At 45.2% G+C, this 71,576-nt stretch overlaps 1 protein-coding gene and 2 long non-coding RNA genes across 4 annotated transcripts; 1 reads left to right on the forward strand and 2 right to left on the reverse strand.

Annotated features, from left to right (window-relative positions):
* Positions 1 to 18,292: 18,292 nt before the first annotated feature.
* On the reverse strand, positions 18,293 to 24,254 carry LOC136101185 (uncharacterized). The gene is made up of 3 exons (XR_010651313.2): positions 24,101 to 24,254; positions 23,591 to 23,683; positions 18,293 to 18,466 (listed from the first exon to the last, which is right to left on the reverse strand). It is a non-coding gene; the product is annotated as an uncharacterized lncRNA (long non-coding RNA).
* Positions 24,255 to 25,085: 831 nt separating this feature from the next.
* HAND2 (heart and neural crest derivatives expressed 2) lies at positions 25,086 to 27,541 on the forward strand. The gene is made up of 2 exons (XM_065837091.2): positions 25,086 to 25,664; positions 26,705 to 27,541. The coding sequence occupies exons 1-2, from the start codon at positions 25,110 to 25,112 to the stop codon at positions 26,801 to 26,803; spliced, it is 654 nt and encodes a 217-aa protein (XP_065693163.1). The 5' UTR covers positions 25,086 to 25,109; the 3' UTR covers positions 26,804 to 27,541.
* Positions 27,542 to 30,272: 2,731 nt separating this feature from the next.
* LOC139827806 (uncharacterized) lies at positions 30,273 to 33,667 on the reverse strand. 2 transcript variants are annotated; one of them, XR_011738799.1, is made up of 2 exons: positions 33,554 to 33,667; positions 30,273 to 32,292 (listed from the first exon to the last, which is right to left on the reverse strand). It is a non-coding gene; the product is annotated as an uncharacterized lncRNA (long non-coding RNA). The 2 variants fall into 2 exon arrangements; XR_011738798.1 differs by having other exon boundaries at positions 30,273 to 32,299.
* Between the last annotated feature and the right edge of the window lie 37,909 nt (positions 33,668 to 71,576).

Raw genomic sequence — 71,576 nt, forward strand, 5'->3', positions numbered from 1 at the left:
TCCAAGACCATCTGTTTTATCATGCCTTTTATCGACCCTTATTAAGCCATTATTTTAAAACAGAAAATGGGGATGCATTATTAACTTCTGTAGTCTGGAGGAAGACAAAGCCATTTTCTGCTTGAAGTGGTATAACATACCCATGTTCTCAGACAATTTGAGCCATTACAAATAGCTTTTAAATAATGCAAATTAAGTTTACCTACAGAATATGTAAAGCAAAACAACTTGGAGGAAAAACAGATGAAACGGGCTGTTGAAGTCAAAGGAGGGAATATATTTTTTGGGATGATGGGGAGTTGTTTACTTGTATTTCAAAATGAAATTTTGTAATTATAATAAAAATTTAGGCTACATATTAAATTGCTGGGGACAATGAACTGCAAATAATATCTACATTAAACTAATATGGTCATTCTACAAAAGAATAGAAGAAGTATGAGCAGAATGGGACTCCTATTGTACCTAATTTTACATAGTTCTCCTGATAACTGAAAAAAAAAAAAAGTCCAGCAATATTTAGATTAACACTGAAATGAACTGTCAGATTTAACCAATTATAGAGCAGAAAGTTACAGCATTAGCAATTCCACACTGTTAACTCCTAAGCAGGTGAAATTCCAATAAGTCACAGTAAGAACTGTTGCAAAAAGCAAGTTCACTGCTATTTCTGCCAAACAACTGGAAGCTCCAATATCTTTATTTTAGACACAGAATCACATCTTGTATCCACATTAAAGTTACATTTTTATGTTTCATTTATTTTCCTGTGCCTATTACCCTATGTATGTTCTTGATTTAAACATACACTCTTGTTCTTAATCTCTTAGTGGATCCTGAAGCATATACCAAGGTGCCTCTGTGAACTTCTGCAGAAGGCCACTTCCAAGTATTACATATATAAATGGATTTATGGCCATCCAGATGGATCATGCAATCAAACATTGAATGATACTGTACTATGTACAGCAATCCTGTCTGTGCCACATCCTACCAAGCTGCTATGCCCTAATCCAGCTGGCCTGATGACCCATCTAGATTTCAACAGAATTGTCTATGTATTTAGTTCTGCACCCATCTAGATTTCAACAGAATTGTCTATGTATTTAGTTCTGCAAGCATTTAACTGCCCTCAAATATTAAAAAACTGTAAGCCTCAGTCAGTGAAATGTTAAACAGTTACTAACAGATAAAGACTTCCCAATTAGTACTGATATCCATCAGAATAGCAGGTTCAAAGACGTTGAAGAACCTTGGTACATTTGAACTGTAATATGAGAACAGCTGTTCCAGGAAAAATCACCGCATGTCTTGCCAGTAGAACTGCTCATCATACATTTATTACAGCCAGTACCAAATTTACATTGCACTTCACAGATATATGAAGAAAAACAGTTAATGTCCCAAAACTATTCCAACTGTTGAGAAGTGGAGAAATATCTTTTGTTGGGGAAGAAGCAAATAAACTCACCCACATCTGATGATGGCATAATGAAACACATAAAAGCAGCAACAGGTTAAGCAGCACATTCGCAAGTCCTGAGCTAAGATCAATGCTGGAGAACAGACCAAAAAGAGATACCTTTGAGGACACTGATGACATCAGCAGCATCTACAACAAACCAGAGTAATTCAGACAGTGATTAAGGCTCAGGAAAAGAAAATAACCAATGTTTCTAGTTGTTAGTATGCTGGCATTGGATCTTCATCCTTGTGTGTACAAGAGATGAAGGAGAGAGCAGTCAACCTCATAGCTAGTCTAGAAGTAAACATATGCATTTGCACATGTTCTTGCATAATCTGCTCTCAACACATACCTGGAATACCACCTAATATATATATGACAAAAGTAAGAAATCTGTATAGTTGGAAATATATCACATTTCTAAAGCTGGAGTATGTTTTTTCATCAGGCCACTTGAAAAAGACAATGCAGGTTCTCCAAGATCTTAAACTGTTTTGAGGAAAAGAATTCCCCTATGGTCTAAGTAGTGTTCATTTCTCTTTCAATGAAAGGAAGGTAGACCAGCTTGCCCAGAAACAGGCTAATCCTGTAGTATGCCATAGACCTGAATACATTTCATTCCTCCCTGGATGCTTTCGTTTTTCCAACAGAAATGTGTTGGCCATTATGGCACTACCAAGCTTTCGAATTGCCCTCCACCTTCCTTGTGTGCTCCCCTCCCAAGGAACTAGTAGCCAGGAAAGTGGAAAAGCAGGGCAGCTCCCCAGCATTCAGCAAAGAAAAGGGAAACCAACCTTGATTTTCCAGGGGACCCTGTTCAAAAGGCTTGGTGCACATCACCTTCTGGTCATCAGTGGCTGTTGAAGCAGGTTCACAATGCCTAAGAAATTGAGGTGAAACACTATGACACTGTATAATTTTATTTTGGACAAACAGAATCCTACTTCTGAAAAAAAATAAATGTTTAATTTAGAACATCCTTTACAGAATAAAGAAAAAAAAAAAAAAGTCCTATTACAAATGAAGTCTCTTCCCATTTTAAAACCAACCTTCATATTAACAAATGAGTTTTTGCTTCACAGAAATTTTCCTTTTAAAATTGTTTTATCCTTCATCGTTTATTGTGTTCTTTGATCTTGGGCTGTAACTTTAAATCTATGTCATCTTCCTTGAGCTGTTTAGATAAGCATGGCCTAATAACTTCACAGTTTTATCTTTAGTAACACAGATAACTATCACACATTCAGCTTGCTGTTCAGTTTTGAATGACCACAGGACACTATTTTTAAAACTTCATAAAAGCCCTGCAAATACCTGAAAGCACTTAAAGGATAATACTAGTGCCTATCACTATGACTATAAAAAAGGCCTATAAACCAATGTGATACATCTTTCGGTTTATTATTTCAAAAACAGATATCAAAGAAAATATCATTACTCCATCAGGTCTCAGCTATTAAATAATTCTGCATTTCTTGTGCATTCAAATCTCAGATTTTATTAGTCAGACTTTTAGTGACAAATTAGGTCCCTCCGATGTTCATACATATTACTTTTAAAAACATTTTGACTTGTAAATCTCTTTACAGACAGTAACAAAAATACGAGCAGGACAACTAATATACAGCAAGGTAATTTTAAAATAATGAAGTATTAAGAGGACTTGAATGCTTTATAGAAACCAAGTTAGAGAGGTTATGAGTAAACTACTGAATGAAGATGAAGCACCAGTAGACTTATTGCTACAGCCTTCTAAAGACACAGGATTTCACACAGAGGGGAATTGGTGGTTTTAATACCTAAGGTTTTCTGACACTAATGCGCTTCATTAATGCCTAAGAATTCAAAAAGAAAGAAGAATCAAAGGTTAGGTGCTAAATTATAGATTGGAAGATTTTGCTGAATGTGGCTTCCACACTTTCAATGCCCTACTCTAAAAATGTATAATTGATAAGCTCTTATATATATTTTAAAAACACTCCATGGCACAAAGGAAGAAAAAATTTGTTATATTATCAGTTAGAATCTTTTGTTCTGAGCTTTTTCAAAGTAGCTTCTGTGAATGAACTGATTCAGTTAGTTCCAATAAAATATGATTAAGTTCACATTTTCCCTAGCATCATTAATCATTCTTCGTGTTGCAAGTGATCTAAAATACAGTGTGAATAGTTAGATATCATGTCTCTCTGTAATTCTTTCTTTTAATAGGGCCCAATATACCAATTCTGATATACATTTGCTCAGGTGACAGCTTAGCTTGAGGAATATATTGTGTAAAATTAAGATAACACCACAGCAAGTTGAACTGGGAATAATTCACTGCTTCCTTTCACAGTGAAAGAAATGTTCTGTTGTAATAAATTACCTTTCTACTAGCAGTAAGGCAGATAAAATTTGAACATATATACAACACTCATAACACTTTGTGAATTACTCACTTTCTTATGTTATAAGGATTGAAAAACTGGTACAATGGAAATAGATACCTTCGTTTACCTCAGTCCCAGCCTTCATTTGACAAACTGAACAATAATAGTGTTTCCTGGTACCCGCTAAGTTGTTACATGATGCAAAGACTGTGCAGTCTCTGTTTTCGAGAGTTTTCAGGACCCAACTAGACAAAGCCCTGAGCATCCTGTTCTGGCCCCATAACTCACCCTGCTTTGAGATAGAGTTTGGGCTAGAGGTCTCCAGAAGTTTCTTCAGCCTTGATCATTTAGTGATTGCATATGACTGCAGATAGTAGCAATCAATGACATCTCAGATTTTCAGTGATTGTGAAGAAATTTCTAGTTGTTTCACACAATTTTGAAATTAAGAGTGTGGACCATTCACTTATGTGGGAAGCTGTGAGACAGGTCATTAGTTTCACAGTTTTTTCCATCTCATGCCAGAAGCTCACTTGTATGTGAAGGAAGACACTATCAAACTCTGAAAAATATTAGCTTTGCAAGTATCTATCTGTCTTTCAGCTTACTACGACCCAACACTCTACAATTTTTTACTTTCACACCATGGTAGGACACTGAATTTCCCGTTTTTAAACTATAAACTATAGACTGGCTTTGTAGAACCGTTGTGTGATTTTGGAGTGGAGAATAACCGAGGAATGAGATAAGACCAGTTAGCAATTATTTTTTAATGTTGTTACTGATAAATATTTGGCTGCAAAAGCACATACCACATGATGAAAAAATCTCACAGAAGGTAAGATTATTTGGATCTGTTAGTCTGTAGCTAAGTGGTTATTTCTCAATTCTTTTAGCCTCAGGTTTATGGTTAACACTGTGTCATACTATTTCTGTGTACAAGACTGCATCAAAACTAATGGCATGTTTTTCATACCAATAACAGAAAAAATTAGTAAATAGAAATATTTCTTTAGTTAGTCAAATACGGATTTTAAATTTTGCTCAACCTCCACTAAGATTAAGGAATGCTGCTTGACCGTATTTTGAGGAAGCTCACTCAAAAAAAAAAAAAAACACATAACAGAAATGTACCGTAATAAAAACATATACTAACCCATTATTATTCACTTGTACACACACATGTGCACACACTTTCCATAATTTTACCATAATCTTGATTATTTCCCTGTGTTTTAACTAAGCTATGTTTATTGTAATGAAAGGTGATATATTCATACAAGATGCAGGCCCTCGGTTATGGTTTGCATAACACACAAGAGCAGAAAAGCATGGTTTTCAGAACACTCATAACAAGTCAGAAATCTGGTCTTCTCTGAGAGTCAATGAGGCCTGGGACACTTAGAATCTTCTGAGAACTTCACTCTATCTGTGCTTAGACATCCAGAAAGGCAACAGGACTAACAGCTAAAGCTACCCTCTTTTCATTTTTCTTTTGCACCTAAATCTGTATCTAGGGATTTTCACACACACACACACACTTACATGTAGAAATGTAAAATATATGTTTGAATAGACTCATTTTCCTCACTCACATTGAAATACCACTGTGGTTATTTGACAGCTTTCAGGAAAGCCACATATATCTAGTGTCCACATAGCAATTAATATATTTGCCTTTCCTCCCAGTGTTACTGATTGTTCCTTGGGCTTAACCTTAGACAGTGACTTAGTTAAACGCTATATTGAATTTCACCATTTCCATTTGAACTACCTTTCTGGTAGTTCACTGAAGGGTTTATAGTTATCATGAGTGACCAAAGTACTTGGATGTGTGTACTTAGGTCAGTGTACAGGCCTATACATGTGGGATGGGGGTGAAATCTTTTAAAATAAAACAGCTGCAGAAGAAATGGTCAAGCCATTGAAGGCAATATGATAGCTGCTATTAAATCCCACTTTGAGAAGCTTCCTTTAGCTTTGATGATTTTTTTTTGTCTCAAAAGTTGCTATCAATTTTTCGCTGACCTCAGCTCAACCTCACAAAATCAAACTAACTTCTAGTCTGTTCACATTTTTCTTGTGTGAGGACAAGAAAAAATAGAATAAAAATAGTGAATTGCATTAAAACAGAAAGTGACCAAAAGTTGGGGTGCTTTGGGTTTAACAAAATTCTGTGAATTTATTTTGCTTTTGCAAAGCTAATACCCTGAGGTGGCTCAGATCAGGATCTCTTTTTGTCTGAAGTTCAGGGAGGTATGAATAAGTAGTTTGAGACTTCGTCTTTAATTGTAACCAAATGTACTATCTTATGAGAGACTGAAGATTGCCATAAAGCTTTTCTCAGTTTTTCAGGGCTGTTGCTGTCCTTGGAATAAAAATTATTTACATAGTGCCTACTCACCATAAAGTCTGAATGACCCATATATTTATTTATGCTAATAGCATCTTTATTGGGCATCTTTGTTATCATTAATTCATATATCCTTATCTAGGTGGGAAATGAAGGCATATAATGGTACAGAGCAAGACGAGCTCTGCATTGTCTGGAGTTGCAATGCCTGTCTGATAGTGGAACCTGGCAGCGTGCATCAGACACTGAACATCTTTTTCTCAGTGTGTGTAGCACCTTGCAATGAGCTCAGCAGAATCACCAAGCCAAGCAGCAAATTTATTGTGACCCTCATGCCAAACACATCTTAAAATATCACCCCTCCTCAAGACTTAAGCATTTGGCCATTATAGGGCTCCCATATTTAAGCCTGGGAAATCTGTGCAGCGTATGTGCACTCCACCCCACACTTCAGGAAGCAACACGTCCTGCTGCACATGCAGCATTTCATTGCTCTGCATATTCACGGTAAATCTAACTTGCAGAACCTTTACTGTGCATGTTTCCAGTGGCTGGGCAGCACATGGGCAATAGGCCCATTAGACAATTCCCAGAAGAATAAACCTTACTGTGTAGGCATGTGGTGACTTTGTCACATGTGCACAATAAATATGATGTTCTCTAAAAGTGTTGGCCTGAGTATGAGGGTTCATGCAGTCTTGTGGTTACCACCAAGCTGTATACAACCTGCTTATAGAGCAGTCTGAGTAGAGTATCTGACCTGTCACAGCTCCCAAACAGCTTGAAATCTTAACAAATATATAAATTTTTTAGCGGTTGCCCAAACAATGCTTCTAGGCTGAAAAAGAGAATGTGTTCAGGAAATACAGCTGTTTGGTAGCCTTAAGTCTATGTAGTCTATGTTTATGAAGGTATCCCTGAAGCTCATGGTCTCATTTTGAATGTCAGCACCTGCACCTCTTTCCTCGTCCTGGAAGAAGTGACACTTTCCTTCCATCTGCATTGTCCAAACCCCACCACAGGTACTGAAGGAGCCTGTTTCTTTCCTACCCTGTGTGATGTTCCTGAAAAATATGTGACTTTATGAAGTTAGGGAAGGGATTGGCAACCATTACATTGAAATCAATATCTATGATACTTGCCCAGAGCTCTGAAAGCTTACAAACTAAGAACAATTTTGAGGTTGATTACTACATGGAATACCTGGCTGGAGGACTTAGGCACATGTATTTTGGCTTGTCCAAAATAACACACCTTGCCTAAAATGACAGAGACCCTCTAGAGCAGAACTGGAGTGCCCCAGCCTACTAATTTTGTTGTTCCATCATGAATGCAACAAGTGACTCATGATTTTTTAGTCAAGCCTATCAACACAGGCAGAGTGACAGGGGTGTTCTCAGAAACACTCTGCTTTCCAGTCTGCTCTCTTCTCAGAGGCACACAGCCCACAGCACCACATGCAGCAGCATACAGTATTGAGCGATGGGATATAGTCAGTGACTTGGTCTCTATCTCATCCTGTCTCCTGTGTGCATTAAACTGTTTGGTGGCTAGGAGATTTTTAATACTATTTTTGTTTCTAAAATGACCTCTGTATCTTTCACAGAATAACTTTCTCATGGTGACAGAAATTAGCATCCCAGGGGAAGGGCTGGACTTGCCAGCCAGGCTGCCTGTTCTAGAGTTAGAGTCAATGTTTTTATGTGCCATTGAATATCCCAATGAGACTTCGTGCCACTCCACAGGAAGCCAGAAAAGACTGTGCAAGGTGGGTAGGAAGTACTATTGCCTGGTGGGGAAACCTGCTACGGTGCTCGGTTACCAGTCTGAAGCTCCTTACACACTCACATCTCCCTGCCTAGCTGTGTGGTATTGTTTTGGTTCGTATAGTAGAAGTTGGACCACTCTACATCAATATGAGGCAACCACAAGGACTATTAGATGCTATTACATGCTGTTACAGCTCTATGAAAGCGTCAAGGAAAAGACAGAAACATTAATAGCACATCTTCATATTTTATTTTATTTTTCATTGTAATCTATTATTTTTTTTCATTCCAGTTCTTGAACAAAGCATTCCAAAAATATGTAGTCCCTAATTTCATCACAATACAATTTTGTGTTACATGCATGTTTTTGACAAATTTTCTTGAGTAGCTCTGCATACTACACCATTGTACAAAATCTCCAGCAGAGAACAGAAGAAATGAGCTAATGTGAGGCCAGGTTCTGTTCTCAAATACACTCTGGCTCCATTTGAGTTTGGTGCAATTTAAGAATGTGACATGAGGGTAAAACAAAATGCCTATGAGCAAGCTTTCTGATTAGCCATATTAGTTTATGAGGGACCGGCAAGTGTCCAGGGCTGTCATGCCAATTTTTATGACAAATTTTTCACTGAAGGTCTTCAGTAGGAAGACATCTTACATGAGCACTCATTTTTATGGCTCTGGGACTCCTCTAAGCCCCCCAGGAGCAAGCCCCCAGGATTGCAGAGAGGGATCACAAGAAAAGTAGCAGTGGTGACCTTGTGATTCTGTCATTGATCTGACTTTCGATCATCATCAAAAAACAGAAGCCAGACTGTGCATGCATGGTTCTCAGGTTAGGAATGGTCTACGGTGTCACAGTAGGTCGTAAGTGACCTTATTAAAGCAGCCATAGGATTGACTTAGTTTACAGCCAGGACCAACCAGACATTGAATAGGAAATGCCACAAAGTGTCTTCCACTCGGTCGGGACACAAATAATCATGGGGAGGGCATAGAAAAGTGACTCAGCGCCCCATGCTGTGTACAGGCATGAGCAGGTTTGCCCTGTACAACCACACTGGGTACCTCCTACGGCAAGAGCTGCTTGAGCCTTACCTTTCAGCTCTTCAGTCACTTCTCTTACTTCTTCCAGTTTTTACACTATGTCCTCTTCTCCTAATCCAGAAATTATCCTCTTTTTTTTTTCCCTTTTCCTGTAATACTTTTACCTCTATTTTCTTCATTTCGCTCTTCTTTTTTCGCTCGTCTCTCTCTATTCTTACTTCCCTGTTCAATTTTTGACTCAGTTTCTTTCTCTGACTCTCTCTTCAAAGTCTGTAGTCTTGTAATCTCGCTCCCACTCTCTTTTTTTATTGTTCTTTTTAGGTTACTCTTTCATTATAAGTTTGTTTTTCACCAACTTCTTTAATTTCTCTTCTATATCTTTAGCTCACATTCCTTTAAATCCTAAAGCATTGCAGTCTGCACAGTTCCAAATGTAATCTCCTTCTTTACTGTCATGGTATCCACTCATCTGATGCTGTCTCATAACCTGCTCTGCTTCTCCATCCCCTCAGTTCTTAAAGTAAAGCAAGTGGCATACCATGACAAATTTCCGTACAAAACTTCCAAGTTGCTACCCAATCCTCTGCAGTTTTCTTCTTAACCCACCTCGTCAGGAAAAATTTATCTGTTGTCTACATCTTCTCACCAGCTGGACAAGGACTCTTATTTCTCAAGAGGGCTAAGATGAATACAGTTTTGGTTCTGGCAATTCATCAGGAGCCCTATCCCTTCTCCAGGTTTTTGATTACCACATATATTCTCCATCAGAAATTTATTCATGCTGGAATAATCAGGGAATATCAATATAGTTCTGACCAGATTATATAAGTTCAGGAAAACACAATTTTGAAGAACAAATCAGCTTGCAAGAAATGGTCTGTGAACTTATTCCATATCTGCAGCTTTTCAACTGCATGTATTTCCATTGAGCATAAGAAAAACACCTGTTCGTCCACCTAGTTTTTTGGAGTCCATCCCTCAATGAAATCGTGTAAAGTGTTGGTTCTTATCCTTCAAACTTTCTACTTCTAGCAATGTGATATGAATCCACAGAACTGTTGCAAGAACACAAGTAGCTGACTCTGTCCTGACAGATTTTCAATTGCAATCCTTACTTCTTAAAAACTTTCAGTATATTTGATGTGCTTGGTGGTCTCCCTCAAAAGCTTTCAAGAACATTCTACTGTGTTTTGTAGTTGAAAATTGTTTACGTAACTGTACCACTTTCAACCACAAAAATTTTCCCTACATCTCTTCAAGTATCAAATAATCACCTTGAACTTCCTTACATCTTCTGTAAAGCTAGCAATATGGACACAAATTACTCATCTTTCCTAGACTTCTTGTAATCTGCCAAGAAATTATTAGATGTGAAAGGAAGCCCTTGTTCCTTGCACAACTATTGGTTGATCATTTTTCTGGGAGAGAGCACTCCAGCAGAGTGCAACCTCTGTACTTCTCTCAGGTCAAAACCTGATCAAGAATGAAACTCCGTAATCCTTTTTGCAAAGAATGACCATTTTGTACGCTTAGACTGTTTGTTAGAAACATGAGGAGAAGCTTCTCCCAGATAGAAGATACACCTGCTTACAGTTGGATGTGAATTTTGTGTTTATGCTGCATAAAAATGTGAAGATGAGCAATACAAACACACATGAATTACACTTTTCTTCCTCTACTATGAAGAAGGTTAAAGCGTAGTTGGATAATGATGTCATAGAGACCGCAAGGATGATGTAAGGCATGTTTTGTGTCTAAAGATATATGTCATTAATAACTGCAGAAGTTGCTTCCGGTAGGAGGATTAAGTACATGCTAGACTGTCAAGGACGCAGTTGCCTAACTGCAGATCAAAAATTGGTCTTGAGTTACAAATAACAGTTTTCCACTTTCAAATTTATATCTTCTCTTTTTTTTTTTTTTTTTTTGACCCATGCAATGGCAGACAAATTGTGCATAGGGAATAACAAGACTGTGAAATTCGGGGGAAAACAGTGAGAGACCAGTACTAGGCTGGGATGCCTACCTGGGTCTCCTGTTGTTTGCTGGTCAGATTTCTCAGAGCAGGTGCTTCAACAGAGAGGAAGACCAGACTCATTGGCAAAGGCTTTGTTTCCTGCTGAAGAAGCCTGTACACATTTCATCATAGTAAATCCACCAAACAGACTTAAGATAAATTGGTAGGGACTTGGACTGCTAACATAAAAATGAAAGGCTCCATTCTCTATTCATGGTTTCATAAACTATTAACTCCCACTTAAATTGCTCCATTAGATTCCCACTATAAGGTCGTCAGTTTCCTTTTCTTCACTTTGTTCTGTTGTTTGTGCAGGATACCATTTCAGATGTGTAGTATTTTAAGCTGAAAAGTCTCTTCCACTGGAAATTTAAGTAGATTTGACTGCATGAAAATATCTTACAGCATGCATGTGTTGCCTGCTACAAGGGAGTGCAGTTTCTGTCTGAGTCCAAGCTATTAATAATGATTTGTATGGAGACTAAGTAAAAGAAAAAATATTTAGGAAAAGATTTCTTAGTTCTTATAAGATTGATTTTTTGGTAGGCAACTTTCTTAGTTTATGAAGTAATTTAGAAAGTACTATGCTGTAAATTACAAAGTACAGTACATAGCACTCAGGCTAAGGGCAGTTTTGTTATTATGACTGCCTGAGATCTGATAAACTATTATATCTGCCTTTATAAACACTTTATTAAATATCACACTATCACAAACCCAAGAATGTTGTATAAAAGAAACTTGAGCAATTCAACATCCACTTTTTGTCATAAAAAAAGAAATATTCTCTTGATTAGTTTCTATGAAGCATAATATCTGTAAAACAAACAAGATAATCCTTGTGTAAACAGCACAGGGTATGTAGAGCACAGAAATGGATAGAGGCATAAAGAACATTCTTGGCTCTAAAACTTGAAAGCAAATTTCCGCTTCATTTAATCTAGTTTAATAATAGTTTTAATTGTGGTAATTTAAAGTCACCAAAAAAACCCACTTTTTTCTAGCTGTTTTTTTTTTTTTTTATTGTATCTGTACTCCTAGGCATCATCCGCTGGACTCTAATGAGTCTTTGTGTTCATGTGCCCCTTCAGACCTATCTCTAGATTTCAATAGTGGAATTCTGCCTGGCAACTATTGTTCTGTTCTTCATGTATCAAGGGAACAAAATGTGGCTCGTCTGTCCTCAAAGTAAGAGTCTTAACCTCCAGTCCACTGGCAACACTCCCTTCCCCATACAAGAGAAGCAACCGGTGTTTCATGACCATGACCATAAGAAATACAAATTTGTCTCCTAATCATCTGTTTCCCTTCTATAAGCATTTCCTTCAAGTCAGATGTAATGAATGGACTTTATTTTTCTCATTATTTTAATCCCCAGTTTTGAAGGCACAAATAGTTTACATTTCTACAGTGACCGACGTCTGAAGCACTCCATGTGAACATTACTTAGTGAAACTCCATGTGGCCAGCTGGAATGAAGACACCTGCTTTCACAGAGACTATAATCCATGAGAATCCCAAGGAAGGAGAATCAAACATTTTTCAAGAGTTGGATAGTTCTCAAATATTACTAATCCAGACAGATCCCGATGTTTCTTTTGAACTGGAACACTGGTTAACGTGGTTAAGATGCAAATACTGAAAGGAATTGCTAACACTTGTTTTTTTCAAATTCCTATGTATATGTATATGTGTATGTGCATGTGCACATGTATGTTTATCAACTTATACAGGATATAAACAATACTAGAATTTAAAGTCTAATTTGTCTAATTTATAACTTCATGGCATCCATCCCACAAAGAGTACATTTCTGTTTGACAGCAACTCTGGGAAGCTGTGGCTACAATCAGTACTGAAAATGGCCTGGAGGTCTTCCAGACCACTGGAATAGAACCTGCCTCCAAACTCTTCTACCTACAATCCAAAGAAAGGACCAATTCTTTCCAGTAAAGTGTTTGAACGTATTATTGATATCCTCTTAGGCATCAAGGTGGGGTTTTGTTAATTTGCACTACAGTCATGTTTCGTCTATGTTTCCATTTATACATCTTTTCTGAAACTACCTAGTGGCAGATTTATAAGGAGTCAGAATATAAAAAGGACTTTAACTTCCATTATTTACTTATGGGTAGCACCATACATGCTCCTAGGTCATGTAATGCTTTCTTAGTCGTGTGCCACCTCCACGTAGTTTAGGGCAATGTCCTCCTATGGATTATCTTCCATTTTTCTTTATTCCCATGGCAGCAGGATCAATATTTCCCATTTGCAACGTTTTTTTTTCTATTATTTAGAGTCAGTCTGACAGGCAAAAGCAACAAAATGTCCCATGGACATACCACAGTGTTCAGTGCAACTCATATTGATTGCACTTATGTCATTGGCACAGCAATCAATGTGTTATATGGTAGTCAATACATGTAATTACTCCAACAGACACACACGACTTAGTTTGAATATAAGAGAAACTAAAATGAGTATTGAAGTTTTTCACGAAGGATTTGTAAGGGGTGCTCAAAAGGGAGGAGGTTTCTATCTCCTGAGTTTGCAGAGGTGTTTCTAGCCCACGATGCCTTTAAGCAGGATAAGATTATAGTATCTGAAATGCAGGCAGCTGGGACTCCATTCACCTCTCTTCTCAGCTGCAGTACTGTGTCAGTGAGCTGATAACAGACAGACATTAAAAAGCTCATCGCAATCACAAACTCATCTCTTTGGGAGCTGTCTTGGTGAGATGAGGGTGAACCCCTGCCTGGTATGCAGGGCCTAATGGTCAGAGAGCAGCACACAATAGGAATCCCATTACCTACAAGGTATTAGAAAAATGTTCCCAGCTGAAAGCCTTTATCCAATTCCAATTGTTGGTTGAACAACAACAACGTTAAGGGTAGCATTGTTCCATTTGCTACTGTGTCAAACAACGCAATGACTGTTCAGAATCACATTTTGTTTCCCGAGTAGCTGAATTTACTGTGGGAGTAAAGCTGCATTTTACATCCAGAAAATCTGCATTCCTTAAAGCAGATGTTTTTAATTTTAATAACATCAGCCTATAGAAGTGAATATCTGAAATATTCTGATTGCTGTGTGCATGTTGCTGTTTAGGAGTAACACTCCATCTTGGTGGGTTTGCAGAAAAATTCAGGAGCCACCAGGAGAAATCAGCTGCTACTAACTGTGCTACCAAGAATAATGTTGCTTTTTTTTTTCCTTTGAAAATCATTTTAGAATGCCCTCCTGTGCAGAAGTATGTCATTTTCTGCACTGTAGATACACCGCATTATAGACCCATAGACCCATACTTGGAAAATTGCACATGTAAAATTGTCTGTGGTATGTGCCTTTACTTTTCCACACATGCAGCCCAGATGTGTTGCATGCACATATCATGCAAAATGGGCATGTACTGTTTTTGCAGGTGAGGACATATCTTTATGAACAGTACATGAACGGAGTCAAGGGAAGCCCTGCACAGGCTCTGGTGTATGCAGGGCAGATTCCCAGGTCTCCAGGTAAACAAAGATGTATGTAATATCCAGCACTTTGCCCACTAGTCTCTCCGTACTGCAGACTGTAGTGTTGAGGTCCTTGAATTGGCTGTAAAACAGTGCTTGCAGTGCCTTACTGCAATAGCATAGAGCTCAGCAAAGGCTCCTTTGCTCAGTGAGAAGCTGAGTAAAACCAGCCTGCACTGTGCTCTGCCTTCCCATGCAAGACTACTAATGATCTATGAGCTGGCTCAAGTATGTACAAACTGTTTCCACTAACAGTGGGCACACGTAAAACTTGAATTCGTACAATAGGTGCCACTCCAATGAGCAGTCTTGTTGGCTTAAATAGCACGACTTGTACTGATGAGGTCTGTGTCTGTGAAGTTTTGTGATCTTTCTTTTTCCCATGGATGTATTTTGTAGATGTGGTTCAATACATGATTAGGATTGACATAGTTGAACTGTAGATCATTCTACAACATTTCTTAATAAAACTAAGGCTCTGAAATCACCTGTTCTATTCTAAAAATTAAAAAAAAAATAAGAAAAATAAAAAAGCATGGGAGAAAGGCAACGTGCCTTTCATTTAGCAATATATATAAGACCATTTTTAACTGAAAGGTCTTATATTTGGAAGAATACACTACCTCTGCTTTCTGATTTTATAGCTGCTAGACAGACTTCCCAGTGACCAGTCACTTAAAAAGCTGTGCTGCATGTGTGTGTGCTGAGATAGGAAAAGTACTGCACTCCAAGATTATGTGCGGAGCAATTTTTTCAAGCCCTGGACTTCCAAATCACTGCAGCCCAGCAGCAAACCACTGGACCTACCGGCTATTCCCTGCTCTCTAGGTGACCTAAACCCAGATTTGGGCACTCAGGGTAAGCAATATCAGAACTTGATAATAAGAAAGAACCAAAACAAGGCATGGAGACAGATAACAAAACATTCTTAGCACCTTAGATGCAAACATTCTCGCATTGAATAAAACAGTTTTAGGATGTGTGAATGCTGGTTTACAATGCCTCATGACTCTGGAAAAAAAAAAAACACACATATTTGCCATGAATCAGATTTTTTTTTAAGTATTGAGATGTAGAGAGCTGTGTATTTTCGTTTCCAAAAGAATCCGGGGTTTAAATCCTCAAAGAGATTTATGTGATGAACCTGCAATTATTTCAAGGAGCGTTAGACCCTTTGCCACTATGAAATCCTTCCCTCAACGTAGCTATCTTTATTTTAGTATGCAAAAATCTCCAAAAAAAATGGCCCTGTGAAACTAAAGCCGTAATTTAACTCCACGGGTGGCTGGACAATCTTAAACGTTAATACTTTTGGAGTAACTAGAAAGAAAATAGCCTAATGTGCTCGTTATGGAAAGTGGCGCATTACTTCTGACAAAGTTTTGCGTATCAGTAAACTATGAGAGGGTAGTGCCAGTGGCATCACAAATAATTGAAGCATATCCTTGTAGTGGTCAGATGTGAATTCTCCCATGGAAGTCACAGGAGTTTCATTATTCACCTGCGGAGAACAGAGTCGGGTCTCACCTATCCAGGAGGGCTGGGAGGTGGGATGAGGGTATTTTTTTCTATGTAGGTATCTTTAAATGTACCTGTGAAATAGCTGAGTCGTAAACCCGTTGAATCCTTGTGTTTTGCTGCTGGAGAGAAACCATAAAAAGAGATTTATTGTCATATTTCCCTTTTGTGTTGCACTGTTCTCTATCATAACATATTCTCGCCGGTTTATAGCAAAGCAAATCTAGCAGTTTAGTTCATAAGCGCCAAAATTTCCTTCTGTTACACCCCGGCTTTCAAACGTAATTGAATTAGTTCCTATTTTCTTTGATACTAGCGAGCGGATTGCTGCCCCGAGCCGCAGTAACGAGGCTTATCGAGACCTGATGTGTGCAGAGGGGTCGTTATCCAGAGACCGAAATGGACCCGCACCAGCCCGCAAGTCTGTAGGAACCCGTCCAAGCGGTTTTAACTTTTATTCTTCCTGCCGAGGATTTAAATCGGCTTTGTACAACAGTCAAACAAGAATAAGCAGCTGTGGAAAATATAACAAATCATAAGAGCGGTTTAACAGAGAGAGGGGGAGCGAAGCTGGCAAAGAGAACCCAGGAGCTTTCAGAGTCTTGCGTGGGGACAGGCGAGACGCCTGCCTGATTCCTGACCCTGATTTAAGAAACAAGTGGGGGACTTGGGAGAAGTCTCCTGTGCTGGAAAGCTCGTGGTTTCAGAGCACGGTTGCAAAAAAAAAAAAAAAAAAAAAAAAAAAAAAAAAAAAAAACCACTCAGGTAGAATTTGGGACTGGGTGATGCTACTTTTGATAATTTTTTTTTTTCTCGAAAATCACTTGCTAAGTGATTCTTCCGGACGGTCCCGCTCAACCCTCAGGCCCGGCAAAAGTGTTCGCGGGGCTGCACGGGGAGAAGCGGGAGGACACAGGGGGAGCTGGCCCCAGCGGGCAGGTAGCCACCAGCCAGGCCGTAATTACAAAGCAAACAAGGGTGAAATATTGGATCGGCCTTGCCCGTGACAAGATCTGCGCTTTTTGCCGCCAATTTGTTTGTGGAGCTGTATTTAAAGGCGCTTGATTGAGGAAACGTTGAAAATAGCAGTTAGGGTTTCCCTAATGAGACCTCTAGAGGAAAGCAGTGGCATTCAGGGGGCTCCAGGAGGAGGAGGGGAAGCGTTTAACCCTTTCCAGCCGCCCCCAGCCCGGCGGGGATCCTGCCGGGCGCGGCACCGACTGCAGGGCGTTCCCAGGGCCACCGGGGGGACCGAGGCCACCAGTCCCTCGGAGACGCGGGGGGCAGCGGGGGTCGGTCCGCCTTCTCCTCCTCGGCCTGTAGTATTTCGACCCCCGGCCGGCGGGAGGGGTGGCGGTGGGCCTCGCAGTGCCGGGCAGTGCAGGGGCGAGCATCCCCGGCCTCTCCCGGCGGGGGCGACCGGTGTCTCTGGGCGTGCGCCCCGACGGGACCGCGGCGTCGGGGCTCTGCCTCCCCGCCGCCCCTTGGTCTACTGGGTCGAATCGCCGGGTGGCTATGGGCTAATGCTCCAACCCAGCAACTGACAGGCGGACGGGAAAAAAAAAAAAAAAAAGCCCTTAGAAATGCTGAAAAGACCGAGAATGTAGTGAACAAGTAACAAGATATGTCACCTTAATACGCCCTGCGCTGGGGCCTTGCGACACTCTCTCCCATGTATTCCTTGCTCCGTTTTCTCTTCCTGTGTGAGCCTGCCCCGGCACTCATTCTCGCAACCTCACATAACGCTCGAGTGCTCAATTAGCACCTGTCTGAATCCCATATTAAATGTAAATGAGATCTTTGGTAAAACGCATGTTGTTAATATTTTGAAAGGTGCTAATGCCCATAAGGGAGTGCGGATTGCAGTCCTCTTTCAAGTTCCTCGAAGCACCAGCACTTGAACGGTATTGAAATCGCCCCGCTCTAGATTTTATAAATCAACTTTAATTCCGAAAACCGGGGCTCACTTTCGCAATGAACTGCTTGCAGACTGCAGGGCGCTCGGATCTTACCTGCGGCATGTCTGCTCGCTGCTCTCCCCGACCACCTCACCATCCTCTGCACACACAACACCGTCAACACTCTTGAACGTGTATGTGTATATGTGTAAATATGTATATACCTGGTCGGAGATCAAACTAATCTTTTGGGGAATACCTAATAAAAATGGATAATTGTCTCTTCCTAGAGGGAAGAAAAATGAAAAGCAGAAAATCAAAGCGTTGATTTAGTAAAATATGTTCTACACGATGATGTAAAATATTTATTTTTGTTGTCTCATTTACATCCAACGTTTTGGCCACGGATCCATTTCTCTGCAGGTCTGAGGAGGTACAAGACACTAAGTTCTCCATTTCCCGGCTCCTTCTGTTAGTTTCCTGAAAAGACTTTCTTTTCTTCTTCTTTTCAGCTAAAGTAAAGCAAATAAGAATTTTGCATATCCAATCAGTTGTATCATTTGTAAGAATAAATTACAGTAAAGTCGCATTTCTAGTAAAACCTCCTGCCTTCTGTTTATGTTATGCCATTTCTGTTTGTAATTATTTTTATTTTAATTTTATGTCATTTTTAACAGAAGCCAGACCGGTTTTCCCTCCATGTTTTGTACACAATGCTCTCTTTCTCGATAAGATGTTCTTTCCTATCTTTTCGTTTTTTCTTTTAAAAATGTTTATAGTTCCCCACGAGTAGTTCTCCAATATTTCTCTCTTGTATTTTAAGGACTTGTCCCTGTCTTGCTTTATTTGTTTGTGTGAAATTTAGTTTGAAAGGAGATCAGAGAGAGCAGGAGGGGTTTGTAATAAGAGAATGACCAAGTGACCTAAAGGCTGATTATATGTCATTAACTGGAGACTTGGTGTATCCAAATTACCAAAAAGACCTCACTTAGCCAGATAAATTACACCGAGATACGCATATAGGAATTGCGGTCCAGGCTGATACTTCTAACAAGTGTGCAGCCAACATTTCCAGGAATCAGCTGCTGAGTTTTGAGATGAAACCATGTGCTTCGGCCGGTCCCGGGCAAGCGGGGTGCGGTGCAGCAGGTACACGGCAGGACGACACCCACATTTTGGGGCGTGCAGTTAGGGCGAAATTGCAGTTAATTGTCACTGATTCAGAGGTTTTGTTTTTTTTTTTTTTTTTTCAAGCCAAGTGGAGCTGCCTTTGATCTGTGAACGCTGCTTAAACCCTAGCCTTGTTAAACGGAGACTTTCCATTAAGAATGACAACAGAACTGTTGATTTTTGTTAGCCTAAACCCAAAACGATGCCAACCTAACCACTGCTTCCTCCAACGGCTGAATATCAGATGCTGGAGGACAAAATATTTATTAATTAAGGCAATTACATTCGCGAGCTATTTCATCACCACCGACTTCAAGAGCGGTTTAAGACGCTCTTTCCCAGGAAGGTAAACAACATTACGTGAAAAAAAAAAAACAAGTACATGTCTGTATACATACATGTGCGTGTTTATACATATATATATATCGGATAATATATGACAAATCCAATAAAAAGAGACACATTCTGAGTTCACTGGAGAATTTTATACGGTCTTTATTATTGTTCTTCGGAAAAAGAAGGGGTCTTAGTTGGAGTTCGTTGTGTTTTTTTCTTTTATTTCTGATTCCTGTCTAGGGTCTAAATGAAATTCTGGAACCTCAGTCACAAATATAACCAATCCTCGAATAATTGCTTACACATGTAGTGGTAAAATGCGAGGGTCTCGCGCTTACCGCCAATCGTTGCGACTTAAAAAAAAAAAAAAAAAAAAAAAAAAGACTCAGTGTCTTGTTTTTTCTCGTCCCTGCTCTTTTTTTTTTTTTTTTTTTTTTTTTGTTGTTGTTGTATAGACAACGGCTGCGAGGTTATCATGCCCTGAAATATGTGGGCGTTCATTACTGATAATAGTAACGTAAACCAGGGTTCCTCCACCTCCAATGGCAGCAATTAATTCGGGCCTGCTGGGCCCGATTCTGCCCTCTGCCCTGGACGTTGAAATCCAGATTGTGTGAGGGTAACAGAGAGTATAAGTAGGCCCATTAGGCACAAGTCCTTTTCATTAACCCGCACTGACAGGTTGACCTTCAAATGATATTTCTCCGGTGCCTCTTTACAAAATTCCGTTTTCTTGCGGGTTTACGTTCCTCTGCCAACTTCTAAGCGACGGCCCAGGGACAAGATGCGTCGCGTCCCTGGGACACGGGATGCTTCGCTGTCCCCAAATCCGTCCGAGAACGATACCCCCTTCTGACACGTTTGGTCCCGGGTCAATGACATCATGCACTCCATAAATTCAAACGCGTCTCGACTTTTCAAGCCGTGCACCAGGCGTTTGAGCGACGTGGTAGGCAGCCGGGTGGCAGGAGGAAGGAGAGGCACCCTGCAGACCCGACCCCCGGCAGTTTGGGAGTTGTCGGGGAGGAAAACCGTCGGGGGAGACTGTCCTGCCAGAGCTGCGCCTCAGATGCAGAGGACGGGGTGTTCTTGGGGTGATTTTGTGGGTCTGACTGTTTCCTTTAATGAAAACTATAAAGCAGAAGGGAGGTCCCGGTGCTGCTGCGAGAACCGGGGAACGTGTACCGGTCACAGCAGCGCTGGTGCGGGGCCTGCCGCTCCCTCCGCTCCCCTGCCCCGGGCAGCTTCGTGACCCCTAAAATCGCCCCTCCGATATCAGGCGCTCCTCGACGAGAAGTTGCAGAAAAGGAGCAGAAAAGGAGCAAACGAATAAGAAACTCGCCGACGTGCTTTTATGCCCCTGGCCTGCTCATTAAAACGGCCGGCCCGGTGCGCCTGCGGTTCTCCCAGGCAGCTAGCCCGAGAGTCCCCAGCAGATGTGGCTTTCCGACCACCCAGCGTCGGCAACGTCTTTCCCCTTCCCATACGGTTTCGTCTGATTCGGATAAATTAGCTTAATTTGCAATTTACCTTAATTCACACAAACCCGTGCTGGGAAAGGGAGGGAGGTAGGAGCACGGCTCTATTGTTTTGTTATCCCGCCCTACCCTTAGCCCGGAGGAGAGAAGTGACCTGGCGATAAGCGGTCCGGCTGCGGCTGAGCGCCGGGGTAGGGCAGCGAGTGGCCCCGGCGGCGCGCCCGCGACTGGCCCCGCTGAGCGGGCGCCCTGCCCGCCCCACCCCCGCTGCCCCCCGCCGCCACCCCGCTCCTTGGGCTCCAAAGACAGCCCATTCCTCCTGCTCAGCGCCGTGGAGGGCTATCGTGCTGGAGAGGCAAAAACTGCGAGGCAAAACCAACGATATAGCCCCTCACATACACCCCCCAACAAAATAAAATTTAAGAAAAAAAAAACTTGGAGATTGAGGTAGAAAGGGAAAACCAGCCTCGGCACAGTCTCCAACAAAATTTCTTAATTACAGCGAGCTATGGAAGTCCTGTCTGGCAGCAGAGCCCAGATAAGCCGCCACCTAACATGCAACCATTTTGGCAAGGAACTAGGTGACATAAGGCTGTAGCTTTTCCCCTTTCTTTCTGTTACTGTTTTTTTTTTTTTTTAACAAATTATTTGTGCACAAAGAAAAAAAATCTAGTCAATCAATAACTGGAAGATGAGAGAAAACCTAGTCCTTTTTAGAGAACTCTAAGCCTCGTCTTAGGAAAGAGGCTTTGGGCTGCAGCGGTTTCCAACGCGTTGATCAAACAGAAAAGACTAGCCCCTGGCTGGCAGCCTAAGTAGTTAAAAGCTGAGGGAGGACACAAGAGCTGTATTTGCACTAAAACTCGTTTTATAAAACACATAAACAGCTGCTGGGGGACAGGAGGAAAAAAATATATATATAAGATCCTGCTAGGTGCTTTATCTAGAGACCCTCTTTCTCCAAAGCTAATTAAGCAATAATGATGCTAGCTTTGGAGACTGGTGTTCTGATCGATATCTCCTGTATCTTTTATTACTTTTTCTCTGCCTTATGTTTTCCGTTTCCTTCATCATTTGAGATGTTATCAGAGTGACCATAGTGGCTTGCCACAGCGACTGTCACAGTTGCAGACCAGCCTGCAGAATATTGGAAAGCTCAAATAAGGAGAATGCAAAGAAACACAACCCTGTTTGCAAGCCAATATACCTTTCCGGCCTTGACAATATTCGCTTCTTCTTTATATCAAGGACAGTATGGCAGCAAAATAAAACGAGAGAACAGTATAATAAAACGCAGAAACTGGATGTATGTCCACCCTGCGCCCTGCAGCCATTGTGTCCCGAGCGGCAGGCGTACACTGCCCGGCCGCTGCAGGGTTCTGCCCGCATTGTGTGCCAACGGCCTTTCTTAGATTTAAAAATCCTCACTGGAGACCAATTATTTCCTTTGGTTAATACAATATGTACGTGTGTGCGTGTGCATATGTAGATACAGATATCCATCAGTCATTTTAGTTACAAGCATGTGTGTGTATGTATAAGATGTACGTGTATATACATCAGTTCTACATCTGGACTAGCTTTTCACTTTCGTACTCAGTTTACACCCAGACGCACACACATATGCGTATATGCTTATATAAATGTGCGTCTGCGTTCCCGTTCTCTGTTCACGTCTCCTCGCTGGATCCAGTTCTGCACCCCCCGTCCTGCCGGAACGCGGGACCGGCGACCAGCTTCGCCTTCGGTATTTCCCCACCGAGGCCAGCTCCCCGGTACCTCAGTGAGCTGTTCCTTGGCGGGCGGCCTCATCCGCGAAGATAGGCACTTCCCTGCAGAGCTTTCCCTGCCGAGAGCCCGCAGACCCACCCGCTAAGCGCCCGGGCCCCAGCGACCCTCCGTGTCCCGACGGCACCTTCCGGGGTGAGCGGGGCAGCAATCCCTTCTTCGCACCGGCACCTCTCGGGCTCAGCTCGCCTCCTCCCCGCAGGCGCTGAGCTGATTCTCCTCAGAGCGGCATTTTCGTCCTCTTTTCCCCCCAGCCCTTCCTCCCAAGGCATTCCCACCCACTCTTCGATGTGTCCGGAGAGCGTTTGAGCTGCTGCAGAAATTAAACTTGCGGTTCTTGCTGCCTCAGTTCACAGACTCCTCCGTCTCTATCTTTCTCTTTCCTTAATTTATGACCTCTCAACTCCTGTTGACACAGTTTTCCACACTGCCTATATTGTAGGACTGCATTGTAATATACGCCGAATCAGCCTAGCCGTCAGCCAGCACGCATAAGGGTGGGTATTTGATATTTCGCAGCTATTTAGTAATGCTCGGCTCCATTTGAAGATGACGGCAATTCGTCTCGCCTCCAAGTTATCTATGAATTACAATCTGAGGTATATTTACCCTTTGTAATGTCTTCAAGCTTACCAAAGCAAAACACCTAAATAGCTACGGGAGATTTCCTCCTGGCCTGGCCGTTAAAACAAACATTTAACTATTCCCTTTCGATAACTAAACCTGCTTTCTGCAGATGCGGGTCCTTTTTTTGTTGTTTGTTTTTATTGCAGAAGCAGGAATGCAGAGAAATATTTATATATTTGTTAGTAAAAGCTAGAAAATAAGCTCTGAACATGCTGTAAAAAATATTCGGTTACTTACCGATCAGACCAGTTAAACAAGCATGAAACTGATTTCAGGAGCATAAGTGAGTCGAGTGAATACTGGTCGAGGTGCGTAGGCGCAGGCAGCAAGCTGGAAGAGAATCAGTTAGAGTCGGGTTTATTGTTAGTGTTTCAAAGCAATTCTTTCTGGAAGAAAATACCGTCCCTGGCCAAACCCTGAGCTCGGGTCCCTCGGCAAGTCAGCAGCGGCGAAGCCGGAGCCAGTTTTCGCTAACTGGGATCGCAAGCCCGGTGATAAACAAGGCAGAGAAACTTCGTCTCCCTCCTCACGGAAACTAGTGATCTCTTTGTGTATATTAAAACAGCAATAAAAGTATAAGCCGGAGCGCTGCTGGGACATGTCTGTCGCACCGGGCAAGCGGTAAAGTGCCCTCCGAATTTTGTTCCTCGATGGCACCGGCATAAAGCCCTTTGTGAAAGCAACCTTCGAGGGTATCAGGCTCTCACGTAGATTTTTGCCAAGAAATTCCTTGGATCCATACTGTACCTGATTTGAGATTATCCGATATTTAAGTTTTAACGAGGTTGTTGGATTTTTGTTTGTTAGCTTTTTTTTTTTTTTAAATGCAGATTTTACAGTAAGGCATCTGCTAAACACTTGCATTAACCTCTGCCTCCATGATAATTTTTCCCCCCTTGTTTTAATTACATTATGGATGCGGAGGGACAGCCAATCCTAAAAGAGGAGCTCGGCAATTAGCAAGGCGAACATCAAAAAGTTTTACTGCGGAGGGCGGCGGACCCCGCCCCCGCCGCCAGCCATTGGCGGCCGCCGCTTCTGACGACATATATTAACCCGAGCGGCCCTAAACATGTAGCTGTACATGGAGATCGTGCCGGGGAGCCCTGCCAGTGCCCCGCACTGCACCGAGCCCCACCGCCGCCTACCACCGCCGCCCGCCGCCTCTCCCGGCCGAGCGGCGCGGATGCACCAGAGGAAAGCCGGGGCTCTGACCCCCGCGGCGCGGCGGGCAGGGATGCTTGCGCCCTCCCAGCACTGACGGCCCCCGCCACGCAGGGCAGAGGGGAACGCCACCCGCCCGTCCCGAGCCGGGGCCGCATGGAGGGGGGCCGCGTGTAAGTACTACCCGTCCGGGCCGCGGCGGACTTGGCGAGAGCGAAGGGAAGCAAGAGACGAGGAAGATCCCGGGCTGAGAAGCCAAGCCATTTTGTTTTGGTCGACTGCTCTCCATAGTGTTTTTTTTTTCCTGTGCGCGCTTCCTCGAAGACCCGGCCCCGGGCGAGGAGGAGGAGGAGGTGGAGGCACAACGCATGAGCGGCGGCTGCGACGTCTGGGGAGGGGGGATCTCTCGGGCACCCGCGGGGACTCTACAGTAGCGCCCTATGGAGATGCAGCGGGCAGCGGGACAGTGCTGAGGGTTGAGTGGTGGGGAGCATCTCCCGCCGGTGCGGCGGGGGGTGGGGGCGGGCGGGGAGGGGAAACCGTTGTTTTGGGGCTCGGGGGGCGGGGGGGGGGGGTGCGCTAGGGAGCGGGGATGAGTCTAGTGGGCGGCTTTCCCCACCACCCGGTGGTGCACCATGAGGGCTACCCTTTCGCCGCCGCCGCCGCTGCCGCCGCCGCTGCCGCCACCCGTTGCGGCCACGAGGAGAACCCCTACTTCCACGGCTGGCTCATCAGCAGCCACCCGGAGATGTCCCCCCCCGACTACAGCATGGCTCTGTCCTACAGCCCCGAGTACGCCAACGGGGCGCCGGGTATGGACCACTCCCATTACGGGGGGGTGCCGCCCGGGAACGGCCCGCCCGGGCTCGGGGGACCCCGGCCGGTGAAGCGCAGGGGCACGGCGAACCGCAAGGAGCGGCGCAGGACTCAGAGCATCAACAGCGCCTTCGCGGAGCTGCGGGAATGCATCCCCAACGTTCCCGCCGACACCAAGCTCTCCAAGATCAAAACCCTCCGCCTGGCCACCAGCTACATCGCCTACCTCATGGACCTGCTGGCGAAGGATGACCAGAACGGGGAGGCGGAGGCCTTCAAGGCAGAGATCAAGAAGACAGACGTGAAGGAGGAGAAGAGGAAGAAAGAACTGGTCAGTGCTCCGGGACGCGACGGGACGGGGCGGGACGGGACAGGACAGGGCGGAGGGGACCACAGAGGGGAGGCTGCTCGGTCGCCCGCCTGCGCCCCATCCCCGCACGCCCGGCGCACGGCTGGGTCGGGTCGCCGGCTGATGTCCACAGGGGACAGTTAGGTCCCATCCGTCTTTGGACATACCTGAGGACCGAGTGTGGGACAGGGCACAGCCTCAGGCGGCCGACGCAGCATGCCCGGATCTGACCGGGCGGCTGCGAGCGGTCGCGGGGGAAATGCCGTGACAGTAGGGCCCCCGCGGGGGTCCGTTGCCGGGCTTGTGGTTGTCTCGGATCGCAGACTGTGATCCCGCCAGAGACAAGCGTCCCCTCTCTTAATCCAGGGTAAAGACGCGGTTACCTGCTAAACCCAGTCCGGCTTTAAACCATCGGCGATTAATAGGTTCGCAGAGCGGGACTTTCCTGCCCGTGCGCTCTGCGCTTGAACTTTTATGACTTTTAACGGGAAGAGTCATCTTTGACGAGGCAGCGCAAGCCCAAATTCGTGTAGGCCCTACGACGCTCTCGGGCGATATTGTCGCTGATTTCGGTGGCCGCAGGCCCGATGTTTTGGCCCCGTACGTGCCTGCGCCCATCTCCTCCCCAGAGCCCGGGAGGGGATGGCTTAGAGCGGATCTTATGATAATCCACATCTCCTCGCAGATGGCTGGCGCCGCTCGGCCTCCAGCCCGCTCCCCGTGCCTCTGAGCCCTGGGTCCGGCTGTGGAAGGGCAGCGGTGGTGGCGCGGAGCGGGGCTCGGCATAATTCTCACGGGCGGCGGCTTCGCCCGCAGCGAGACCCCGCGGAGGCCACCCCACTTTGTCTCCTGCAGCCCGGAGGCCTCGGCAGGAGCCCAAGTCTCCTCGCAGTTTTCGGTCTCGCAGGGGAGAGTCGACCTACAAAGGCGAGGAATATCTCTAACTGTTTTTTTTCCTCCCCCTCCTTGTTTTTTTTTTTTTTCTCTCTCTTTTTCTGTCCTTTCTCATTCTGTCTCTTCAGAACGAAATCTTGAAAAGCACAGTTAGCAGCAACGATAAGAAAACCAAAGGGAGGACTGGCTGGCCGCAGCATGTCTGGGCTTTGGAGCTCAAGCAATGAGCACGGCAGGACTGGAGGAGCCGTCCTCTTAGTCTCGGTAGCGAGCTCTGCTCTGAGGACTCATTGTATTTGGAATCGTCCAGTTTATTTATGTGCAATTTCTTCCCCAACCCCCCAAAATGTGGATATTTGAAGGAGAGGGAAAAAGCATTCCATATATGAAGAGGAACCTCCAGCTTGGTAAGGGGTAATGTCTCTAATAGTTTCGTGAATGTTATTTGCTATGTATAAAACACACGGGGAAAACAGAACCGTAGAAAAGGAAAAGAAAAAAAAATCCCTCCCTGGCATTAGTGTGTATGTGAAGTGTATCTTTAATACTTGGCCTTTTGGATATAAATATTCATGGGATTATAAAGTTATAGTTCAACAGAAGCAGTTGCACCAATGTTTCGGTTGACTCGGTATTTAGTGTTGTAATTTCGTTGTGGTCGTTCAGTATTTGAAGATGTTTTCAACAGTTATTGGTTATGTGCACTTCCGTCCGTAAGGGAAAAAGTGGAATCGAATTAATATTGAAGGTGTAAACGTTGTAAGTACTCAATAAACCACTGTGTGTGTTTTTTACAAAACAAAAGAAAAAGGAAAAAAAAAAAAAAAAGAAAAATGAAAAAAAAAGAAAAAGAAAACCTAAATCTTTTTATGTTTTATACCTCAAAATGTTTTGAATAACAGCGTTGTTTATGGCTTTTTTTTCATAATATTTAAAATATTCGGAAGTAAACTAAATTATAAAGATGGCTCCTAAGTTTATTTTTAAACAAGTGACTGAGCGAAAGGAGGGGTAGAGGGAGGGATCTCGCCGGCCCCGTGAGTGTTGAACAGAAACCAGGAGTTCAGCTGAATAGGAATTCCTTGTGGTGGTGTTCTCCATGTAGGAGACCGACTTCTAACGGGAAACGGACAAGGGTGCAAACCCCGAACTGATCAGAAATCGTAGAGATGCGCGGTTTTCTTGCCGCCGAAGCCCGGGCGGTAGCGGTGCCAGGCTCTGGCGGGAGCCGAACCCGGAGCGGATCCGGGCGGCGGGGGTGGCCCTGCGAGGGCGGCTTTCCCAGAGGGATGCTGGAGACAGGCGAGGGAGGCCGGAGAGCTTTGCTCGGAGTGATTATGTAGCAGGTAATTTTACGTCAAGGAATAAAGAGCGAACAAGGAAAGGGATTTGCGGGGCGTGGGGGATATGTAAGATTTACAATGAGTTATGGTGAACTCAATATTAACTTTGTGGTTCCCAAAACTCTCCTGGGTTGCACGTTTCCAGTCCGCCACAGCCAGCATTATTTTTTTAAAAAAACTTTTTTTTTTTTTTCCAACTGCAGAATGCACCAGCCCGACCTCTGAGTCTTCTTAATACGTTCATCTACTTCCCCAGTATGGTCTCTCTTTCCTTATATCTGCGCAGTTCTCTCTCTCTCCGTCTGCCGACTCCTTTACCAGGGTCCCGGTGCCAGACCGGTGGCTTTTTTGCTCCCTGATGACGGGGCGACCTGCAGACATTAAGCACTGGGAAATCCGTGGCATCCCTCTATATCATAGGCAGACAAGGGAAAAAAAAAAAAAAACCCAACAAGCTTTTTACATCAAGAATCTGCTCCACGTATTTTTGGCAAATACCGGTTAAGCGCAAGGTTTTCCACGTTTTCCATAACAAAATTCTGGCTCGTATTTTAAACCCTTATTTAAATCATCTAAACTTAAACCAAGCTGGCTCTCTCTCCAGGTGTAGAGATGCATACCTGCCTACCTTCCCCTGCCGCCGCGCCTAAGGAAGTGGCTCCCGACGAGACCCGGCACTAAGCGTAGGTAGATGTGCAATTGCCCATAAAAAGATAAGGGAGCCCCTACGACGTTTCGCCGCCCCTGCTGACAGTGGGGAGGTTGCAGGGTTACAACAACCAGACAAAAGTGGTGTGCCCTCCCTCACGTCGGGTCAGGCAGTCCTGCTCTGCGCTCCGGCGTGGGTCTGTGTTTACAGACACTTGCCTTTGTTTATAACACTAGGAGAGAAGTATCTCTCCCCTTGTTTGCTTTTCCTTGCCTGCTTGCCCTGCTGATAAACTGGAGCACCTCGCACTCCCTCCCCGCCCAAGTTGTTTTTTTTTTTTTTAATTAGGGGACGGAAAAAAAAAAAAAAGTGTGTGTGGGGGGCGAGCAATGGCTGGAAGGGCTGCGATCCCGGGGGAAACCTCCGTGCAGATGTTGTGTCTTCCCTTGACCGAGTCGTTGGGCTGCAGCTTCCCCGGGGGATGCGCGGTGGAGCCGGGGTGCGGAGCCGCCCGCCGCTCCCTGGCCCCGCCGACTGGAGAATCGCCTCTCCGATATTTCCCCATCAATAATTTTTCTTTTTTGAAACGTTAATTTCTTAGAATCGTGAGTTCCTCTGATTCCGCTAAGGATGATCTCTTTTAATTGCTCGCTGATGAGGATGTTGCTATTTTCTCGGCAGCAGTCATTCCCACAGCTAAATCACAAGAACCCTAGACAGGCCGGAGCCGACAAAAATGTAGGTTTTGACGTTAAAAGCTAAATGGGGAAGCAGAAGGTAAATTGATGGTAGACTGGGATGTCAGCGCCTTGGCCCCAGCTCTCCGCCAGCGGAGCCGAGGCCTGATAACAGGCGAAGCGCTGCGCCAGCGCTCTGCCCGCACCCGGGGGCATCGCCGCCCCGGTGTCCTGCCCGGTAATTTCTCGAGGCCAAAACATTTTTGGGAGCTTTCTTTCAGAGGCAAAAGGCACGTAGGAGGAGGGATGGCAGCCTGTCACCTCTGTCTGTAGCATTTCTCTGCGCTGTGCGAGTGAGAGAAAGAAGGAGAGGAGACCACAGGGGGCCGGTGTAGTGCCGCCTGGTAGTTGAAGCCGTGTCCCCACAGACGGACTCATGACCCAAATTTACTAATATTTTAGCCTGTCGCCTTTTTTCACGGCGTGGAGAGTAAGACTCTCTGCGCTACCTCAAGAGAAAATGACATTTTAATTTTTTTTCTTCTCTTTGAAGAGAAACAGCAACTCCCCCGGGTGACACTCCGTCTCCCCTGCCCTCTCAGGAAGTGTCCCCTCGGCTCCCCAGGGTGCAGGCCCGGCTACATGCCCGAAACACGGCAGCTGCTCCCCCGCAGGGAAGGAGGCAAGGACCTCCCCGGCTGCGGCGTGTCCCCCGAGGGTGCCCGGTTTAGGCAAAAACAATGTGGTATTTTAGAGCTCCTCGCGGTTTTGGGAACATCGGAGGCAGTGAGGAGCCGCCGGCGGTGAGATCAGGCAGCCGCTAGCAGTGTTAGATTTTGGGGGGCTCCCTGCAACGTGAAGGACCCCGGTGGAATCCCCAGTCCTGCTCTCGGGGATGTTTTACAGGCCGTCGTTGCTGTCGGACGTGCATGGCATGCCTGTATTCCTGCAAGCGGAAAAGATAGACTGTGGTAGGGCTTTTTTTGTTCGTTTTAGTTTGTGATACGGGTTTCTTTTCACCCCCTCATTCCCATGAGCTCTTCTCTGCATCAAAAGATTATGGCAATAATTAGTGCTAATTTGCTATCGTTGTCAAAGAGGTGTAACAGGGCCTCTCCGTCCAATCCGCAGACACCCGTAGAACAAGAGCCGATACATCCGCGGGCAACTGTAAGGATATAAACACGGCCACGGGATGCCATGGAGACAACGTGAGCTTGAAAGGTGGGCGGGGAGCGGGCGGAGAAGGTTAATAATAAAACCTCTAAGCAAAATACACTCCTTTTGCGCTTGGAAACCTAACCTTAATCCTCCCTTTTCACACATACTCGCCTAGCGACTCACAAATACACCCAGAAGAAACCTCCAAGTAGCGATGGGAAGGAAACGCATTCCGTCTGCCTGCAGACATAATCCCCTCTGCTGTAACGAGGGGCTTATCAATGTTTTATACTCTTTTAATTTGGGATTTTTTTTTTTTTGCAGGCCCTGAAATATATGCCTTTGCCAGGGACCTCCGATCTTTTCTATTTCTAATTGGCCAATTACTGTTCAACTGTTTCAACTCGTCCCATACAATGAAGATTAAAGCAGAGTTGTTATCTGAATTATACATTCACATAAATTCTAGCAAAGCTGGGCGATGCGCCTCTCTGGGAATCTTTGTGGCCTTCTCTCACCCTTACAAACCAGCGTGGTGTGTGTCTCCCTCTTCCCCAGCTCCCCCCGAACACCCAGTTTCCTCTAGAAACGTTGCTTTGATGATCCGATTGTAGAGCATTGATTACAAATTTATACTCAGACACTATATAAGTCTTTATATCTGCTATTAGAGACATCTGGGAATGATTAGAGCTCTCCCTCCCCCGGCTCTGCTCCCTCTATCTTGCAGCGAGGAGCTAGAGACATGTTGACGTCAGATCAGACGGCTAGGAGCCATCCTGCTCTCTACTTGGGTGTAATCACGGCGGCGCTTTCCAAGCTCCGGCCGCGGCCGCCAGCTGGGATGCGGGTGTAGCGGGACGCGGCGCTCCCGCCTCTGGGCTCCCCGGCACAGTTTCGTTTCGAGCCCCTGGAGCCTCCGGCTCTTCTGGAGTTTGCCGCCGAGGTTGTTTGTTTATTTGTCTGTTTGTGACTTAGAGAAAGAAAGAGCGGTGTCTTCCGCGGGAGGGGCTTCTCCCCACAGCTCTCGCCCAGCCCCCGGCCCAACACTTGCCTTATCAGCCCGATTTCTCCCGGCACATTCTCTCACGGCGCTGTCTTCCAAAATAAACATCGAGCCAGGCAGATTTCCACCTTATGTCTTGGCAGGGAGAAATTAGCCAAGCAAAGTGCAAGTTTTACGTGCGGGCAATGGCAGGCGCGCTGACACCCCGCTATCCAAAGTGGTAGTCAGGTTTACAACGAGCCGGGAGAGTTGGAGGTTGCTGAGAAAACAAGACGATTCTCTACCCAAACGGCAGTGCTGCTGGCGAGGAGGTGGCTTTGCACCTGCTATTAAACTCTAATGAATCGCCTCTAATTCAGGGGCTGGCTGACGGTAACGCTGAACAGCCAGCATGGTAGCTGCGGCTCTGCAGGATCCAAAACGACGTTTTCCAGGCTTATTTTCGCAAACATTTTACTTTATTAATTCGTACGCTCCGTACCACGCCTTTTCTTTCTTTCTTTTTTTTTTTTTTCCAAGGAGATAAAAAAAAAAAGTAATTGAATAAATACAACTTGAGCCTCTGCTAGCTGTTCGCAGTCTTGGACGGCTGACACTTGTCCAGCTGTACGTTGCAATCAGTGCTACCACCAGGAAGAGGGGGGTGGATGAGAAAACAGTTGATCTCGTCTCCAGAGGAAGAACATAATGTTAGATTATTTGTCTGAAGGATTAAATTCTTGGGGCTAAATATGCTTGCCAGGTGGAGGAAAAAATAAAATAGCTCCGCGTGACCCTAAAAATAAATTTTAAAATGCGCTAAAAACAACCGCTTCCATTTCTTTGTTTCAGTAGAATAAAACAAACGCTCTAAGGTACCGCAACGCTCCGCTGTGTCTGTCTGTAACCTCGAAAGAAAAAAAACATTTCCTTTCGGAATCAGTGCAAACGGTGTGCTGTGTGCTCGGCTTCCCACCACAGCCACCGACCCCTGGTCTCGGGTAGGGGGTGGGAGTGAAGAATAAAGAAAGGAAAAGTAAGGGGGGGGCGGGAAAGGCACACCAAAATAACTAAAAACAAGCAAAAAAGTTAACACCGCTCGTGAAGCAAACTCGAACAGACAAAAATCCCAGCAAATCCCATCCCTGGGCTTTACGAAAGAGCTCTGACTGGTGACTGACGGCTCTTCTGCAGGCCTGAGGTTGTCGCCTGGGCATCAATCTCGTGGGGAACTCCCGGCCCTGAAGCTGGAGCCACCTCCCCGGGGGAGGAGGCCGATCGGCCCTCGCAGCGGCTGGACCGCGGAGCGGGCCGCATCCGGTGGCCCTGCCCGGGGAAGGCGCAGGGGTCTGCAGCCTCGCCGGCCTGGAGGCTAGGTACGGCTGCAGCCCTGAGCGAGGCTTTGGGAACAGCAGTAATGTATTAGTGAAACAATGGAGATGAGCGCGCCCGCATCTCGGAAACGTTTGTTTGCTAACCGTGAGGCTTTCCAAAGTAGGAACGAGCCCCTGCGTTGCCCAAAGTACTGGGGAGGAAAATGTAAAATTATATTTTAATGTATAGCAGTAGAGTCGTTTTCCCGGCCACGTATATTGAACAAACATGTGGGGATAATAGAGAGTACGATTCTCCTATAGGGGTCTCTATTTGCATGCCATACGTGGCTATAGGCTGAAACAGCTGTGTATAATGAACTTTTAAAAAGCTAAATAAGCATGCAAAGCCGTAGCAGTTTTCTAAACACGGCCTAAAATACAATGAAGTATCCTGCCAGAAAATACAGCAGGCTAAAGATAATAGTAATAGTAATAGTAATAGTAATAGTAATAGTAATAGTAATAGTAATAGTAATAGTAATAGTAATAGTAGCTTCCTCCCTCACCCCAGTCAAGCTGCAAGCCTCCGCAGGTTTGCTGGGACCCCTCCTCGCAGGAAGACCCCGGCAGCTGGTGGGGGTACGAGGATGCTCGGGGGTCGGGCAGCGGAGCAGGGTGGGACCGAAAGGGCTAGCAGGGGCGATCCCAGGCGCATGGCCTGGCCTTGACTGCCTCTCTCACAAATCTGGTTTTCATAGAGCCTAGCAGTAATTACCTAAAGCCATAACTGTCTCCGAAATTATTCATTAAAGTCATTCTGGGGAATCTCGCATCGCTAGCGCTTACATTTATGGCCTTTGCGCCATCCGAGCATGACATCGCCTCTCTCCCTGCTTCTTCGGCGACCGTGCGATTCACACTGCAGCAGAGAAGGGGGAGAGGGGGAGAGTGCTTTCTCTTGCCGTCCCCTCGGTGTGTTTGTTTGCTGGGGATTCAGGTTGCTTTCCCCCTTTTGGCGGCAGAGCGCGATGCAACCCGGCAGACACCCTGGGAGCGAGGAGGGTATTTTGGGGAGTTGCAGTGTTGTGCGGAAGATCATGTCTGTGCCCTGTGGTGCTGTCAGCGGTGACAGATCCCAGATGCAGCCGCTACTGTATGGCAGATTGAGTTTCTCAGTAGAAAACTCTCTCCCTCCCTCCCAAACGTCTTCAAAAACCTTCTCCAGATACTGCGGGTCACTTCGGCTCAAACGGGGAGAGAAAGGAGGGGAAAAAAAGGCTTTCCTTCTCCCCCTCCCTCTCTCTTCCTCTCGCCGAATCTCTCGGGGGTGGGGGCCATGACCGGGCCCTTCCGCACCCGGGGAACCCAGGCCTCCCCTCTCGCCCCCGGCCCCCTGCGAGCAAGCCGCCGAGCACGGAGAGCCTGGTCCAGGTAAGTGAGGGGCGGCGGGGAGCGGGACCGGGGCTGTCCCCGGAGCCCGTCTCCCTTCCCCGGTCGGGTCTCGCTGCCTGGAGGGAGTTGCCTGGAGTTGGGTGGCGAAAGATTCCCCTTACCCCAGGCCGGGGGGCAGAGGGGAATGTGGGGACGAAGTGGCCTCGCCCTCGCCCTGGGCGTGGCAAGAAGCAGCACCCGGAGCCGAGCCGGCCCAAAGTCCGGCCGGGCTCGGGCTACTAGAGTCAACAGAATGGAGGTGAATTCGGGGGCTTTAAAGGGAGACGGGGACGAGAAGACGAGCGGGCGGAGGAGGTGAAGGGCCGCCGGCGGGCGCTGAGCACACACCCGGCCGAGCCTCCGGGAGCAGGGTAAACGGGCCGGTTCCGGACCTGGGGGCTCTGCTCCCATCACTGGCACCGTCATGTGGCGGAGGTCAGGAGCTCCCCCCACCCCCCACCCCCCTCCCCTCCAGCTCTTCCTCGGCCCTGCAAGTAAACGGCAAGAGAGACGGAGTTTAACAGTGCCGGGAAACTCATCCCCGCTTCGAGACATACAACGTGTATCGACATTCCTGTCCTTCCTCCACCATCCCCGGAAAATATTTGCGCCCCTCGAATCAGAGGCCAAGGGACTGAGCTGTCTCCTCCTGGAGCCCTTCTCCCCCCTCGGCTCAAGTGGGTGATGCTTAAGGGCTTGTTGCGGGCTGTGACTGTTTTGCCCTCTCCTCCCTTCCTTAGAGAAGCAATGCACGAGCAATCTGCCTAGCGCCAGCGAGATCTCCCACCAGCGGATGAGCCTCACAAACCCTTAGCACGGCTCCAGGGGAGCTGCTGCTCCCGACGGGTGGTTTGGCGTGACAGCCCTGGGGTGGGGGTGAGCCTTGTGAGGAACACCCCGAATCTCACCTTCCATCACTTCCCTCTGAATGGATACAACCTGATTTTGCTCATGCCTCTTGGAAACGGTTCCTACTAACCCCGCTCTCGGTCTTTCCTTCCCTAGATGAATTGAAAGGCTTTAATTCAACCGCTCGCCCAGCCCCCTCCTCTCTCTCTCTCTTTTTTTTTTTTTTTTTATTTAAGGCAGCTCTTGCCTTTAGCAGAAGTATAATTGTGACCCTGCCTGATCCACAGAGCCTCCTGTTGGGAGCAGTTAGCTGTGGTTGCATTAGGCCAAAGGACCTCCCAAGTGGCGGTGGCCTGGGTGTCATAGGAAGGGACTCTGCACATTGTCCATTCTTTGCCATCAAAGTCCCAGGCACCGTGGAGCCAACAGTTTGGTGGAGCAGGAAAATAGTAAACAACTCTCCCCCCTCCTTTCCCAATCCAGCAGCCCCGCGATCTTCCTGGGACGCAGAAAATGGAACAAACTTTTTCATAACTTCAGCTCTACGGTGTGATTTACATTTCCGACTGCCCTGTCAGATGGGCAGTAGTTTACAGCCTGATAAAAAACACTTCTACAACACCAGAACATGTTTTAGTGGTGTCTTACTATGCAAAAATATTTAAAAATAGGAAAAAGGCAAGAAAATAAGTTCCTTTCTCTGCCTTTTTCCACCATGGCTTTCTGAAGAGACAAATGGGTTGAAATCGCAGCGTAGGCAAAAGGAAAAAAATAGATACAGGCTGAAGAAAACTGGAGTGAAACCAATCTTTGACTTTTGTTTATATGAGGTATATTGTATGTCCACGTTTCTCCTATTTCTTCAAGGCTTTCACTTAATGGATACTTCTACTTTCATGCTTTCGGGCCAAATGCTGCTTGTCTTGTCCCGGGGAATGCTTTCATTTCGGCATGTATCGATTGTGTTTAAACAACTTTTTATTCAACAACTCATTTCTTCTCCGGAGCCTAAAATCGAATAGGTCTGGTAGCGTTTATGAAAGAGGAAGCATCTTTTATTCAGTTCTAATTTCTCTAATATGATATGGAAAACTTTTCAAAATACCGGAGTAATATCGTTATCCTTTCTTGAGAAGCATCCAGTTTGTTCCAGCCAGGCTTCTCCGCTGGAGCATGGCAGGACGGGTCTGGAAACTAATGTACAACATCGCCATCCTGGTAGAGATGATCAAGTTCACTAAATTACAAATATGTGATTTTGGCAAATGGTTAGGTAATAAAATTATCAAACAATTGAAAAAAAAAAAAAAAACAACAAACAGAATAAACCACATGTAGCAATTGTTGCTTTCATGACTTTGGTAATTGTTTACACCTGAATCATAGTTTACTTCAGCCACCGTTTCAAAAGTAAACCTTTAAAGAATTTAATTATTTCCAGTTTGCGGCAATAGAGATGGGGGAAAAAAAAAAAGGAAAAAAAAAGAAAAAAAGAAGTTGTTTAGTGAACAAATGCTGTCTCCCGAGCTCTCATAAAATCCTTTACGTGTATTTCCATCCCGGAGATACAAGCAGCCCCTACGCGTCCCCCCCGCCACACATGGGCGTGCACCGTCATCTGTACGTGCATTTACGACCTAATGAGAGAGTGCTGAGAGTGCTCACATGGGAGGATCCCGCTGCATGTATATATATATACACATATATATATGCGCCTGTGCGTGTGTTCAGTGGAAGCACAATATTGAAGTATTTGTGTGATGTGTGGATACCCTGTCTCCTTCCTTCAGCTCTATAATAGCTCTGTTATTTTTACTAAACGATCAGGATGGCTCTGCGTGACCTCTCGTCATTTAAAACCATTTTCTATCATTGCACGTGTGCCGGGGGGTGGAGGTGGGGAGCGGGGAGGAATCGACAAGTCATTGAGAATAACCGGGAAAGCCTATGATGTATAGCACGTTTTATCTTTATTTAGGCAACATGTCGTTCGCAGGATGGTCTGGGTTTCCATGCGCAGTAGGGGCATGAAGCACATCCATCCTCTGGAGAAGCACGGGGTCGGGGAGCTCCTGCAGCTGGAGGGAAGCAGGACAGGCGCAGGGCAACCTCTCCTTCCCCTTCTGCCATTTTCTGCCTGTCAATTCGGCACTTGCTGGGGAAAAAAAAAAAAAAAAAAAAAAAAATTCGCCGCTACAAGAGGTCCGCGGTGGGCGCAGGGAGCACCCCCTTGTCCCGGCCAGAGCCCGCCTTGCCGTGGGCACTGCCGTGCGCTGCAAGCGGCAAGTTCTTGCAGTATTTCATTGTTCCCTCTCCTTAAATCGCCCTCAGCCCTCGCGCCAGATCTACCTCGGCATCCTTTGCGTAGCACCCTAGTGTGCGCTGTATACCGGGGCCGGGGTGGGATTTAAATGACTCTGAAACCGCCGGTTTGGCTTCAGGAAACCGGCTCGGGCTTGACTCGGGAGGAGGGGGGCGTGGGTGGGTGTGGAGAGAGAAGAGCAGTGATTTGATTTGGGCAGTAGCCTTCCGCATGCAGGGTGTGCCCCCTCCCTGCGCACCGTGGACGGCCCGCGCATTCTCCGCGGATCCCTCGGCCCCAGTGGAGGGAAGGGGTGGCTGGAGAGCCCGGGTCTGCCCGCCTCGGGTCACCCTTTTCTCTGCCCAGCCGGTGCCTGGCGCGACTGGCGTCTGCGCTCACCGAGCGGGGGAGTGCCAAAGAAAAAGAAAAGAATATCCTCATACATTTTTTTAAAACTTTCTGGATCTTACTTAAACCAACCAGTAACCTAAAATCACTAGATCTGTAAGGGTTTTATACGCACCCCCTCTCCATGACCATAGTAACACCTCACTGGTGCGTTAGGTGCTAGCTATAGGAATATTTGAATATATGAATGTATGTGGGGGCATGGACAAGAGATATGCATTGCCTTGGGTTAGGCGCTCAGTCCTCAGCCTCTTTTTTTTGTCGCTGACTCCCGCTCTGTGAAACAGCTGTTAGAAATAACTTTTCCTGACGGACAACCATCTCGGAGGTTTTTTTATCTCTTTCCCCCCTACCTTGGCTGAGGGAAGAGAATATCATGCTGGATACACACAGGCGAGGAGGCACATTAACTGTAACTCATTTTCTAGAGGTAAATCACCTCAAGAGTGTGCTTAGCCACACTTATTTCTGATGGCTGATCATCGCAATAGGTGTCAATACTGTTATATTTATTACGTCATTTACAATACCATTACTCACGCGCCTTTCTTATTTTTGAAAACAAAGGTATATTTTTGCTCTGTCGAGCCTTAAGAGGACAAGTACTAAGGTAATATTAAAAGAGTACAGTTTATTAAAGACGGGCAGCAATAGTTCCCACTACAGCGCCTCACTAAAAGCTACAAGAAAAGAGAGAATGAAACTTTATAAGGTCATATACTATATTCTGAATGAATCTAAGCTGTATAAGCACAGAAAGTGTTTAAAACTTTAACATTTCTCTGTTATTTCTTTTGCATTTGTATGGCTTAAAATAGACAAACTGGTCATTTTGTTTGATTGTACATATATATAGTCATATATATATATATACCATGCCTCTCAAAGAGATCTTTGGCACCTGTTGTAAGCTTCAAAAAAGGAGACCACGCTGTAAATGCTTTCTGCATTTTTTTTATGATGAACACTATTCTCAGACAAAACAGCCACAGGAAAACTTAATTAAGGAAACATCCTACGAAAATAGCCTCTAGGATGAATTAATCTTCAGTTGGGATGAAAAAGGTGCTGGATTCGCCCCGTGTTTCCCAAGTGGACACTTCCGAGCAGACCTCTGGCAAATTTTGCATTATTTACTTAAATTCAGTGGAGACTAGTTTACTGGATTTGCTTGCCTTTATTTTTACTTGCAGCATAGCAGGACGGAAAGATCGGGGCAAAGCATGGTAAAATTAGAAGGGTCTGCAGGGATAGTCAGGAAAATACCGTTTTCTCTTTCGCCAAAGCAAAGACTACTTGGGGGTTTCTTTCCTCGGGTTATGTGCATCCACCCCACGAAGCGCCTGCCTGGTGCTCAGCAGGGCTGCCCCCGCAGCCGGTGCCCGGTGCCGCCGGAGCCCCCGCACATCTCCCGAGTGCAGGGGCGACGCGTCATCCCCAGCCCCCGGCTGGCGGCGCGTAATGGACGGGGGGGGACGAAGCAGGCGTAATTGTTTTATCGACAGATGTTGTCCTGGTATTTAAAGGACTAAATCCCAACTTCCAGGCACACAGCTGGGGTATGTTGTATCCTATCAATTAATAACAAGGAGGCATTCTGGAAAGACTCATAAGGATATTTATTTTAAAATGTGTGCTGAAAAGATATATGCCGGGGGAAAGGGGGACAGGGTTGGGCGTCTCGAGTTTTGTTTCTAAGCCAAAATGGCACAATTTGAGCTGTGAACAAATGGTTTCCAGAGAATAGTTATTTTCTCTTTCTTTTCCCTGCAAGAAGTTTTTTTGAAGTTCCCGAAGTTTTAAACGTTAAATAATATTAATACAAAAAAGAATACTTCGGGGCTTCTTGTTGTAATTTCGAAGAGCTGGCATGTGTGGTTTCTTTCTCTCTTTTTCTTTCTCCCTTTCTTTCCTTTTCTCTCCCTTTCTCTTTTTCTTGCCCTCTCATTTTTCCTTATTTCTCTCTTTGTCCCTTTCTTTCTTGTTTTTGGAAACTCGTTTCAAATGGACTGTGTTCGGGATATGGTTGCACGTAAAATAAATAAATAACACAATAAATAAAGCAGGCTCCTGTTATGACAAGTTCCAAGCCAGAAAAAAAAAAATACAAGTGAAAAAAAAAAAAAAGCCCTTGAGGGAGGGAAAAAAAAAAAGTTTAATAACAGAAACTGTCAGTTGTGGAGTTGTGGGGCAGCGGTGCAGGGCTCACCTCTCCACCAGCACCACCGCGGCGAAGCTGCCGGTGCCCCGGGCACGCCGGAGGACGGGGCGGAAGCGGCTCCCGGGAAGGAGGACTTGCGGGATCACCCCGCAGGGTTTGTCACCGTCAAAGCCTCTGGAAAGACAGCAACACTGGGAATCGGCATCTCGGCAGGATGGTACTGTTCCCTTCCCGTCGCTTTTCTTACTTTCATCTCTGCCAGCGTGTTAAACTGTTGCGAAAACAACGAGGGATCTCGACAGCTTTCTGTGAGGGCTGGACGCTTCCTGGCACCTTTAACTGGGAGTTCTCCAGGCTCCGGGGGGTGTGCCCGCGGCTCCTGCCCGCCTGGGGCCGGTCTCTGCGTGGCGCCCTCGTTACCCCGGGCCAGCATCTCTCTCTAACCAACGAACAATGCCATCCGGCTTTTCCTGGGCGTATTTTTCTCCAGAAATCGAAAGGGGAAAGAGAAAAAAGGTGGTGGTGGGCAATTGTGCAGAGTCGAAGTCTGAAGACGGTTTGTTTCTCCGCAGAACCTGGGAGGGGTTTAAGTCCGGCCCGTGGGGGAGAGACGATCGTCAGCTGAGAGTGGGGCAGCTCGGCCTCCCTGGGGAGGGCTGGGGGGAGGCCCAGCCGCCCCGCCGGGGAGCCGGGCTGGCAGCAGTTCCTTCGGTCGGCGGTAGCCCCCCGCTCCCATAATCGCTTGCATGTGGCTGCACCCCGAGCAGCCCTGCTCCGAGCCGTGGCAAATACCGTAACAACTCGCGTGTCGTAAATTACAGAGACCTCACCCTAGCAGGGAGATGCCGGGGAGGCGTCCGGTTTGTCTGCAGCCCTGGAAGGCACGGGAGGAACCGGGTTTGCTGCTTCCCTGATTTCCCTTTATCCTGTCTCCCCCTCAGCCGCCTCCTCCACGGAGGGTGATATTACAAAGACTCACTGACACGTTTCGGTGGAAGGGAGCATTTCTGTCTTCTTTCCTCCCCCGTTGTTTTTTTATTTTTAAGCTGTTAACTCCCGTTTATGATCGAAATGTTACTCTGTGCGTTTTGTTTCATTCTGGCTGCCATTGGTTGGCCTGGGTTTAATCAGAGGGAAAAAATGCTCGCCACAAATGTAGCTATTGTTTGGCTGGAAGGACGGGGACAGGAGGAGGAAAGCAGAGATGACGGGAGACGGTGGGACCAGCCACCCGTCTCCCGGATCCCTATTTCTGTGTTCAAGCTTTTCCCAAAACCGAACTCCATCTTTCCCCAACCTGCTTACAGTGATATGCAAGGGAGTTGGGGGCATGTTATCTCAGGAACATAATACTAATAAATGTGCTCATATGTTGGACATTCTCCTTGCCTGTTTTATGGGGTTTCGCTGGTGATGCTTAATGGGTTGGGTCACCGAGGCTGATGCTAGCGAGGTTATTAGGATTAAGTAACCTAATGAATCGTGTGGCCATTAACGGGCATTGAAAGAGGGTAGTTTTCCCTGTAACCTGGTCTTCTGCCTCTTAACACGGGCAATTATTTTTAACTGGCCCTCAAATCACGGGTCGGAGGGGGGGTTTTGAAAAAAAAAAAAAAAAAGGCGCACTCTCTGCTGATCAGAAATGGATTTTTTCACAGGAGGAGCTTGTCTTTTTGATCTCGGGTTCCTCGGAGCAGCTGGTCCAGCCTGACACAGTGTCTGCTGCCGCCCTGCCCGGTTGGTGAGAGCGCAGCGGCCGGCGGAGGAGCCGCCGCCGATGCCTTTCCCGCAGTTTGTCGCGGGCACAGCTCGGGGTGCGGCTCCGTGAGTACTCGAGGATTTTTATTTTTCCCCAGAGGAGTGTTTTTCTCTTTATGCTTTTTCCGCAAGCCAGGTAAGCGACGCGACGCTCGATTCCCTCTTCAGCTGTCAACCCCGCACCGCTCTCCCACCCCCGAGGCGCATCGGGAAGACTTTGGAGTCTCCTTCCTGGCTTCCCCGCCCCGCACTCCAGCACCGCCACCGGGCCCGATGCGACACGACCCCGGGGGGCGGCGCTGGGCGGACGTGGAGGCCGGTCAGGCGGCACCGGAGCCAGTGGTTTGCCCGCTCACCCCGGGGCAGGCGTGCTCGGGAGGAGGGCAGGTTGGCAGGAGCGAGCTCTTGCGCCATCCACCGTCCTCTCCGACGGGGAGAAACCAAATAGTTTTTTGTTCTGGTTTTTGGGTTTGGTTTTGTTTTGTTTTGTTTGGTTGGTTGGTTGGTTTTTTCTCCCAGGCTTTAATATTACGCAGGGGGATATTTTTGTAAACCCAGTTGTTTGTCCCGCCTCGGGAGAAGGAAGCATCTGAATGTGGCCACAGTTTACAGATCGTAATGCTTCCTCGGGGAAGCCGTACCAGCGGTGTGAATCGCTTCTTCAATTAGAATAGGTGTGAAGGGCTGATTTAATTTGATCACATCTGAAATATTTGTCCTATGTTTATTTTTCGGACCGTTCACACTTAAAAAAAAAAAAAAAAAAAGTGGCAAGAGGGTGTTGGGAAAAGAGACCGCAAACTTCTGGCCAGGCGCCTCTGGGAGCACGACGGTGCCTACGCCGCGCAGCCGTCTGGGAGGGGGTCCCCGGGAAGGACCCAGAGCTGCAGGGCCGCAGCAGCTGGAGGCAGAGCAAGGCCCGATCTCCGCAAAATAAGCCAGGAAGCCCCGTCCCGGCGAGGCCAAGACCCCTTCGTCAGAGCTGTTACCGAGCTATTTGACGCTGGCACGGTGACAGGGGCGAGCGAGCTGGTGGCAAAACGCGATGCCGTGTTTTCTAGCTATAAAAGTTCGTGATCAAACGGAGAGAGAAACCGCACCTGCCGGGCTGCCTGACCTGCGGCTGCCGCGAAGGGTCTGCTCCTCGGGGGGGCCCGGCGGCGGGAGCAGCGCAAGGTGTTCGCCTGCAGAGGGAAGGAAAGCTCCAGCCCGCCTGACTTGGAAAGCCTCCACTTTCCCACAGCTTTTTCAATCCCAAATACTTTTCACACCCTGTTAAGAGTTAATACCACCGAAACCGCTAAACGCTTCCATGCCTGTAGGTACGCCCCGCCGGGGGCTGCGCCTGCCGGCCGCCAGTCCCCGGGGACAGACCGGACCGCAGCGGCAGGGAGAGCCGCCAGATCCACGGAAAGGGCTCGTTTCCCTGGTGGAAATTCCTTAGATGCTTCCTTCTTAGGCTAACACATCGGGCCTGTTTTCTTTGCAGGGACTTTGGAGGGCAGGGGAAGGGAAGGATTCCCGTGATACCTTTTCGGGAAGAGCGAGGGGATACTGCCAGAGCCGCTCCAGCTTCCTGGGTAATGTTTGAGATGCCAGTCCCTCGACGTGGAGAGTGAGCTCGGGGTCAGCTATGCGGTCCGGGCTCTGCAGCCGGCACCGCCGGACGGCAGAAAGAGCTCTCGGGGGAGGGAGAGATAAAAAGCAGGCAAGATCTTGCCTGTAGCAGGCAGACTTTAGATGGGGGGTATTCTCGGGTTGAGCTTCGCACCTTTCAGCCAGCTGTCGCCGGCAGCTGATACCTCTCCGCCCCGGTACCGCTCCGGCCGCCGGTGTCGTTACGGCGGGCCGGGGCAAGCAGCCGCTCTCCCCCGGCACAGCAAAAATGCAACCAGGCCAGGACCTGACCTCGCCTTTGATGTGTCCCTAGCGACGCCACTCTCTCCGCAAGGCCAAGGGCAGGGAGAGGACTCCTCTTTCCCGAGGTTCCCAGAGACGGTGCCCGTGTCACAAAGAGGAGCCGATCAGGGGAGCATTTTCCGTCCTCTTTCCCACTGAAATAATCTCTAGGAAATTCAGGGTGACATTTCTTGCCACTCCATTCCAAACCTGCAAACACCAGCCTCGGCAAAACCGAGCGACTGGAGTCTCCCCATCTTGCAGCAAGAGCACTCATCTCCAAGAAGCACAAAATTAATCCAGAAGGCCTGATCCTGCAATATCTGATGGGCCGGCCAGCTGTGCTCAGCCTTTGAGGCAGTGGGACTTGTAGGTTGGCGTTCAGGGCAGGTTTGGCGCCCCCAAAACAAGGGACCTGACCCTGGAGCAAAGCAAGCGCATCTCTGGAGCCCAGCTCTGCCGTGCTCCCCTCCAGCCCTCTCCGCCCCGCAGGTACACACAGCGATGAGTCTCCCCTTGCACCCCGCAGCTCGCCAGCAGTTCTTTTGCAGTAACTCCGGGGAAGGCCGAAACACCAGGTCGGTGGGGATTAAGTGTGCGGGATGCAGCTTTAGGTACTCTGTCCCCACTCCCCCAGTGACCGCTCTTAGCTTTATAAACGTTTCAGAGTCCCTCAGGTCCTTGTTTTCTCCCCGTTTGAAACCCTTTAAAACCTTGTGACGAGGAAGAGAAATCCGTCAGTAACATGCATTTTCTCGGATGCCCTATTGCCCTGACGTGTGTTTTCCCGTCGCAGTCGAGAAATGCAACGTGGGCTGGGTGTGGTGTTGTGCCGCACAGAGGGAAACTGCGAGTGCCCTGCCGCGACCGGGTTCCGAGGACAAGGCTGCGGAGATCTCCGAGGGAGGCTGGTTCCCAGGCGGGGGACGCAGACGTTTCCCCGGCTGCCTTGTCCCTGCCCGAGGCACACACAGACCCCGCGCAGGCCCAGGTTGGCCGCAGTGTCTCCCTGTCGTTCCTGGGGATCAGCCCGGTGGCGCTATGCTAGCCCGGCCGGGCCTCACCCGGGTTACATCCCACGGGCCGGGCCCTCAAAGCGACACGCGGATCTCTGTGTATGGCCGGGGGGGGACTTCGGTTGTGTCCGGGACTTATGGACAACTATAACTTCCCATTGAATTTGCAAGCACTCAGGTCGCGTTTCCCCATCCGAATGTCCCACGATGGGGGCTGTCGCTCAGCCCGGAGGGCAGATGCATTTGTGAAGAGAGTCACCTCCTCCCGCACCCTCCCCAGGCCTCAGTAGGACCCTAAAGCCTGCCCAAAGTGAGGGACCTGTGCTGAGGGTGCTACACCAACCAGGCAGATGTCCTCACTGCTCAGTTATAACTACGGAGGGTCTCCTCTCCCATCCTGCTGAAGGCAGGAGCCCTGAGAGTAGGTGTAAACCCCTGTGTGCATTTCACCTCGGTGATATAATTGATTCAAATAGACTTTTAAGTTGAGAGCCATGAGAATCTTCATGGAAAAGATGGTCTCGTCAGACACCAGGTGAGGGTGAGGAAACAGGGACCTGAGCATCAGAAATCGCCACTGCAGATGGGTAGGCAAGGCATTGATCATAAGAACAGGTATGATCAATGGAGAGCTGTCACCGCTTATTGCCCGCAGCCGCAAACTCTCCGTTTTCCGCCGGACAGATAGCAGGCGGCAACAGCGAGCTGCAGCTGCTCGCAGGCCTCATTACCTCGGCTGCCTCGCTGCACCGCCGGGTTACCTCCACGCCTCCCCGCAGTCGCGCACCCCAGCTTCACAGAAGGAGAAAAATACCAAAACCGTGGCGTTGGCAAAGGTAGCTTTAGGTGTTTGAGGGGGGTTGTTGTTGTTGGGAGTGTGTGTTTTTGTTGTTGTTGTTTTGGTGTGCTGCCACTCGTACCGCCGCGGTGCAGGCGGCGGGGGAATCACCCAGCCCTAGGGGATGCTCGGGTTGAAACCCAAATATCGGTCCCTCCCCACAGGTTTGAGAAGAGCAGGGGTGGGATCAAACATCCCCCCACCCTCAAACCCCCTCACCCAAGGTGCTTCCGCGGGTGGCGCAGCTGCGCGGCTGCTCCCGCCTGTGCGCGGCGGGTCGGCGTGGGCTTGGCGCGGCGTGAGTAGGCATCAAGTCTGGCTGGGGAACCTCAGCCCGTGCTGGACACGGCGAAGCACGCAGGTGCGTGCATCTGCATAAACATCTATGCCTACGTGTGTATAAATACATATGCATGTATTATTAATATGTAATATGAATACAATCGAAATATGTTATTTTATTTTAGTTACTTTAGTAAATAATAGTGAGTTAGTCCCGTTGTTTCTCTTTTGTTTCATGCATTTGAAGAAATAAAAACTGAGGAATATGTGAATATCCATTTTACATATTAAATATGTATTATACAAGCATACTATATATAACATATCAACATGAATACATAAACGCACGTGTGAATTTTACTGAAACGCTCTGGCTCGACGATACGGTAGGATGGCATATGTGATGTGATATGATCCAGTGTCCCTTTGGATATAAAGTTCGCGGCCGGGTTTGCCAGGATCTGCTTCCTAGGAGTAGCAGCGGTAGCAACCCCCTCGCTCCCACCCCATCCCCGTGGGCTCTGGCCGCCGCGTCCCGAGCTCGATCCGGATGCGGCCCGTGAGAAAGGGACGTGATTTTCCCGCCGCTGTCCCATGCTGGGGCGAGGTGGGGCAGTAAGACCTAAGTGCCTTATCTGATAGCGAGGTATCTCCGGCTGTTCCCTGCAGAAATGAGTCTTATTTATCAGAGGAGGCAAGGGGTGCCCGGAGTTAGCAGCAGATATTCTCCCTCCTACCCCCCACCAAGAAGAGAAAAAAAAAAAAAAGTCAGAAGGAGAGATATCGCTGTTGGCAGTAAGCAAACGGGATGAAATATATTCTTGGAGAACTGTGTGGAGACAAGACTGGTTTTCGTTCGTGCTTCTTTTCGCAAGGTTTCCCAAATACCTCAAGTTGTACGATGGCAGCTCAAAACTGCCCTTTGAAAAATTCACGTGGCACAGACCAGAGCTTTTAAACACCTCCTTATGAAATAACGGGCATTTCCCTAACTTCTCGTCATTTTATATTTTATTTTTAAAATTCCTACTATAACTTCAGACCGCAGGGTACAAAAGACATGGATAAATGCATGCATCCGTCCCTCCTTTAATAATCTCTAAGTCACCGTGTAACATTTCAGAACAGTGACTTCAGACCTGAATCCGTCACTTAGCTAAAAGAAAGAAAAACAGAGCACCGCTACTAATAATAGCAACGACAGGAGAAAGGAAAAAGGGAAAGAGAAAAGCTCTCACCGTTTTGGTTAATATTTTTCCCATCGGTTTCTTGCACAAAGAGCCGTGAGCAGGCACAGAGCAAGGCAGAGAGAGCTGCTGAGCCCCTGAAGCCAGGGAGCTACAAGCTACAAGCTCCCAGCCGTGGATTGAAGGAGCTCGTCTTTCCCGCGGAGGAGGTGGGGGTTGTGTTTCAGGACAGGTACGCGGCCAGGCAGGCGGCCAGGTCGGTTCCCCGCAGGGCACGGCTGCCGGCCCCTCCGCGAGGCAGCGCCTCGGGCAGGCCCTGGGCTGTGCCTCTCGGCAGAACAGGAGCTTCGGGCGGGGGAGGAAACCCGTGCTTGCAGCGGGAAAGATGGAAAGCGCCTAGTTAATAATAATAAAATTAAAAAAAAATAAATAAAAAGAGAGAGAGAGAAAAGAAAGAGAAAGAAGGTAAATTAAAAAAGGAAAGAAAAAGAAAAATAAAAAATAAAGAAGAAAAAAAAGAAAAATATAGGAGGAAGAAAATTAAAAAGAAGAAAGAAAAATGAAAAAGAGCAAGAAAAAGAGTAAGAAATGAAAGAAAAAAGGGAAAAATGAAAAAAATGCCATGCGTGCTTGGGGTTGCAGGAGTAGTGCTGAAGCCAGGGATGGGTAACACCAGCCCTGCACATTCAAGCTGCACTGTGTGGTGAGACTTGTTGTGTGGGGCTGGCACCGTCCATCCCAGGCTGAAGATCTGGCCTCACGCCTTCTCATGAACCAAACCTGACATCAAAGGACATGTGATAGACAATGTGGAGCACACATGGGAGGTTTGCAAGACTTTTTCTGTCAAAATGTGTTTCCTGGTGTTTTTCTGTCCTACTAGACCTAGCCCCCTGCATCCTCGCAAGACCATAGAGAAGCAGCAGTGAACTATGGACTTCTAGGTATGGGCTGTGCATACATGTAACTTCTCAAAGCTAGCCCGGGGAGCTGCTAGTTTCCTTTCTTCCTTTGTGGTATGCAGTGAATTGCAACAAGTTAATAGCCATTGTCATCCAGGGGTGTTTTTAATTATCTTTTTGTGCCTTTGCAGATTTAACTCATCTTCTGCCATTTTGCTGTACAAGCTGGGCATAAATCCAACATCCATACTGAAGCTTAGCCCTCACAATCAATATCTCACCTGCTTTGCATCTACCCCACTGGCCAACTCCTAGTTCAGCCAAATACAGCAACTGTCTCTATCTCAAGTTCAAGGACTTGATGGATATCCCTTTACCCCTGCTTAGCAAGAGCATATGGCCCCACATGATCTGCTAGGGTCTGGAGGCATAGCGGTACCCAAAATGGGTTGTAATGGGAAATTACAATGGGAGGATTTTAGGGCTCTGGACTGGTGGGGAGATGGCAAATGAAATTAAGACCATTTGGCTCTGCATGAGTATTTAAGAAAACACCTTTTTAAACATTTTAGGTAGTGATTTTAATAAAGTTGGAATTTGGGATGGAACCAGGAATTTGTAGCACATTGTAATGATGATTTGTTTCTGCTGATTTTAGTTTGTTTTTTGTTTTGTTTTGTTTTCATACATTCACATTGTGATGTTTTGAGAGGTTATAAAAAAGAGCAATAGGTGTGTGCATATCAATATACTACTATTTGCTGCATATGTATATGTGTACTCATTTCTCATTGCCATAACACATTTAGAGAATTCAGAGTTTTTGCAGAGATTCCATAGCACAGCATATAGAGTCACTGCAATACTACATACCATCTGCACCTAGGAAGCTCCTATTACTTAACTGGGATGCAAGTCCAGCTCATGAACAGACCAACATTTGAGGTTAGGTGGAAATCTGGTGTTTAAATGCAGACTATCTTTTTCATATCATCATGCCTTTGCCAAGTAACTGCCCTGACATCAGGGAAGCCTTTGAGATGTCTGAAGTTCTGCTCTGCACATGCACTGAAACCTTTCAGTTTTGACAGGGCTAAATGCATATCTCGCACCTAATCCCATCCGGATTTGCAGAAAAAGCATTATCCCTTCCTGGAGGAGCCTGCTCTGGTAGTGCACATGTAGTACACACTCACACAAATGGGGTCTGTGTGAAAAACGGTGGCACCAGAGCATGGCAGGAAAATGTCAGCAGTGAGACAGTGCAGTCAGAAGTATGGAGCTCACAGAATATCAGGCACTCAAAAGACAGGGAGAAGACAGAGCCTTATTTCCCTTGCAGCTGTGTTAGTCTGCATGGCATAAATAATGATTCATTCCCTCTTCCCTTCTCCCTTGCTTGTGACAACACAGGAACAGTTTCTACCCAGACATCAGTGTACTGTTACAGAGGGTAGGAAGTGGAAGTTTAACCTTCGTAAGGAACTGAAGTCCCCTGAGCCTCTGGGAATGTTCTACTAACCATCAGCCACTGCTTTCTATTAAAAAAATTATGGATTTTTTGGTTTCTGTTAGAAAATATTTATTCTCCACCCCTACAATGGAGGAAAGGACTAGAAGCCAGATCCCTGGCAGATCTAGGTAGTGCTGATCTGCTCACAGGGAGGTGCTAGGAGATTTCGTTCCCTTGGGAAAAAGGGTGTGAAGGTTTTTGTTTCTCTGATATGTATGTCTGTCTTGAAGTTGTCGGTGAAGGGGCTTTGGAAAATGTCCAAATCAGACTGCCCTGTTGAAGTTGTGTGAAGTGGCAATGGACTTTCTGATGCTGCATGAAGACAGTGAGTAGCTGTGCCCATGTGACTGGAAAGCAAGAAACACATGCCTTCAAAGGCACCAGCACAGGATGCTACTGGTGTGGGGCATTGCTGGCATGAGCCAGCTGCAGCTGAGGTCCACAGGAGTGCACACACTCCAGACGCCCACCCTTCTTGAAGACAGATGCTGCATGTTGTGTGCAGCCACCTCCTCCGCTACCCACCTGTGCTGCCATGCCCTCGCTGGGGCTCCTTGCCACTTGTTCAGAGCTCACTTTGCCCTTAGTATCTGAAAAATGAAGCCCTTGAAGTTCTGCTTGGCCTCACACACAGCTTTTGTGCAGCCAGGCCAAACTCACCACAGGTGAGGGGACCTTCACATGCACAACTGTGTTGCTTAATGTAAAAGAACAAAAAGGCCCAACCTACTAATTGCTGAGGCTGCTTGAATAAGGAGTAGATCATAGGGTCCAAAAAGCACAACTTTTGAGAGACCTGAACCAAGTCCTCCTTCTGCACGTCAGTAGAGCCTGTCAAAGAAATTTGTTCCAATAATATTTTAAGAGCCTAGGGATGGTGTTGAAATGGAAAACTTAGCTACTTACACTAGCAGTTGAATCGATGTTTCCTAGATTTCATACAGCTGATCAAGACAGGAGGTTTTGAGGAGGTACAATTTCTGGTACAGAAAGGAAGTGAGGAAGTATGGTTCATGTGCCCAAGGCCTCAACCTCCTCCTACCCCACACCCATAAAATTAACCACATAATTTATAATCATTCATGGGAGTTGGAATTGTCTTGACTTTTAAGAGACTTTTCTCATTAGACAACCCTTTATTCATTGTAAAGCATATTATTGATCTTAATACACAGAAAATGCCATAGCTAGCAACTCAGAATGTCTGTGCCATTTTTACTAAACAATGAGAACTGATGAGGTTTGGCAGGACATTAAAATATTTAACACTATAGCTTTGAGAAGGCTTTTATGTGTCTGTACTAATAGGAAAACCTTTTAACATGAAAAATGTTTTCCTCTGCTCTGCTAAAATCTCCAGTAAGGGCTGATTCTATTTGCATTAAACCCGATGGGAGGTTCGTTACTGACTTCAAAGTCAATTCCAAGAGGAATTTCAGTTTGGAAAATCATCACTAGAGAAGAAGTCTCAGCCTTTTAGTTGCATGGCTAGTGCCATTTAAATTAGCATTTCATTACACACCCTGACACTTCAGAAGGCATCTGGGGAAAGTGCATTTGGCTTTGCCCAGAGAAGTTGCACATTAACTGCCTGAACATGGTGGAAATGCCAACTCCTGTATCATCATGTTGTCTGAAACATGTGAGATGGACCAGGTACCGCTCCTAGGAGAACCGCAGACCCTATAAGAGTCTACTTTTGAGACACTTTTAAAATTTTTTTATTTTGTTTTAACTGCCCAGATCTCTGTTCTCACTATCCAAACATGACTTGCAGGGCTGAATTCTGGTACCTTGGCTGAGTCTCTGTCTTTGCAGTATCACATGCAGGGTGCAGAGCTCGAGGGAAATAGTACAGGAGGCAGCAGAAACCAGACCATTGCTACACAGAGCATCACAATGTAGGTAACAGGTAGCCATGACAGGGAAAGCATATCTGGTTAGATTCCTTGACTCAGCAAGGAGTATTTGCTAGCTGGCTAATCTGCTAATTTCCCTTGTGAGCTGCTTAAGGGCTGTGCCAGCATCCTGGCAAACTGAGGCCATTGTCACATTAGGGCTGCAAGGACATGTCCAGGCACTCCTCCATCCCGTGAGCCTGAGCGCTGTCTGGGGCTGGTGCACACCAGCCCTGACCCCTGCAGCGAGTGTGTCCTCTGGCTATGCATCTTCACATTTAAGATGGAGGGAAATAAGTTAACTTGGCAGCCTAAAAGTAGTTTGTGATGAAAATGAGATTGTAAAGTTAATGCTTGTGTTGGTTCTTTCAGTATTGAGCTCATGTGAGGGTACTCTGATCCTTTAGGCACCTGGAACACAAAGGTCCTTCATGCCTGCATTTCTCAGAAAAGCTCTAAGGGCAGTTATCAAGGGCCCACTGAGGCCTCTTGGACCTTTCTAAATTTGAACAAAGGCTGGTACACTTTATTTTAACTATGGAGTTCCTCCCCAGATTTTCTTGAGGTGGGCAATTTAATTATGAGCATCACATTATTTATGAAGATCAGATTTGCTTTATCATTTGCAATCTTCCTGTTACCTCCAGAAGGACAGCACCTCTATAAATGCCAGCAGGAAAAGAACAAAATGTAAAATCGGTATTCTGTAATCATATTTATTCCTATACACAACAAGCTCAAATGCTGGGATCTTTTAATAGCTTTTTCCACCCTTTGTTTGGATGTGGTTTTCCTGATGTATCCTAGTAACATGTTTAGTTAATTTATATTGTGTGTATGTGTAGACAGATATACAGACATCCATATGTATGCACACACATAGTCCTCATTAAATAAGTGTTAAACCTCCCACAGCAGAGTTGGGTTTGGAGGGCAGTAGGGCTGCAGACTAGAAGTCTGTTCCCTTTGGAGAGGGGTACCGCAGACTCTGCTCCAAGGAGGTGCACACCGTCTCTGGTGGGGACCTGGAGCCCCTGCGCCTCTTGTGCGAAGGTTGCTCTGATGTGTGCATCCCAGGCAGGACTAAAATCCCAGTTTCTCACTCTGAGTGAAGCACCATGCTCACAAGCCCTCCAGAGGGGATGGGTTTGTCACCCCTCAGCTCACTTGCACGTGCAGTGTCTGGAGCATTCGACCAGTCCCCTGATAGCAGAGGGGTTGCTTACACGTATATCAATGGTGTGAGGACTTGATCCTGCAGTTGTTAGGAGTATCTCAGCTGTTGCAAGACAAACTCCAAACCCAGGAACATTTGGTGGATGATGAAGAAAGGAGTGATTCCACATATCGCACAGTAAACCACAAATCCAATCTACTTGTCTGCTGCTAGAAGACTCTCTCTTGAAGGACTCAATCCTGGCCATGTCTGTCTTTATTTAAAAAAGCAAGAGCTGGCTCCCAGGCTACAATATGCAGTCTTGGAAAAGCCACACTAGAAATATACTTTTTTTTTTTTTTTTTCCCAGGCCCACAAGTGATTCGAACGAATTTTGCATTGTTGTATTTACTCTATAGCAAAAACTCCCTTCAAGGAGGATTCTGCAGACCTAAGGACTGAGAAGTCAGGACTGGGAGCTAAGGAAAGGACATGAATAATTTCCTTTGTAGCCAGTTTAGAAAAAGCCAGCTGCTTTCTACAGTCATGCCAGAACTAAGAGGAGATGGTCTGAGGTTAAGAAACACACGGGATAATTTTCATACCAAATGTGAAAAATGATAAATTGTTTCAACATATAGTAACTTGCCATAAAAATGCGATATGTGTTTCCTTCCAGCCTTAAAATGAGACTTTATAAACTCTACCATCTTTGATTTGTTAAGACAACTTTATATTTATTTTTTTAATTCATAACTTTGTGAGAAAACATAATGAAACCCTTGATGTTTTTATGATCTCGATTAGCACTTCATTGTATAAGTTTTTGGTTATTGAAACATACACTAAATATTACACTGTAAAATCTGTTGGGACTTATTCAATATATTTTGAAATTAATAGATAAAAAAGACAGGATTGCAAAAATGGTATTGATTTTTATTTTATTTCATTTAATAAAAAAAGTCACTTAACTGCACAGTTCTTTGCTTTGTTTTCTCACTTATTGTGTATATATTTGAAGAAAAATATCTGTTACATATAAACTATCTAACACTAAAAAGTGATGTCGTTATTAATAAGTTACTGAGAAAAATAAACCAGATTGTACTTCGACTTCTATCACTCCTGGTAAGTGATTCTTCTGGAATAAACATAGCTCTAACACATGTAAACAACACAGGAAATTAATAACAAAATTATTTGGATTTATTTCAGATGCTGCATACTTCATGTAAATATATGTGGCTTTCAATTTCAATGATTTTCCAGTAAGTAATAAACTTTGCTCATTAACCTCCTCTTAAACTAAACATTTATTACTTTATAAGTGTTATTTCAACTAAATCAAGTGGATGTTCTTGGTAAATTAATGCAACAGATCTGTTCAACCAGAGAAGCAGGATGGCTTCTTTTGAGTTAGGAAAATTCTGAGTTTCTACTTAAACTTCAAGGAAATAAGATTTTTTATGCGAAAAATATTGATAATATCTTTTTTAAAGTAATTCACCTTTGCCTCATAAGCTCAATGGTAAAACATGGGAAAAATACCATCAGTTGGATAAATTTACATATATCTGTTCCATTAACCCTGGGTTAGTATTTTTTCACAGAACTGGCTTGGTGGGTCTGTTTTTGTTTCGTTTTTTTCTCTACCAGCCATGATTAATCAATATTTTCCTGGAGTGATGAGTGGGAAACAGAATTCTGTTAAGTGTACAATTTTAAGAATACAAGGACAAAGAATATTTTGCATTTTCTGTACCAACAGGAAAAACATATATTAAGAAACATTTTGCTCTCGTGATTGTCATGATACATGTTTGATTTCTAAAAAGTTGTTGGCACTGGCCCCTGTGGAGACTTTGGACACTTAGAAAACCCACTCCGAGAGGTATGTGTGTGCAGCTCGCGATGCATAAAAAGCCCTGCCATGATGTAAAGGTTTGGTGTGGGACACAACAGCAGCTTCGTCATCCTTCCTTACTTGAGAAACCACAAGCAAACTCCTGGGGGTCAACCAGGGGAACCAGCCTCATCTCAACCCAAACTTCTCATGTTGGAGCTGAACTTGGAGAAGTCCGATGAGCCACTGCTGCATGTCCTTGGAGCTAATGTCGTCTTCCTTTCCACCCAAGTGCCAGGAGGAGGTGGGCGGTGATGGTGGCATGGCATGGACTTCTCTGCATTTCAGGAGCTGTCAGCACACATGGGAATTGCTGGCTCTGGGGCCCATGGGAGATTTCTTGTTGCTCTGACTTTGTCAGATATCAGCACACAGCTTAGCATTTAACATGAATTCTAGGCTCCTGGATTTTCTCTCTTAATGAGGCACAGGCTTTCCTTGGGGGACAGTGAATCATCACATTTCTCTAGCACAAGCTTGCAACCAGCAGCACTTATTTTAGGGATTGCGTTTGCCCAGAGTCTGTGTGAGGCGAATTTAGCTCTGATTACAGGACACAAGCAGTACAATCTATTAACTCAGATATAAGTATTTTGAGGGTTTTTTAATTTAATTTAATTTTGTTTGGTTCAATTGGATTTGCTTCAGACGTGACTCATTGCCACTTCCTGTATCTCTATGATGGTTCCTGCAGGACCCTCAGCCGTGGAGCATGGCTTGCACCCACTTCAAACACAATGCAAATGCTCATGTATATTTTTCATACAGAGGCTTCATCTAAATCAAACATGGCATGCCAGAGGGTATGCAGTACACATCCTTGGTTCCTTTAGTACACTGAAAAAAACTACAAAGGGGAAAAAAAAAAAGAGAGAGAGAGGAAGAAAAAACCTCTGGATATATAAAGGAAGAAGTCAAATTCCAAAAACTCACAGGAAGCTAAATTTTCCAGGCACAAGAAAAGCGACATTTTCCAAACCTTAACACAGCATGGAAATGTGATGAAGAGTGGGGCTGTTATTTTCAGTGAGGCCATGGACATATATGTAAATACAACCAAATTGGGAACACATTCTAGGGATTAAAGAGATCTGCGTAGCACTAGAAGAAAGAAGCTGCAGATGTAACTGCTAACAACAAAAGAAAGGAGTTCTGGCCAAAGTTCAAGATTTTCTTGCACCCAAGCTCATTGTTGCAAACGAATCTGGACACAGTATATAATTTGTAGTGACTTGTAGATCCAACTTCTTTTTGTTGTTGTTCATGAACTAGCTACCATGTACCAACATGCTGACTTTTACAAATCAGTTCCTTCAGAGCAATTCAGCAAACACGTAAGGCAGATGTATTTCCATTCAGGCAGTGTCACTGGTCTATTAAACCATGCTGCTACAGTGGCTGTAAGATGGGCAATGACTGAAAAGTGGTCATGACTGAAGATGATCTAAAAGTTCAGAGCCCCAATCAGCAGATTTCCAGCAACACAGAGGCACAAACTCCCATGAAGCTGATCTTTAAGCTTCAAAGAGGTCTCAGGCATAATGATGAGCCTCTCTTGAGGAAAAAGAGGGACCAGATGGAGAAGATACCTCGGCAGAGCAGTGGCCTGGGAAACAAGACCCATCAGGATAGTCCAACACTTATTTTAATTTATTGGTGTCTGTAGCCAGAGCTCACTGGCTATCTTAGCAGCAGGTGTTAAACAAATCATTAAAACTCGGCTGCATAATTAGGAAATTCTACCAGGTCAAGACAAACACTAAACCAATGATAAATAAGTCACCTCATGTTCCACACATAGTTGAGAGCATCCCAAACACACGAGAAGAGTGCTCAGCCAAAATTTTCCTGTAAATAAGACCCATTTTGACAAGTCTCTCACTGATCACCTGAGAAATATCAAAAGTATTTTCAACTTTATAAATTAAACATTTATAATTAAACATTCCTGTCTGTATGTTGTGAAGACCAGAAAGCCTGATGGATTAAGGAAGCACATAGAAATATTGTATTCAGTGTCCACACTTACTTCCCAGGTCTCCACAGCAAATGCTGCACTTTCACAGCTTAAAACTGGTAAAAAATAAGAATGCCAATGAAGATGAAAGTCCTCTATATTACTGCCTGCAACAAGGAGGTCTGTGTCTCATGTTATTCAGTGATCCTGAAGGACAGAAAGAGCTACCATATAATATCAGTGGGAGACAGAGGAACAAGTATCTTCTGTCCATCATTATTTTTAAGCGACTAGCAGCAGCAGACCTTTCAGATCTGGGAGAAAATGAGCTATGGAGTGGTGAGAAAGTGGAATTTCTCATTCTCAATATAATTTTCTGTGCTGATGCCACAGCCAAGCAAGGCCACGTGCAGGGCCTGCCCTGTGCCAGCCAGTCACCCTGCCAGCCTCGCCATGAGTTGTTGCTTCAGCCCTAAGAGGTCACCACAGCTGAGACCTGGGTCTGCAAACCCACTGCCCCCTGGAGCCAGGTAACTGCTTTGCTCTCTCTTGTTCTCTGCAAGCCATCTCAATCTGTGTCATCTCAGATTGAGCCCAAACCACAAGCTCAAGCTCTCATCTCCTTTATGCTGGTGATGGCAGTGGGTTAAACAGTGCAAAAGTAGGATTATTTATTCTATTTACTACTTACTTCCCACTTTGGCACACAATACTTTTATTTTTGTAAGATCCTGTTCTGTTGAAAAAAAAAGGGGCAGATAAAGGAATCAATTTTATATATATTTACATCATCCTTTTTAGTCTTAAAGTATACATTCAAGTATTTCTATTAATGATACAGGATGTTAAACAGTTTTTCATATCTTTTTATAAAAGCTTTTCAGCTGCTTTTAACAAAAGGAAAAGTTGGTTTAACATATGAAGCCTGAAAAATTGCCAACTCTAAAAGAACATTACTCCTTTTTTTTTTTTTTTAATTAGTTGAAATGCTTCTGAATTCCCAACATAGCTATTGGGATCCAAGGTTATGATCTAAGAGAAAAGATATGTTCATTTAATTAAAGTAGCCTTCTACGTTTTTTAAAGAAAGTTACATTTAAAACATTCATATTGCTGTTTATGAGCTTTGGGAGGACAAGAGGCTCTGGGGATTGCTAATGACATACAGATAGCCATATATTCCTCTCACCTCTGCTGTTTTCCCTGGGACTGATTCTTCATTGTTTGTGCCATATGCAAAGTAATAATAATCTATGTCTCTTTTACGGAACTTCTAAGTGTTAGATTGAAAAGCATTTAATGCTTATGCTGCAGATGGGACATGGAGGCACAGGAGATGAGCTGATTTGCCCCATGGGGTCACAACGCAGATTAGTGGCAAAGGTTGTCCCTGAACAGCACCCTCCTGAGTGACCCATGCCAGGTGTAAAACACAACCATCTGAAACTGCTGACCCCTCTGCAGCCCGTTGCTGCTGCAGATGCAAAGGAGAAACACATCCCTTGCTTTCAGTGATTTATGCCTCATTGAGAAGAAAGTCCCAGAGCATTGTCAACATGACTGAAAAAGAGCAATGAGAGATCATAATCTAATTGATATTTAATAAGATATCAGTTTGGAAGTTTCATCCCAGCTTCAGACTGACAAATGTCTTCAGAGCAACGCTCTGATCATCTTTGAGAACTGTATATTTCAGCCCCAGCATGCTGGTCAGCCACCCAGCCCCATAAGCACCCACTGCTCTTATGTGGGGCTCATTTTTTGCATACTATGTTGTCAAAGTAAATGGAAATCTGAATAAAAAAGCCAAAGCTACACAACAACATGAAGAAATTAATACAAATAAATCTCTGGCTCTCATCCGACAAATGGTGAAACAGTTCGATTTTCTTCTCTTCCTCAAAAGTTAAACCATGCTGACCTCCCTCAGAGCCACAGATGTACTTACGAGGTCTAGCTCCGTGCCTAATTACCAGAATGCTGTCCATGACAGAGCCTATTTTTAAATAACTTCCCTTCCTTCTTTGAAATCAAAGAGAGAGTGTGTGATGTAAAGAACAGCCTAGGTCCAGATAAAGTTTTAAAACTATAAGAGAGGAAGTAAAGAACAAGTAAAGGAAGAGAAGGATGGTTGAGTGGCCAAGATAAGGCTCATAAATTCCCCATGCTTAAGGGCACAGAAGTCTCATCAGAGCGTTGACTCCACACATATCACGGACCTCTAAATTTTACCCAGTCAAGCCTGCAATGAACTCAGACTGGCTACAGCGTAATTGATATTGGTTCCTGCTTTATTTTGTCATAGCCTCAGTGAAAGACTAATCAAATCCTCACTGCAATGAAAGAAAACTTTCAGGAATGAGGGTGGAAACATAAAACAAAAAATGGTTTCATTGGAACTGTCTGGAATGAGGAACACGTCAAGGTCAAAGCTGGAAGACCAAAGGTTGTGTCTATAGCATCTCGTTCACTAAAGGTTTGAGCCAACCTCACTGGTGACACGGTGGTGAGACCACTGGAGAAAACATATCTTCTGTACTGACGTAGGGAGCCCAGCTCAGCTGGCCGATGGAGGCAGCACAGATGTACCTGATGCAAACCTCCTGTGCAGGGGGACCAAAGTTCGGGCTGTGCACGGCAACCACAGGAACTGAACTCCCTGTTCTCCTCTTGCCTGAGCTGCACTACCACTCCTGGGAAGCATCACTCCTCCAAAAACACTGGGTTTGTAACAGAACAATCTTTTTTTTTTGTCTGTGGGGCAGCTCAAATGTCACATCTTCAAATGGCAGTAGTTCTCTTTGTGTTTCCGTGCCCTGGTAAAGTACAGTGTTGAGAAGAAAAAACAAACCCAAGGCAGAAGCCTCCCTAAACCCATTGTTCCTCTCCTCAAGTGATACCACTGCAAGTTTGCAGGAAAGAAGCAAGGAACGTATCAGATGGAGACAAAATGGCAAGAGAAGACTGCAAAATAAGACACCTCTTGATCATAAGCAGGTTTGCTTTCTCTTGACAGGCTCTCCTTCTACTCTAAATACAGCACCTGGTGCAAGCCTGGCGTGCAGATGGCCCCGCCGTGGTGTGTACAGCCCTCCAAATCTGGCAAGCAGCTGTTTTGCTTTCTTTTTGCCAGGCTGCCAACTCAGGATTGTTTTTACTTTTTTTTTTTTCCCCTTTTCTGCTCCCTCTGTACTCAGCATTACCCTCCGCAATGTAAATTGGAAGAGCAGATGTATAATCTGGGAAATTTTCCACATCCATCTTTTAAAGAGGAAAGTGGATAAGCTAACTCAGCTATTTAAGGCCCCAGTTCGGAAAAAGCACTTTAAGCACATGCTTAAGTCCTGTTGATCTGGGAAAGGCAAAAAAGGCTAGTGATTTCATAGGTCTTAAACACATGCTTATGTGTCCTTCCTGAAGAGCAATATGCACCTGAACAGTGGCCTAATTATGCCAATAGAGAAGGCACAAAAATGAGTGTTCACTGTAAAACACGCAAGCCGAGTAATGCCCCAGTTCAGCTTTTTACAATGACCAGTTTCATTGATTTTAAAGGTCAAAGAAATGTGCTGACTCTAGAGTCCCATTAGGATTAGGGCACTCAAATCAAAACAAATACTTAAATCCTGGTCGCTCCTGAATCCTCCAAGCTCCTCCACTGCCAGTGAACCGCTGCAGTCCTTATTCCTTAACAAAAAACATTGACAGCATTACTTGAACAGTCACGTTTGGATTTTAGGAAGGAGAAAGTGAAAACAACTAACTCTTGCTCTCTAAGAATGGTTTCCACCAGATATTGAGGTTACATGTTTTCATTGGTGCTGCAATATCACAGAGCAATGTGGTAGAGCATAGGCAATACTGCTGGTCAGTTAATCATGCCTGGACATGAGCCTCAAACCAGTGTGAGCTGCTTCCTGGGAGGACCAAGGAAGCTGTGTGCAAGGCCATGGTTGTACCTCTCACACACGGGTTTTGCACTTTGTTTTCTGCTGCTCTCTCCCTCCCAGCACCTACATACAGCTTTGCCCACTCCTCATCCTTAACTCCTTCCCACAGAAAAACCTGTTGTTATTGCTTCTCTGCCAAGATGGAGAACACAGAAAAGGGGAGGGACCCCTTTGGGCCACAGTCCTCCAGAGGGCACCCCAAAGAGCTAGGCTGGCCTTTCTGTCCCTGGATGTCCACGGTCATGGCTTATTTCATCTCATAACTCATCTCATCATCTCATCATCATCTCATCTCGTCTCGTCTCGTCTCGTCTCATTTCATCTCATCTCATCTCATCTCATCTCATCTCATCTCATCTCATCTCATCTATCTCATCTCATCATCATCTTGTACTGCTTAACAAACTTGTTTTTGTTCTATGACAAGGCTACCCACCTAGCTGACCAAGTGAAACCTGTTGATGTGATCTTTTTGGATTTCAGTAAAGCCTTTGATACCGTCTCTCACAGTATCCTCCTGGACAAGGTGGGTAAACACACAATGCAATGAGTGAGCAATTGGCTGATGGGCCAGGCTCAAAGTGTTCTAGCAAATGGGGTAACGTCGGGCTGGTGACCAGTCACTAGTGGAGTTCCGCGGGGATCCATCTTTGGACCAGAACTCTGCAATGTCTTCATAAATTACTTAGACTCAAGACTGGAGGGAGTACTTAGTAAGTTTGGTGATAACACAAAATTTGGAGGAGCTGTCAACACACTTGAGGGCAGAGAGGCCCTGCAGAGAGATCTAGACAAATTGGAGAACTGGGCAATCACAAACCACATGAAGTTCAACAAGATCAAGTGCCGGATTTTGCACCTGGGACATGGCAACCCTGGCTGTACATACAGACTGGGGGACAAGATGCTGGAAAGCAGCTCTGCGGAGAAGGATCTGGGGGTTGACAGTAAGTTGAACATGAGCCAACAGTGTGCCCTGGCAGTCAAGAGGGCCAACCATGTCCTGGAGTGTATCAAGCACAGCACTGCCAGCCGGGTGAGGGAGGTGATTGTCCCACTCTGCTCTGCACTGGTGTGGCCTCACCTGCAGCACTGTGAAAGATAGACTCTGATCTCTTCTCTTTGGCGACCAATGGCAGAACCTGAGGGAATCGAAGGTGTAGGTTGGACATTAGGAAAAGTTTCTTCACCTGGAGGGTGCTGGAGCTTCCCAGGCAGGTGTCACGGCCCCAGGCTTGACAGTGTTCAAGAAGAGACTGGACAATGTTCTCAGACACATGGTGTGAACTGTGGGATTGTCATATGCAGGGACAGGAGTTGGACTTGATGATTCTTGTGGGTCCATTCCAACTCAGGACGTTCTATGATTCTGTGATCAATGATTAAAAGCACTTTGCAGGCTATCTTGCCTGGAAATACCTTCCAGTGCCCCAGTGTGAATGAAAGGTGAGTAAACTTCCCCAATCCAAGGACCTGCCATTGTTGTTCCTACATCCCTGTCACTGGTTGCCCCCTTTGGTCCCCATATCTTTTGCCACCTGAGCTCTGAGGCCCAATCTCCCCTTGACACAACATGAGCCTGGCATCTGCATCAGCTGCTTTTAATGAAACAGGCAGAAGTCTCATCTGGGTGCTGTTGACATGGTCTTCCAAAATGCCTGACAAGCAAAGAAAAAAAGTGAAGCAGAGATAGCTCCTGGGGCTAATGAGCAGTCATCACAGCCATCTTCAGAGTTGTTCTTCCAGGGTAGAAGACTTCCAGCCTTTACAACTGCCATGCTACAGGTCAAGTACAGAGACACAAATATAGAAATTTGGCTTTTGTCAGAAGCCTGTTGGCCCATGATTTCTGCCAAATAGTTGCTGTGCAGGTCTCTGACTTTGGACTTGCTTTATACTATCTTTCAGAAAGATCTGAGGAGACTGGATAGCTGGAGGGCTGAGGCTTGCCTCCGCACTCTTAGTGCACTGAAGTTAGATATCAACAGGCACAAGTCAGACCGAGGAAGGAATAAGAAATTGGGCTGGAGAAATTCATGAGGAAGCAGTTTTACCTGTCTTTTCCCTTAATCATGGCTTGTAGCAGATTAGCAGTGATCAGCTTTTGTTGCAGCTGCCTATACTGCACCTGACCTATGCAGAAAAAAATAATTTGATCCCCAAGCCTGGAATTCAGGCACTCTCGCCTAGTTCTGATTTCTCCTAAATAATTTTAATTAAACAAGGGGAAAAAAAGTGAACTGACAGTTATGAATAATGAAGTGAAAATGGGCTATGAATACAATAAGAACTAATTAAACAGTGAGGGTAAGACCATGTTGATTTATTTCCCCCTTTTTCTTTCTTTTTTTTTTTTTTTGACAGACTTTTAAATGAAATACATATGCATTAGGCCTAAGGAGGGATTTAAATCTGCTGCACACACTTTCCTTCAGTGCACAACGCATGACAGATGTTAGTCACATCACTCGATGCATCACTGCTGCACTAGGCTTTAGGCACTAGTGAACAGAGCGATGTGGGAACCCGTGTGGGAGAGCATAGGAAATGATGCTGTAAAAGGACATTTTACCTTCTGTTATCAATGTGCTTGCACAAGTGTACACTGAACCTGTGGCACAGCAGGTACTGTAAAGCCAAATCATTCCCAAATGCTAATATGCATCAGCCTGTTCTAATAAAAGTATCTGTATTTCCCCAGCATGTTACTACTGAAGATGTGCAAATAACAATAGCAATATATTGCACCACAACGAAAATGAAATCACCAGTAAGGGACCATCCCACAGACCACCTGCAGATTATATATCATCTTGTTTCAGCAAAGCTGGAGCAGGGGGGAAACAGGATTATTTTATTCCACAGAAATTGACTGCAGCAAGCTGTAAATGATACAGGCAATATTCATTCCCTGCTCCCACAGAGAGGAGCAAGGGCCAGCTATGGAAAATTAGAAGGCTTTACTGAAGACCTTCCTGGCTGAATTCCTCCACAGGCTCCTTACTGCTGGTTTTGAGGCAAAGGAAAGCAGAAGCGCTGAAAAAGGTGACCCATACAGTTGCTGACCAAGTAGCCTCTGCCTGCCCTTGCACGACACTGTGCATCCTGTCCTTTCATTAGCATTCATAGACTCTTACCCACAGGGAAACGAGTGGCTGAACATTCCCAAAATATTATGGAGGACTGGCTGCCTGCCTCGCAGCTTGAGACCAACTCCAGGTTCCCAGATTCTGTAAAACATCCCTCCAATTCACTTGCCCTGCATTTGCTGCTTGTCCACTCTGTCTTTGACTTCATTATCTCCAACAGAAAACATCACTGAGCTGGAAGGTCTGTTAACACCCAAACAAACCATATTTTTCCAATTGTCTTACAGAGCAGATTGCGTGATGTGCTTGCAGTGGAGACTGTCAGAGCCATGGCAGTATATCTGAGAAGGGATCACTTCATACATTCCTTGCTTCTTACACATTTCCCTAAACAAGCGCCAGGGGGAGTGGAGACAGAGGTAGGTGGGTCTTTGACCTGAGCCACCACGGCAAGACCAGGGGGCTACATCTGATGCCTGGGAAACCCCTTTGAGCCTGTGCCCTAGTGTTCTTCCCCTACCTTTTGCTTACAGGGATTCACATCCACGCACAAGCCTTTGAAGACTCTTTGATGACTTGTGTTCAGAGACCTGCAAACCAGTTTGGCACATCTATGCAAAAAATGTGGTTTTCCTCAAAATGGAAAGGCTGTATTTTCACAGAGCTCACTTACACGTAGAAAGTCTCATTTACGAATCTACTACAGGCATTGAAAATGTGCCCTTCTTGTGAATAAAGCCCCAACTGTCTACTAACAGTGCTAACACACTGACATCATTCTGCAAACATTTTCACGTAATACAGTCTCTGACAAGCTTTGTTTCCACTCGGGTCAAATTACTTGGAAAAATCACACTTTTCGCATTAAAGAATCATTTTGTCTTTAGGTAGTTTCCAAGGTGCTCCACCCCACCAACTTCCAGTTGGAGCTGGCTCACTTGGCCAGATCTGATGTCCAGAACACAGGCAGTCCTCAGTGCTGGGGGTAGGTGGGAGCTGGGCAGATGCACTCAGTATGGATATTAACCAAGACTAAGTAGTTTCAGCTCTGACTCTAGTCTCCAGCCAACAGAGCTTAGAAAGTTCTGCGCCTCGATAAACAACTAATTCGTGGTGATTTACAAAGCAACATTTTTACTTTCTACATTTACTCAGAGATTTAAATTCAGGTGAGCTTTGCACAGGGGTCATTTGAATAACTAAAAGCATCCTAAACTACCAAATAAGGTCCATATTTGCTAATACAGTCTGGATGCTTTGTATTTTCTAATAGCACAAATCCAGTTTACAGAGGCCACAAATAAACTGGGAGGAACAATATTTCCTACAGAAAAAAGTGTCACAAATCTCAGTGGACTAGCAGCAGAGATTTGCTAAGTGCTTTGAAGATGAAGAGTGAAGTAATTGCTAACTGTTGTCATGTTAATCATCCTCGGGCATATTTTCAGAAAGGGTGAAACCTTTGTTCGGTGACCGTGGTTGGACTGCAGATTAGTCTGCAAAATGGAGCTACAAGAACAAATCAGTTTATTTGTGTATATGCCTATTTGTCAGTAGCTGGAAATTCATAGGTGGAAATTAAGGTCCAATTTTCATTTTCACCAAGTCTATGCAAATTTCGGGAAGGAAACTAAAACAAAAACACACACAAAAAAATCCCTATGACTAAGAAATCAGTCCTTGCACGTTATCTTCTCCACAGGAAAAAAACCTGGTTTTAAGAATTCTGGCTTGATTATTTTTAGTACGGGTAATGACCTCAGTGTCACTTCCTCTACAAAATTTGTACTCTGACACCTTTGTACTTGATTCACTTCCTGAATTACTGAATGACACTAAAGTGTTTTGTAAGTGAAAAGGCAAAGTTCAAGCACTATTCATGTGCAAACTTGTGACTTTCAAAAAAGCATGTATACATGTTGACTCTTCAGTCTCACTGAGGTGTATTTTGCTTCTAGAAATAATTAGCTTCTGTTAGCTGTTATCATCTCAATGGTTGTGTTTTGTGTGGGGGTTTTTGTTTGTCTGTTCTAAACTCTGAAAAATAATTAGTATTTTTCTAGTGGTTTTGCCAGTTTAAAAAAATAATTTATTTTTATTGAAAACAGGCAATTTTGTTATCCCTGTTCTACAGGTGGGGAAAATATAGCACAGACAGAGTGAAGTGTTTGTGCATGGGACTGATAGTAAGGCAAGGACAGCACCTACAGCTTCAGAGGCTCAGTACAGTGTTTCAACATAAACTGAGCAAAGTTATTATGCCAAATATTTTTATAGGCTAGATGACAAAATGAAGGAAGTTGAGATCCCTCATAAAGTTATTTCTTTAGCCCATACATCCTATGAAATGTGGAAGAAATGCCAGCTCAATATTAATTTCTTCAAACAAGAAAAATATTACTGCCATGATACTGTATGCAACTTAATTTTTTTTTCTTTGTCTCCATTTCTTTCTGCACATTATTTGTATTTGCGTCCCTGCTAGTATACTCATCATCTAAATATCCTCCTGGGGGATAGGCATGTACTTTTCCCTTTCATGGTACCGATGTTTAGAAGTGAGAATATTCACATGCTCCTCTGTCTAATAAATCATTATTTGAAGGTAGTTTCATCAACTACTATAATAAAACTTGTTTAATTTCATTAAAACTTGCCTTTGAAGATGGTTGCAGTGGTTGCGCATAAACGCATAACACGAACATTTTCTGTCCTACTTGGCTTAAAGAGAACCAGAAGTCACGCAGAAGGGATGAATGAAATAGATACTGCATGGAAACACAGGGGGAAGGACCAGAACCATTCTTAATTTATTTGTAATGAAAAATCAAGATATTGTTTTAAATTGTTTGGGTTACATAGAGGCAGGCAGGTGGGAAGAGGAGGAGAGCGGGAGGTGGGAGAGAAGAAGGGAGGAAGGTCGAAGTGAGGAAAGAGAGAACGAGGAAGGAAGGAAAAGGGAGAGAGAAAGGGAAGGAGGGAATAGTTAAAGGTTAGCCCTTAAGTCTGATCAAAGGACTGTCTTTCTAGGCACTGAAGCAGAGATCTAAAGAGGCCTGAGGAATGTGAATTTGCTGTTGTGTTAAATGGCTTCCAGAACTGACCCTTGTCCAGCAGCTCCAAGCATGGGCAGAGCAGGTGTGCAACTCCCTGTACACATCTATGGAAACGGGACCTAAGAACTTTATGTTTAAAGTGAAAAGGCTAGGGAAAAGTACCTTTGGGCTCTCTAGCTCTCTTGCTGTTGATGGGCACTCAGTCTTGCATTTTCAGTCTATATCCAGCCTTGCACTGAATAATCGCATTGCTTTATAGACAATCCCAGATATTCACATGGAGATTTGCTAGCATACATTGGAAAAAGTCTTCAGCTAAATCCTGTTCAGTCTGAGCAACTGTTTCAGGCTTCAGTTCCCCCAGGACTTCACACCCCTCAGAGTTATCATAAGCATTTATGTTCAGCACAGCGAGCCAGGAAAAAAAATTGTATCTAGATAACTGATTAAGGTAATCAATTAAGGGTCCTTCTAAACTTCTTTGGATGGAAATCTGTGTGGCTGCTTTTGGGTAAAATTAGTCACCCCTTAAAAGTGCTTATTTCATTCCAATTGCTCTAAAGGAACTCTAAAAGAGTAAGTCAGATTTAGAAATTTACATTATAAATGTCTATGGCTGAATCATGGTCCCAACATAGGTACCAAAGGTTGTGCTGGTGATATATTTTCTTGACGAAGGTGAGGAAATGACAGTCTCTTGGAGGTCCTGAGCACTTATGCTCACCCTGAGCACACTTATCATCCACTGAAAGCAGTGAGTTTGGCTCAGAAACGACCAGCAGTAGTCACAGCAGTTTGCTTTTTCCTAACTCCCCATTAGAGCACTTGGTCTGGAACTGGATGATGCAGTGCCCGGTCCACCTACTAACCTGAGAGGGCTGACCCTCTTACAAGGATACCCAAAACACCAGGCTAACACGACATTCCCACCCAAATCTCAGCTGAAGCTCGGCTGTTCTACAGTTAGGGACACAAAACTCCTTCCCCAAATAGACAGGGGTGTGCTGGCATCAGCAGGTTGATGGTAACCAAGGGGAAACAGAGGAGTCCCTCTTTCTCAGTCAGGTGCCTATCTGATGTCAAATTAATTCCTATTCACTGTCACGGGGGTGAGGGATAAGGGATAATTTCCAAGTCTTCCTTATTTCAGTCAGTCCCAGATTACACCACGCTTGGTAAGCTGAACCTTGCCTGAGTGTGCTCTCAGAAGACACTAGAGCTTCCTTGGCAGGTAAAGGCATCTCCTCACATCTCTACTACAACCCTTCCACTGTTTTAAAAAGAAACAGAAATCCTTTCCCAAAAAAGAGCCACAAAAAGGTGTGCAACATGATGTGGTCCCGTGTGAGCAGGATTTCCTGCCTGAGATCTGAACATTGCTCAAGAATTATTTAGCCTAATTTTCCTTCTAGCATGGAACGTGAAATTTTCCAGTTGTTATTACTTACAAATAAGTATCATGACTAACTTGACAAATAATTCCAGATTTGAATACCTCTGCTGGAATCTTCATTTAAAGGCTACATCATTCTGGACTAGTTGTTGTGCAAAGCAAAGGAGAACAGCCTCTTTGGCAAAAGACAGAAATAAGCTCTTAGTTCTCATTAAGGAACAAAGCATATTTCTTCTATACCTGTGGTCTCAAATTTGGTTACATACATGGATGAAAATTTACCTTCACAGAGATCACTGGGAATTCCAGTTGGCAATGTCAGAGGGCTGAGAATTAATAAAAGGTGAAAATTAAATCTAAATTATCAGTGGTGTGAAGCAAGTCTGAGATTTCTCTTTGAAAAGAGAATTTCTTGAAGAGAATTCTCTTAATCTTCATATAACTACGTATATCAATAATGGATATGAGACTAGCAGACTGGTCCCATGATACTGAATAAATTACTACCCACTGGATCATAAATCAAGTGTTTGCATAATATGGCTCTTTACAAATCAAGTCTCAGTCCAGAAACTGCTTTCTGCCAATTCAGTCATTGTAGTTAAGCGAATACTTGGAAAACACACAAGATTTCATCTATTAATCAGTTTCTTTTAAAACAGCTGTTCGTATCTGTAGTAGAAAGAAAGATGCAAAATGTTCTTGGAATGAATCCAAAATATGAAAATTATCATGGTAACAGTGGGAACAGCATAAAATCTCATGGAGGGGATCCAGCTTCCCTTTCATTTGCTCTCAGGACAGGGATGCCAATGAAACAGTGTCTCCCAGAAGGACATTTTAAAGCTCAAGGCAGGAGCACCTTTTCAAGGCCAAGGGGTGGCTGCACAGGGAGCAGCCAGCACATCTGGTGGCTCATCCCCAGCTTCGTTCCCACATCTGAACAGAGTCCTGTGAGTTGGTCTTGCTTTCTGGAAGGGCACAAGTAACATGTGCTGGCTCCCTCAAATACTGGTTTAATGGAAGGATTTGCTGTGAAGAAAAGGTCTGTGCTCAGAGACTTAAGCTCCTAATATTCAATACTCCTGAGGCAGGTTGCACCAGTGCTTACTCCAAAGACAGCACCAGCCTGATCTCACCCAAGTGTACCCATCAGGAGATAGGGGGTGACTCTGAAGAGTTTCCATCTTTCCTTACACACAGCACAGGAGTTTGACCCTGCTGAGATAAATGACTATGGGCCAGAGTCTGCCTGAAGTTACAGCAGGACAAGCCCCAGTGTCGTGCAGCAGGCAGCTCATCCCTGTGTCATGGGGAGCTCTGGCTTGAAGGTCCAAGCCTGGTGCTGTTCCAGCTGGCTCCTTCATGTTCTGGCTCCTTCACCTACTCCACTCCAACCTGAGGCAACGGGATGTGCAACCCTAGCCAGAGTGTTGGAGCACGCAGCATTTTCACCCATGTAAATGGCACTGTAAGGACCAAACCAGAGTGAGCTCACTTGGAAACTGTGCCTCTGACCTCACTCCAAACAGATATGTAGAACCATAATATTATACTTAGAAATAGATTTGAATTTCCGCAGTTAATTTTAGCAGCAATAAACTAATGAGAGGCATGAAAGCTGGAATCGACCACCATTCGCATTTCCAAAATAAGCATCTTAAAATACATTATGATCAAAATAAAGCAGACAAAGTTACTAGTAAGGTTTCCAAGAGTAGGTGGCTTATTTTGAAGTTCTGTTCATGTTTTTAATTTTGTTTTGGTGCCAGCCTGTGAAGCAAAAATATTCCAAGAGATAGCATAAAGGTACATACTCAAAGGAAGAATAAATCCATTATTCATCTATTGCAAGGCGTTTGGCCACAAGGAAGTAACAGCAATGGAGAATGGAAAGTTGTTGACGTGTCTGGAAGATGGAGTTCATTTTGTGGAACATAGTGCAAAGTTTAGTGCTAGTGCTATCTAAAAAAAAAAAAAAAAAGAAAGAAAGAGTGCTGGGTTGTGGGAGAAGGAAACTAGCTACCCAGAAGACAGAGGAAGCCCCACAGTCACAGCAACACTAGCCTGGATTAACCCATTCAAGTTAACCAGTGTGCCATCATGCATATGGGCAGGAGGCACAAGGTATTTACTTCTCACACCTGCAAAACTCTTTCCTTCTCCTCTGTAACAACCATCACACCCACCACGAAAAAAAAAAAAAACAAAACCAAAAAACCCCACAAACAACAACAAAACCACAAAACAAACAAAAAACAACAAACAAAAAAAACCCCTGCAACTATAAGGTACTATTCTCTTCACCAGCAGGTGATCATCACATACAAGTCCCAGAGCAGTCCAGGAATTGACCCACACCTTGCATTAGCATCAGCCATCCCTGTCAGTCTAACTCAGGAGAAAAAAAGAGCTGCAAAGCTAAGGCTAAAAACAAAACACACGAGCAGGTTACAGGAGACCTGTTGAGAAACATTCAGTATCACAAGGCTCTTGGGAAAAGAGCAACTGCCAATACTTGAATAATACTGTTACTATTTGCAATTCTTACATCTCAGCTATTTTTTTAGTTTTAAGAATAAAGAATTAATCTGCTTAAGTAGGAATTTAAATCCAGGATTGCTGGATTATTGACCTCCATTTTTATAAGCTTTCACAGAAATAAAAGGAATGTTCAGGTCCTTGGAGTCTAATGAGGGCAAAAACGTAGAGAAGTGAAAGTTCAAATTTTGTTGAATGGCTATATCTTGTTTGTCTCAATTTTTTATATATGTATATAAATTTAATAAATTACATATATGTGTGATTTGTCTACAGTTACGTCAACATATTTTATAGTAACGTTTAAGAAAATAGTTATGTTATATTCATAAAACTTTCTTATATACAATTTGTTGGTTGTTATTCAAGGCCACGTTCAATAATTATGTCAGTCCTGCATGAATGTCACCCTGCAAAACACACTCTACTTTTCTGGCTCACACATATGGTACTTCAGACACAATGAACTAACAAATGAGCTAACAAAATTTGTCCAAATCTGATTCTGCTGTCCCTGTTTTAGATACCACTGATCTCCAACAGCAGCTCTAGCAGAATGACATGACAGCGGGAGATCTGTAGGAGAGCACAGATGCTCAGTCTATGCTGGGGAAGCACCTCCCACTCCCAGCAGAGGTGTTGGTGGGCTCTCGCTGCCAGCTGGGAATAGCCAGATTGCCGAGGGAGTCCCTCTACCCACATATCCTGAAGGGAGTACCTGGGGCAAAACAACAGGAGGGTTCAAGAAGGGGTGGGAAGTTCTGACCCCTACACTGAAATGAATATGTGCAAACCTTTCTGCAGATAACAAGCCTCAAGTTGTGGCCAGCTATAACAAAGTCCCTCCTGGCTGAAGGTTTGTACTTTTGGGGAAGCAAAGAGTGTTCCAGTGCAGATACACCACCTCCCATGGTGCATACTGCACCACTGATCCCAACACAGAGCTCTCCAAAGACCTTCCTTCCCCAAAATGTACTTCAAGATGACCCATTTCAGCTGTGCCCTGACAGTGATCAAGTGTATACATCTAAAACCACCGAACATCAGATGTCAAAAAGAGCTTTAATTCTTGAAATAGTTACTGATTAAATTTAATACGAGGTTGATAAAATTATTATGTTGACACAACATTTGACCACTATCTGACTCTTCAGGTTGCAACTCATCAGCTGCGTCTCAAGACCATGTGGTGGCAGCTCCAATTCATCAAGTTTTCTATAACTTTGGAGCGGCAGTTCCGGAGCCTGGGGCATCACAGGTATTAGGTGATGTTTTCCTGCTGAAGCCTTACTGCAGGAGTCATCTTAACATTCTGGGAAGCAGGTCTAAAAGGACTGTTTTACAGGCATGGGGGAAAGGACTGCAGTAGAAGTGACA

Source organism: Patagioenas fasciata, chromosome 4, assembly GCF_037038585.1.
Source record: "Patagioenas fasciata isolate bPatFas1 chromosome 4, bPatFas1.hap1, whole genome shotgun sequence".
Taxonomy (NCBI): Eukaryota; Metazoa; Chordata; class Aves; order Columbiformes; family Columbidae; genus Patagioenas; species Patagioenas fasciata.

Excerpts from the sequence above, each read along its gene's own strand:
- HAND2 (XM_065837091.2), top strand. The coding sequence starts at position 25,110 with ATGAGTCTAGTGGGCGGCTTTCCCCACCACCCGGTGGTGCACCATGAG. Across the intron at positions 25,665-26,704 it reads AGAAGAGGAAGAAAGAACTG|AACGAAATCTTGAAAAGCAC; the intron begins GTCAGTGCTCCG and ends CTGTCTCTTCAG.